At 43.0% G+C, this 72,089-nt stretch overlaps 1 protein-coding gene across 1 annotated transcript; it reads right to left on the minus strand.

Moving 5' to 3' along the window:
* Nucleotides 1–9,924: 9,924 nt before the first annotated feature.
* LOC145406596 (uncharacterized) lies at nt 9,925–41,164 on the minus strand. Its single transcript, XM_080277671.1, has 3 exons — nt 40,880–41,164; nt 19,082–19,165; nt 9,925–10,029 (listed from the first exon to the last, which is right to left on the minus strand). The coding sequence occupies exons 1-3, from the start codon at nt 41,162–41,164 to the stop codon at nt 9,973–9,975; spliced, it is 426 nt and encodes a 141-aa protein (XP_080133797.1). The 3' UTR covers nt 9,925–9,972.
* Nucleotides 41,165–72,089: the final 30,925 nt, after the last annotated feature.

Raw genomic sequence — 72,089 nt, forward strand, 5'->3', positions numbered from 1 at the left:
CTTGTCTCACAGCAAACACCTGATCCAAGCATCCCTTCCCTTTCCTAAAGCCACACTGCTCATCACCAATCACTCCCTCTGTACCCTCTCTAACTCTTTTAGTTAACACTCTACCATACACCTTACCTACAACACTCTACCAGACTTATGCCCCTAAAGCTAGTACATTCTCACTTATCACCCTTATAGTTATACAACGGGACCACACAAGCACTTGCCCAGTCAATTGGCACCATACCTTTCACAAAGCACACATTCAACAATCCTACTAACCAGTCAACAATAATCGCTCCACCACCTTTCAGGCATTCCACAGGACTCCCAACCATACCTGCAGCTTTCCCTGTTTTCATCTCCTTTACTGCCTCCTGCACTTCCTCCTTCGTGATAATCGCCAGATATGTGTGAACATCATACTGTTCGGGGTCGAACTTAGGCAATTGCATGTGTGGTTTGGTTGCCATTTTTCCGGTATTTCCTGATTACCTCTCTCGTATGCCCGGGTCAAGAACCACCTCTGCCCACCAGTGTAATGCTAGGTGTTTATGGTTCGGCTTCCCGTTCCGTAACAGCCTAGCGTATAGCGGGGCTCTCTTTCGAGGCCGGGGCTTAGACAAATAAGAGAGAGGCAGGACACAAAAACTCCAGGCAACAACCTTACACGTGTGTTGCTTAGTTAGACAGGGGAATATGTAGATGTTACAGACACAAGTATACTGGGCGATTATAAACTCTTATATCTAGATATTGTTAGTAGTATCTCGCAGGATACTGTTTTGAGTCACAGTGAATAGCACTTAAGGCAGAGCGTTCTCAATCAGGGAAGTCCAGGGTTTCTATACGTGTGGAGTTGCTAAGGTTAATTCACATTGGGGAGGGTGGTGTAAGGCACTGGGGTCTGATTTTGATTATGGTTGTACGACATAATTTCTGATGGTAGCGTGTTTATTACCCTCCACTAGTATTCTACTTTTGACTAATCATCACTTTCTCTACCACTTTGATCTTGTCACTGTATTAGTCTGTACACTGTTTACTGTATCTATTATTTTCTCCAACACTGGGTATTGTCGCTGATTCCTGCGACAAGGTCAATTCACTGTTCTGCCTAGGCACTGTTCAATCACTGATATTTCACAGTTAGGGTCACTCCGGTCTGGGTCTGGCGCCAGGGGCGCGGGCGGAGGGGCGGCACAGCTCCGCCACTGCCGGAGCTGGGCACTACCAGGGTCCTCCGTACTCAGAGGGCACGGGACCACGCTCAGGGGTGTCCGTTCTCGTCCAGGGCTGTGGGTGGCGAAAAGGCCAGCACTCTCAGGGCTGGGGACAGAAGTGTGGCCCTGAGGATTGGGGCCGAACAATTGCCTGAAATGGTCGTTCAGGCTCCTGACGGAGGATGAGGGCCTCCGCCGTCGAGGTGTGGGGAGTTCCCGCCCGGGAGTTCTGGGGGCGATCTGGGGTTCCTGAGGGCTGTGGTACCCCAGGGCTTGGCGGCGCCGACAGGAAGGGGCTGCGGCACCGGTCTGCATCAGGGTCTGTCAGGTGGGTCTCTTCCATAGCCAGCTGTAGGGAGCAGAGGCCAATGAGATTACAGGGCCTCTCCAATACTCCTCTACGCCCAAGACTCCCTCTGTGTCAGTGGTCGGGGAACAGGTGTCAGCTACAGGCGGCGGAGTGGATACAGGCCATCTCCTGCCGTAGGGCCTGGCTATTGGCCGTGGCTTCCTAAGGGTGCGGCTACAGGCTGGCGCCAAGGCCCGGCTACTGGCCGTGGCTTCCTAGGGGTGCGGCTACAGGCTGGCACCAAGGCCCGGCTGCTGGCCATGGCCTGAGAGAGTGGGTGGCTGCCAGCAAACACAGGGGCACCTCCGGAGTGGCTACAGGCCGTCTGATGAAGGCGGGAGCAGCTACAGGCCGTCTCCTGCGGGAGGGGTGTTAAGCAGCTACAGGCCGTCTCAGGGGGAACACCTTCGGAGTGGCTACAGGCCGTCTGATGAAGGCGGGAGTGGCTACAGGCCGTCTCCTCGTTACCCTCTGAGCGGCTACAAGCCGTCTCCTTCAGGAGGGGTGAGCGGCTACAGGCCGTCTCCTTCAGGAGGGGTGAGCGGCTACAGGTCGTCTCAGGGGGAACACCTTCGGAGTGGCTACAGGCCATCTGACGAAGGCGGGAGTGGCTATAGGCTGTCTCCTTCAGGAGGGGTGTTGAGCGGCTACAGGCCGACTCAGGGGGAACACTTTTGGAGCGGCTACAGGCCGTCTGACAAAGGTGGGAGCGGCTACAGGCCGTCTGACAAAGGTGGGAGCGGCTACAGGCCAACTCAGGGGGAACACCTTTGGAGCGGTTACAGGCCGTCTGACAAAGGTGGGAGCGGCTACAAATTGTCTCCTGCAGGAGAGGGTTTGAGCGGCTACAGGCCGTCTCCTGCAGAAGGGGGTTTGAGCGGCTACAGGCCGTCTCCTGACGGAGGTGGGAGCGGCTACAGGCTGCCTCCTGGTTACCCTCAGAGCGGCTACAGGCCATCTCCTTAGCGAGGGGCGAGCGGCTACAGGACGTCTCCTGACGAAGGTGGGAGCGGCTACAGGCCATATCCTTAGAACCCTCAGAGCAGCTACAGGCTGTCTCCTTAAAGAGGGGTGAGCGGTTACAGGCCGTCTCTGAGGTGCTGGCAGGAGCTGGATAGGCAGTTCCACCCCTTAGCTGGTTGGTGAAGGCTCGCCCGGAAGGTAGTGTGGTATTCCTGCTATGGTGACGGCGGGCGGGCTCCGGGTCATAGGGGCACGCGGCCCGGGCTGACCCGTTGTCGCACCTAGTCCCGGCACGCTGCTGCTGCTCTTCTGTGGGCTCCTTGTTGGGGTGTCTGGGTGTTCACGGGGGCATTATGCTGCATTTTAGTAAATATATCCCTTAAAAATATGAAAAGAGGGTTGGCTCCGGGAGAAGATGGAATAGTAGCAGATTTACGTTTGGATGCAGGAGCAGAAGTACAAAATAGGCTTGGTCACTTATTTACCCAATGTATAAAAGAAGAAAATTCCCAAAACATGGTGTAATGCAATAGTTATTGTACTTTATAGAAAAGGTGACTCAGAAGACCTTAGTAACTATCGACCCATTAGCTTGCTATCAGTCATTTACAAACTCTTCACTAAAGTCCTTAAGGCGTGATTCCACCAGGGGAACACAGGCAACATGTAGCATGTGATTTGCCTGGCTTTCAACATGTATGTTGAATGCAGCATTCAACCAGGAGACATGCTGACTGTGACAAGTCAACACTGTTGTTTCATGTAGCATGCCACATGCCAATGCTTATGTTGAATGCCACAAAACCTTTTCCACCGATTCAACAAAAACCGCGCCAGTTGTCAACACGATATAACAGACAAACAAACAGATATGTAGATAGACAGAGCTTAACAAGAAAACATATAAGCAGATACTGAGTAAAACACACACACACACACACACACACACACACACACACACACACACACACACACACACACGCACACACACTGCCGAATAACTTATAAAAAGGTGTGAATGTATAGATAGACGGGTGCTGCATGCCCGCCGTCAAAAGTAAGGCACGAATGCAAAAATTTTCTGAAGTACCGTATCTTAGCTTAACAAGAGACAAGATAGAGAGAATAATGTAACAGAAGAAAGATTTGCTAGTGTTGGCAGGGGCGCACCCAGGAATTTTCTAAAGGGGGGGCCCGTAGTGAGCTGAGGTCAGGTAATCCGATAATTACGGGGAGGTCACATGCAGGTTTAGAGTCAGGGAGCTGCTGGCTCATTATTTAAGGCCGGTTCACACAAGCTGAACACAGTCACATCCCACACCTCACCATAAACAACACCCCCCTACCACACACACACACACACACACACACACACAAAACCCTTGGTGTAACATACAATACATCAGTGTCATTTAAACAATACATCACAAACATTAAAAATAAAATAACACCAAGACTCAATGCTTTGAGGTCACTTGCCCATACAACATTTGGACACAACAAAGAAACCATCACCACAGTACACAAACAATACATACGTTCAGTGATGAATTATGCAAGCCCTGCCTGGGCTTCTAACCTCACCAAAACACACTACAACACTCTACAGACCTTACAGAACAAGGCCCTAAAAATAATCACAGGCTGCACAGCTACTACACCCACAGACCACCTACATCAAGAAACCAAAGTCCTCAAAGTCAAGGATCACCTAGACATTAGAGGCACCCAGTTTCTTGCTGCAGCCTCCACAAACCCACAACATCCACTATAGTACATGGCAGCACATCCACCCACACCAAGGAACATCAAAACAACACCCAGCACACGATACCATACACAAATGCTGTCATCTCCCCCCCCCTCACCCACCTCAGACCAGCTTCCAGAAGCATATCCACACTCAGATCACTCACCGCTCCATTCAGTCATTTAAAGACAACACACAGCTGCATGCACCCTTCTGAATCCACCCTTCTGAATCCTATCTTCCTCGTGAGGACAGGGTCCACCTGGCCAGGCTGAGATGTGGACACCATCCAGCCCTCTTAAGCTACCAGAAGAGGCTGGATGACTCTGTTGCTGATGCATGTCCAGGATGCAACACAGCACCCCATACTATTAAGCACATTATGGAAGACTGCATTGCACACAATCACCTACGCCAACAACACAACATACACTCCTTGAGAGCTCTGTGGGAAAGCCCGGTCTCGGCCATGGCCTTCCTAAGGGACTCGGGGCTGTTCGGCCAGACTGCCTAGGGAACAACTACTACTACTACTACTACCGTCGGTGCGATCTGGACTAATGTCTAATATATTGGAAAAAGTCTGGGTTAGCAGAGGGAAGTCCAGATATCTCTTTTATTGGAGGTTCACTTTTTTTGGAATGACTTATGCCTCAATAACGGCGTTATAGTGAGGTTTTACCATATTATTTTGGCAATATTGGCTGGTTGTTGGCGGCGTCCTCAGGAAGGGATTGTGTAGCACTGGACTGACAGGATCTGGCAATTTTGTTTTGGAGAGAATGAGTTTGATGTCTTCTGCGCATTCAGTGATGTCTCTATTTCCAAAAGAGATATAAGAGAGAAGTCAGACATTGTCTGACATTGTCTGTTGCTGAATTCAACTGTACACCTGGAGAGATAGAGTGTGGATTTCCTGATGGGTCATCTAATGCTACTGCTTTTTCTGCTTGAGCTGCATTTTGGACTTTGAGGAGACGAGAGCCACTGGGTCATACAGAGAATGTAATGTTGGAGCTTACCTGCCGTAACAAGGAAAGATTAAGCGAGAAGTCATCTGTCTGGATGTGATGTTAAAATACTGAGACCAGGTCTGGGGTCCCCACAAAAGAGGTGGTCAAGATAGAGTTAGTGAGTCAGGAAGCAGTATGAGGACGGGAAGCCGAAGAAACAGATAAGATTCAAACGTTGCTATAGATGATGAACAGGATGATGGAATTGTACATGGAAGGGACTGTGAGGCAGGAGGTGTGGCTGCGCAAGATGAAACAGGCAGAGGAACAGTGGAAAGAGCCAGAGAAGTACCAGGAAGAGAAGCAGGGGTAATCATCGAAGTACAAAAAATTGGGAGAACTGAGAGAGAGGGAACTAGAAACAATTTCCACGATTTCTGTTGGGAAGGAAAAGGGTGATCTTGACTACTGAAAGGAAAAGATTAAAGTATTTGGGCGGAAATCAGAGTTCAGAGGCCCGGCCAACAACCCAAGTAGGGATTAAGCTCCAAGCATGCACTCCCTATCCTACCCAGACAGGATAGAAACACCATTTGGGAGAGGTATGTATCCCAGCACAATGATGGGCCACCAGCAATTGGCCGAGAGTCCTACCATTAAGCAAAAACACCCCTGCGTCTGAAAGCTGCAGCTCAGAAACAGTTCTGCCCCTGCAGAGGTCTACCTCCGCAGAGGTCCACACACTGAGGTGGTCCCAAACCACCATGATCCCTACAAATGACCAGACCAGTAGCCCATGGGCACACCCTAATCCTTTCTGTTGCAACTTACCCAAGGTCATTGATAAAATTTTTGATAAATATGGAAAATTCCTGGTGGCAGGTGGGGGCACTCACTATCCACTCACTCGATGTAGTGCTGCTCTCAGGTGTCTGCCCTTTCCTCTCCTCCATCCTTCCTTCCAACCTCTTCTGTCTTTCTTTCTTTTGTTCTTTCCTCGTCCTTCTGCCTACGGGTGACATTACACTCCCTCGTCTGTCTTTCTTTCCTCTTCCTTCTGCCTGTGGGTGAGTCTACACTAAGTGAAATGACAAATGGTTTCCTGTACCCCAGGAAACCATTTACTACACTGGGTGGTAACCATATGAGCAAATTTTGGCGCCTGGTGGTTTAGTGAGTAATTATGGCACTCCAATCGAATTGAGCCAGTGAAGGTTTATATCCAAGGAGTGGTTGGGGTTTATTGCTCATGTAATGCCACTCATGGATAAGTGAGGCTGGTCACTCTCATCTTAAATGCCAGGACCAACTTGCATAGCCCCGGGCTTCTATGCTTCTCATGGGGCAATGTAGGATTGGATGATGGATGGAAAATTCCATTCTATTTAAAGCTAATGACAGAATAGAGAGGACAGGAGAAAAGGAAGGAAGAAGCAACAGGAGAAGAAAACAGCCTTGCAAAATTAGGTGAGGCAGCAGCAGGGACCCATGGAGAGGGGAAAGGTTAGAGCAGAGTGGAGATGCAAGTGCAGCATCCACCCAGCAACCGGACTCCACACACTGTGGAGTTCATTAGGGTACTGAGCTACAGCTCCCTAACACATGAAGTCTTAAGCGATGTCTCCGAAGCCCCCTCACAACAATGAACAGGGAAATGGGGGTGGGGGGATGGGAGAAGAGAGAGAGAGAGAGAGAGAGAGAGAGAGAAAGAGAGTGAATGGTGCTACACACGTACAGACAGAAGGGTGCATGGAGAACAGGAGAATGGCTAATTGAGCATACAGTGTACATCAGTAGTGTACACTGAGAAGAAAGCAGCCTAGCCCTAAGCTCTTATATTTGTACTGGGGAAATAAAATATGGATGATGGATGAGAGAGGCAAAAAGGATGCAATCAGTACATAATGGCAAACCGACTGGTAATGGGGAATGATGGACTGAAGTAAAACATGACGGACATTGTTTTGCTGTAGCTCTACATCATCATATGAACTCCAAGATAAAGGTATATAGCAACTAATAGTATGGAAAAAAAAAAAAAAGTTACATCCTTCATCAAACTCAAAAGCAATATTTCACACAAGAATACTCAACGCACAGTAGTAGATGTGTAATGTCATATACATTTGGTACAAAAAATATTGACAACTACATAACTGTAAAATATCAGAGTATACCAGTATTCATACATTTTCACCAAACATATTTCTCAGCAGTAACTGAACACATGTACTAGAATGGGATGTCTTCACAAAGTGGCACTGTTACAAACGAGCGACTCCACTGCCTCGTTATACTATATAAACATTCGTCTGATTGCTCTTTATTCCCTAAAAGGAGAATGGTGGACTGCAGGAAAAGGACAATTTCAACCTGAGTTAACTGAGTTTATCGCCAGATGAAGTTGGAGTCACTGCAACATTTAAATACTTTTTTCTAAGCACTGTACTTGCTCATCAGACATCACAGCACTGAAAACAGTCCAGCAGCAATTCTCATCAATATAAGAGTTTCAGAGCAAATTTATATACATATTTATTTGCTGATGGACAAAAAGCAAGTACTACCCTCTACTATAAAATATAAAGGATATAATAATCATAAATATATGACTAAGTAATATATTAAAAGAATAGCACTTAACAATGCTCCCTTTTATGATATGATGATAACTTACATTCAGTATCAAATGCTATTTCAAATACTCAACCAAAAAACAACAGTGCTTTTCATAACATCAGTGAGATCTCATAGTATGTGCGATGTAAGCAGTCTGCCCGTACTGTGTAAAACATAGAAATTACCATCCATCCATCCATCATCCAATCCTACGTTGCCCCATGAGGAGCGAAGGAGCCAGGGGCTAGGCAGTTGGTCCTGACATTTAAGATGAGAGTGACCAACCTCACTCATCCCTGAGTGGCATTACGTAAGCAATCAACCCCAACCACCCCTTGGATATAAACCTTCACCGGCTCAATCCGATTGGAGCAAAATAATTACCCACTAGACCACCAGGCGCCAAAATTTGGTTATATGGTTACATTAACATGTATTACTGGATGATGGATGGATGGATGTATTATATTGTATCTACAAAGAAAGAAACATTTTGAACTGTACGGTGTTATAAACTTTCAACTCAGTAATCATATGCTATCCACAATGAAGTACTGCAGTATCAGATCTTGCACAGTAATATCACAAAGTTGTATTAAGTCATAGTTAAAAGATATAGAACCATCCACTTACAAAATTACAATTTACAAATAAAGACAAATTTGTTTTATGGAATTACAGTACAGTACTCCAGCTTCCACCCAGCAAATTTCATGACTCAGTGGACTAAGGTAAAGATTTCAAGGGTTCAAATGAGGATTTTCTTTAAATTATTACAATCTTCCTAACACTCATTAACAAACCACTTGCTCTCAGTAGTGGTTACATTAGTTCACTGATCCTTCTGACAGGGGAAGCCAATAATATGTAACAATTTTCACAAACTTAGTTGTATTGAGTGGTATGTTTATGCACTAAGGATCACATAAATCTTCTCAGTTCTTACGTCCAGACATTGAAATATACTGTGGGAAAATACAGTACTGTAGTAAGTTTTACTTTGGTGAATAAACTTTAGACGTTTTATGTACTCTACTGTTTGCCAAGAGGAAACATGTGATTTATACTCTATGAGTAACCTGAAGAATCTATCTGTTGAAAATAATTGACTCTGATGAGTTTCCTGCACTGGATTAAAAGACCTAGAAGTGTGCATGTGGAAGGTAGAGCCTCAAGAGGCTGACCATATGATGAGGTCCTGCAAAATTACAGTACCTAATAGTTATGGGATTGAACAGAGATACTGCAGAGACTTTGTAGCATGGACAGCTGCAATCAGGTTAACACAGTTGATACATGTAGGCATGTATATGAGTTTTCAATACCGAAGGTTACTTTTTTTTTTTTATTCTGGAACACAACCCTTACATTGAGCCACATTTTTAGGAAGACATCTACAATGCGAAGTGAGGAACTACTGTACAGCATATACAGATATAAGGTGTTCACCAGCAATAACAGAAAACACTGTACTTAAAAAAAAACTCTCTGATAAACTAAAAACTTAATTTTCCTACCACCTATAAATATGGCATAAAAAACAGATTCACTGGTTTGAGACAATGATGAATTTTTTGTTTTATTCTTGCTGCTGTAGCACAATTTTAATCAGATTAGGACAGTCCTCTAAGTGCAACTGAAGGTAATTTTTAACCCATCCAGTTCAAAAATGTCTATCCAAAGCTAAGTGAAATCATCTGGTGGTAGCTAGAATAAAATAAAAATGATGTCCCCCGGCTGAAGAGGCCGACGGCCACATGATGTGGATGATAAAACTGAGACATCCTGTGATTTGAAGGGAGGTGTTTCAAAGATGGTGCTGATCTGGGGTCCAATTCACAAACACACTTATGATCAATCCCATCGTAACTCAGATTTGTGTTTGCAAGAAGAACATGAGACAGGGGAAGATTTTACACTGGCCTGTCCATGTCCTTTCCACCAGTTTGAAACAACCTAAAGAAATTTTCTCTCATAACCACGATTTGCTTTTATAAGAAGAAGTCACAAAGATAAAGAACTTTTCTTGTCCTTCTTGCAAAACACATAAAAGTTATGGCAGGGTATTGATTGTAAGTTTATTTGTATATCCAGGCACTGGGCAACCACAGTCTAGCATCTGGCTTACTGCTTTGCTTCACCTTTCACACACTCATCTCGGTGCCGTTCCCAGTCCTTTCCCTGTGGGTCCAAAAAAGTTCTGTTAGTTTTTTTTTTTTTTTTTTTTATTGCCAGACGCCATAATCCTGTAAGGGGTGGCCATTTGACTTTGAGTTATTTGTTTTACGGGGAGGGGTACTAACCCTCCACCAAGTAAAGGAGGCACCAACGACAGGCTGGTTGAACTCCAGACACCTTCATTTGTGTCCCAGGTGGCTCCACCCTACTTCATCCTGCCTTCTAGTTCTGTTAGTACAATTAAGTAATGCTTCAAAAAAAACTGTTATGAAACCAATGCAGTACTTACCTAATACATGCAGAAAGGTTGGACAATGAATCATTCAATCTATCTAATATAATCATTTCATGTCCCCTCTTAAGGAATCCCTATACTGATGTTGGCAATGATACAGCTGATGTTTTCTATGGACATTAAGTCAAGTGCCCAAACCAGCTCCAGGTACAACACCAATTTTCCGGCACCCTTGGTTTCAAAGCCTTGCCGGATGAACCACTTTGCTTGACAAACTGAGGTCACATATGTCACATATAATAATTCGACACGGACCAACGAGGGTTACACATAATAATTCAACAATGCACAACTGACCCATTATCATTTAGTGCAATCACACTCAAGTTCTAATTTAAATTCTTTATGGAACAGCTGAGCCTTGTTCATTAACAAGCAACCAAAAAATTCCACTTCATCATTCTGGCACTGTCGAAACCATTCTATCACTCGATCTTGCTCAGAACAATTCGCTTGCACTGTGCACGAGTGGATGGGTGGTCCATGACCTCGCACACTGTGATTTCGTGTAGTATGAATACATAATCTTATGGGAAAAATAACATTTGGGCGGGACCCCCTCAAACCTTAATATTTTATTAACCTTAGAGACATTATAAAGGGAAAATTTTATAGACATACATATACTACAAATATTGCTAAATTACCAAAAACATGGTCAGCCACCTTAAAAACAGTAGACAACAGGCCTGATGGACTTTAATAGCAGGAGTTCCGTGGCATGACAACACACTTAGGGTGCCCTAACCACACCAGCCGTTGCACTACCCACCGCACCAACACTTTCGTCCTCATAACTAGACTCCTCTTGAGCACCCTCCCCACGAGCCTCTAACTCATTCACTACGGCCAAAAAGCCCTCGAAGTCCAAAGCTGACACAACTGACATTGCACCATCTTCTTCCTCTACAGGAACTGGATCAGACAATGTAGCTGGTTCCTCACTTTCACTTTCTTGAGGCCATCGTGTGTAACTTGTTATAAGCGTCTGCTTCCTCCTGTTAATTTCTTGCCTGTGCCTGTCTGTGTAGATGCCGAAGGCTTTGTCGATATTAAAGAGAACCTCTTCCTTTCTTTGCTGGCAGATTTCCTGTTCCTTCAGTTCCTGTTTGAGCTTATCCACTGCCCCAAGGATCTTGCTTATCCTTGACATACACATTTCTATGCCACCCTCTATCACACTAGGCTCCCCTACTTGACTCTGCCTGGCTCGAGCCCAGTGTCAGCCTCATCTACCCAAAGCAACACTTCCTGGGGAGGCTGTTCCTCGGTAGCAGTATGAGCCTCTCATATGTCCGCCAACATTATGTTCTCAAAACCTGGTACAGCTTGCACTGCTGTCAGTGTGGCTGTCTCTGCCTCCACCAGAGGTTGAATGGCCGTCCCACAGTTTGTGCATAAGTAAGGCATGAGTAGTCGCCATGCATGGTTCACTGCTGCAGAGGTTATCACGTCCCAGGCGTGTAGGATGAAGTCAACTGTGTCCTTTACTGAAAAACCACACCATAATGCCACAACAGACTTCTTGGCTGAGGCGGGTGGTGGTTCAACTACTGGCAGGGATGGTGTGGGTTCCATTGTATTGTCCTTATCTAAGTCATTGTCTTCTTCTAGGGTATGAAGCTGCACTTGCAGATTGGTCTTCCTGCATAGGTAGTCATACACTTGTTGGTGGTAAAACTGTTTCACACTAAATATCAGTTCATGATCCACTGGCTGCATGAGTGACGTCATCCAAGGTAGCAGAAAAACAACATGACAATCCTTGTGAAGATCTTCGAGGTAGGGTGGGTGACTTGGTGCACTGTCAAGCAACAATTGCATCTTGAATGGGATGCCAAGTTCCCGACACTTGGCCCTGGTGTCCGGGATGCAGTGATTCATCAGCCACTTAGCCATGATGTTCCCAGTCATCCACCCATTAGCAGACTTGTACCAGTACATGCCACTTGCATCCATATTAGTGAGGTTTTCATAACATCTAGGGTGTGCAGTTGTGTATAAGACAACAGGCCGCATTTTGTGGCTCCCAGAGTGGCTGATAGTCAGCATGACCGTCATCTTTGACTTGTCCAAGATGCAACCAGGGGCTTGTCTCTGTTCCTTTGCAATGTAGGTTGATTTTGGCAATGCCTTGTAGTATAACACTATCTTGTCAACATTGTAGATCTGGTCCTTGGTGTATTGTCCTTCTTCAATGATCGCCCTTAATATTGCAGGATACTTTCTTATGGCTACCTCGTCTGCAGAAGCTCATTCACCCAACAGTTTGACATGACGAAGATCCTTGCACTGTAAAAAACAGTGCACCCATCCAACTGATGAACTGAAAGGTTTGTCCACAGATAACTTGCGAGATGCTGCCTTGTAAAAGAGCTTGGTTTGGTCCCGGATGCATCTACCGCTGAGTGGCATATCTCTCTTCTCCTTTCTCATAATGAAGGTGGCAAGGTACCTCTCCATCAGAATTATCACACAATTACCCACGCAGGAACGGCCGTCAAGCTCTGATGCCCCATACGTCTTCACAAGCCTCTTGATGGCCTCCTTGTTTTTCCAAACAGTCCTCACTGTACGTTCTGCCAGGTCCATGGCTTTGCCAATAGTGGAGTTCCCTTGCCCCTCCTCTTTTCGCCTGATTATCTCCATCTTGGTGGCGTGCAACAGGAGTTTCTTCAATCGTGGTGGAAAAGGCATGGTGCTGAGAAAAAAAAAAAGCCATCCCTAGTAAACGACAGGGAAACCTGAGACAGCATATTCTCATGGTGCGTGAGTCTTGGCTGTAATGGCACAGCCCCTCACCCCACACCCACGCTGCACAGTAGAATGCCCGGGAAGTTCTGCGCATCTACATCAGGATGAGTGCGTGGTGAAGAGGGAGGGGGAGTGTAGTCAGGGAAAATAGCGGTTTTGGTCCACTTTTGCCTCTGCCTCATGTATTCTGGGATAAACTCGTGCATTTGAAGTTCTGTGGTTATCATTTGTGGTCACTCATGTGCTATGCGATTCGCGCACTGTGCGAGCGAACTGGACTCTTACCAAATTTCATAGTTTTTCTAATGTTCATTTGCTTCTTCGAATCACTGTCTGAATAGAATTTCATAATTTTTTTCCCTTTGGGGAGAAGGGAGAAAAAGTAAATAGATGACGAGAACATTTTCAGGAACTGTTAAACATGGAGAACGAAAATGATGTGAGGATAAGTGGCTGGGGAATGGCTGGGAGCTGGGAGAAGGTGGATGGTTAGAAGAGAGGAAGGTATCAATAGGATGGAAGTAGTGGAAGCAATGAAGAAAGTCAAAATGGCAAAAGCCCCAGGAATTGATGGAGGGTGTGGTCAAATGCTGAAGCATGGGTGAGAGACAGTAGTGGAATGGATATGGAATACATGCAGATTGGCCTGGGAGGAAGGAAGAGTCCCAAAAGACTGAAACTCAGGTATAATTATTCCCCTGTACAAAGGAAATGGAGAAAATGAAGTGTATAGTAATCATAGGGGCATTTGTCTTCTTAGTGTAACAGGAAAAGTGTATGGTACAATACTTACTGACAGAGTTAGGGAAATAACAGAGGAATTAGTTGGTAAAGAACAGGGAGGTTTTGGGAAGGGAAGAGATGTGTAGATAGATATTTATTCTTAGGTCTTTAGTGGAAAAGCCTAAAGAAGGGAAAGAAGTTACATGCAGCCTTCATGGATTTGAAGAAAGCATATAACAGTGGATTGACAAGGAATCTGGAAAGTATTATGAATATATGAAGTAAATGGGAAGTTGTTGAATGCCGTGAAGAGTATGTATGAGGGGACTAAGGCTGCAGTGTGTGTGGATAGTGAAGTGTGAATTTTTCTAACTGAATGTTGAACTGTAACAGGGCTGTGTCATGTCTCCATGGTTGTTCAATCTGTATATGGATGAGGTTATAAAATAGATACAAGGTAAGGCAGTGGATGTTGGAGCAGCTTTAATGAGAGAGGGCAATGTTTGGAAACTCCCTGTACTGTTGTTTGCAGATGATACCACACTGTTAAGTGAAGATGATGGGGGAACTGCAAGGCTTGGTGAATGAGTTTGGAAGTGTGTGTAAGAAGTGGAATCTACCGGCGAATGTTGGGAAGGGTAAAGATATGGTCTTCGAGAGAAATGAAGTCCCTTGATGTATGAGGAAATGGAAAATGTGGGTGCATTTAAGAATTTAGGTAGCGTGATGCGTAAAGATGGAAGTCTGGAGGGTGATGTGCTTGAAAGAGTACTACAAGGAAGGAAGGTTGCTGGTTCTTTGAATACAGTGACAAGAAACAGGGAAATTAGCATGGAAGTAAAACAAAGTCCCTGCAAGACAGCATTGCAATACCAACTGTAACATATAGAAGTGAAGCTCGGGCCATGTTGGAGGGACAGAAGTCTGAAGTGAAAGCAGCGGAAATGAGTTTTCTGACAGGAGAATGTGGAGTTACATGGAGAGAAAGAGAGACTGACAAATGAGGAAGTGAAACTGCGTTGTTGTGTGGATGTGGATGTGATAAAAAACATTAGGAGAAATACACTGAGGTGGTTTGGTCATGTGGTTAGGATGGTGAGTGAGACATTAACAAGGAGAGTGTATGTGAGTGAGGTGGAGGGGGGGGAGAGGGAAGGGGAGGCCAAGGATGAGGTGGAGGGATGGAGTGGAGAGGTATATTACAGAGGGGGGTATGAGCTGGGAGCAGGTCAGTGAAATGGAGGGGACTGGGTAACATGGAGGCAATTTGTTTGTGGCCACTCCTTACGGACTAAAGGTATCTGGCAATAGATAGATAAGTTCTTTATATCATAAGCAATTGAAGAACCAATACCATATATGTCACACAACTTCTGCACAGCAATAACATGGTCCAGCTGTTTCAACAGTCCTACCTTATCCAGCTTTTTTTTTATTTTTAGGTGAAGAAAAATATCTTACTACATTAAATCCCCACAACATCTGTTAATACACCACTGTGACCTGACAGATGAGAGAAAAATAAGTGTGAATATGTGGGTGGCCGGTGCGATAGCTCACTGGGTAACTACGTATCGGCTGCTATGGTAACAGCATGCCTCGTGGTAACCAGCCTCGTGGTAACCAGCCTCCACATGCAAACAACCCCAAAATGTAATAACGCTTTATGCACTCTGCACTCGCTTATGAAGTGTCTCAATAGATACCAGTGATGGAAATAAGCCGCTTGTCTGACTGTAGTAGTATGAATAAACTGAAATGGTAATACAGCATTGAAGGCAAACTTAACAAAAAGAATGAGAAAAGGTTATGAGAAATGTTGTTATCGCAAGAAGAGAAATTTATGGTTAGGAATTGTTACTTGTGAGAATTTTGTATTCACAGACAAAATACACTGATAACAATGCTGGCTCACAAGTTAGTCAGGAGAAATATGAAAAAAGGGTTGCCAGCTTCACAACTTGAGAGTACCAGAATCAGTGTAAACACTGCTGTTCCAGTTCCTCCTGTCCTTTCATGGGTTATTATTCAGATGTCAGGCAAAAAAGTGAATGTAAATTTGTATAGGCCCTAAACCATTTAACATTTAATCCCATTTATTGCTTAATTTAGTTACAGAGGGGTGTTGTCATTACAGTAGTTTGGCAGGCCAACTAACCACAATCAAGGAGGTCTGACTATTGGAACAGGCTGATGTTTACACTTGACATCATCACTGACCTTTGTATCTTTCTTAAAGGTCATACCCAGTAGCTAGGGTTGAATGTAGGGCTAAAGTGAGGAGTGGCTGGAAGAAGTTCAGGGAGCTGTTGCCATTCCTGACAGCGAGAGGGCTCTCCCTCCATGCTAAGGGATCTTTGTATGCAGCATGTGTTAGAAGCGTAATGCTGTATGGTAGTGAGACCTAGGCAGTAAAGGAAGAGGATATTCTCAGACTCAAATGTACAGACATGACAATGATTAGGTGGATGTGCAGTGCATCCCTAAGTGTGAGGCCTGGGGGGGGCTAGGTTTACGATGGAAGAGCTGAGGAGTAGGATGGGACTGGAGTGTACTGGTGTTGTGATGAGGAGAGGTAGATTGAGATGGTCTGGGCATGCAGAGATGATGGGGGATGATAACTGGGTGCAGAATGTGAGAAGTGTTAATGTTGGGGGTTGGGTTGCGAGAGGCAGACCGAAAAAGACCTGGGACGAGGTCATTGAGTGTGACCTCAGGGATAAGGGATTGAATAGGGAAGTTGCCAGAGATCAAGCAGCATGGAAAGCTGCCATTAGGTGACCAAGGCTGATGCATGCAAGCAAGTTGGAACCTTCAAAAATTATACAAAATGAAACTGAAATAAGAATCACACAAAATACAGGGATCACCACCAAGACATACAGTGTACACAGTTCAAGTGATTATGCGCTACACTCAACACTACCTGTGACCGCCTAGTGGAATACTTTGGCAGCCAAGGAAATTTCAAATGCCCTCTCATAATTTCGTTCGGATTAAAAGAGGTGCCACACCATCCAATGCCAGAAAACTGGTGTTGTACTTGTGTTTACTTCCCAAACTTTGCCTGAAACTATGAATGCCTGGAGAGAGAGGCCAACCTGCCAGCTGACTGTGCTTTCAATTGCTTTATGATTAATTAAATTTATGGAAAACTCATCATAATAATGAAAGTCAAGACCCATGTGCATGCCAGGGGTAGAAAGGACTGGTTTGCAAACTTTTATCCACAAGAACAACTGTGCCATGAAACAGGGTTTAGTGAAGCTGGCAGTGCAGACTATTATCCTCAAATATCACTGGAAAGAAAACTGCAGTTTATTTGTTAACTAGTATCACTTCATGTCAATTCATGTTTAATAAATCTTTAAGCTTACTGTACTGCATATCATTAAGATAATGAAAATCAAGAACCATGTGCTTGTCTGTGGTGGTACTTGACAACAAGGTGTTGGAGAGAAGTTCCTTCATGTGCCCCCAAGAACTGGGTGTCTCTGCTACCTGGTTATACATGTCCTGCATTTCCCCCTATCCCCCTAAAGGACAAGCGTGGATTGTAGGAGAACGGCAACTTCAGAATACAATCCAGCAGATTCACATTCAGATGAGTCTGGCGGTACAATAATGTGAGAAAAGAAAAAAAAAAAATCTGCAAAAGACCAAAATACATATTTCTTTTTTTCTCTTCCCCATCAGCTGTAAAAAAAAAAAAAAAAAAAAAAAAAAAAAAAAAGCCATCTTTCTCCACAGATGCTGAGTATATGGGAGATTTTATGCATCATCCATGCAAAGTGAAAGGTCACTGCATTTTTTAAAAAAAGGGTAGGGGGGGAAGAGATGCATTCCCAGTAACCACAAAGATAATAACAACTGTTTAGTGATGGCTATATTACAGTCTGAAAGATTACCATTTTTTCTCATATTTTAAAATTAAAACATGTCTACATTTTTTAAAATGCTGCAACTACTATTTTTTTTTTTTTTTTTTTTTTTACATGTACCTACATTTGTAAGTATGGAATGTAAGAATACACAAAATATTTTAGAAAACAAGGATTAATTTCACTTAGTACTCTGCTGAATGCTCTCCCTGAATTCTTGGTTTTCTTTTCAGATTTCAAGCTATTTCCCTATCCCACTATACAGTATACTGTATATACTAAACATCAAGGTGGTGGTGGGTATGATGATGATGATGATGATGATGATGATGATCATGATGAAGAGTATCAATGTACTGATTATGAAATGCTTTAGTGACAACCTCCTTCTGATAACCTCACCACTCAAGAATGTGTTTTGAAACAAATGAATATCTAGTCTCTTTCATGAAAGTGTGTTAATCAAAGATGTATCAGGTTAACATTCTCACTGAGTCATACACATGTGCAAATGCACAATTCTCAATTCCCTAATACCAACATACAAAAAGTGAACTGTCAGTATACAAAAGCTCATCATTAACAATAGTGTACCTCTTAATAGTGTACCTTTTACAACTTGCATCCTAAACGAAATCCCCTAAAAGAGCATTTTCTCTATCAATCACCTCCACTTTGGAAATCTGATAACAGGGGATTAGTATGCTATAAATTTCTGTACTCCTTTGCTTTCATATGATTTTCTCAATTTTTCAGTCCTTTCTTTCCTCATCTGTCACTGATATACTGCACTGTTCCACTCCATTCTGCACCACAGTGGCAGTACCATATAGTTCAACAACACAAAGTTTTCCTCTGCACAGCTATCCCTCGAGTTACATGGCTACTGTGTTAACCTAGAGTTCTGTGGGAGCTGGATTTGCGTGCCAGACAACTAAAACCCACTGTATGAGGTTTAATGTGTTAACCTCACCTTCAGCAAGGGTCGAGCTTCCCAGGGATGACTTTGACTTTACTCTAGGTATCACAGAGCTGGCAGTCAATGACCACAAAAGGTACTATCATAAAGTTAAATGTGGCAACACAATTGGTAATGGGCCACACAACTGTCACTCTTAGGCAGGAAACTCAGCCACATGTACCTAGCATATGAAGTCAAGGTCCAAGGCGAGACTCTCACACTGTTACAAATCTTATTACACTTCTGAAATTTGTTTTTTCATACAGCTTTCAGAAACTACTGTGAAATAATTAGCTGGCTGCATTGGTCTTTGGCTTAGCTTCCTGTCCATGAAAAACATCAGTTGTACCATGGCCAACCTTGGTATGGGGATTTCTTAGAGGAAGCACGGAATCACTTGGTATTAATTTGTACTAACCGAACACTACACTTATCACATACCTGACAGTCAGCACTGCAGTATACGATGCCACTGCAGCACGTGTATTCTCCCACAGAACCGCAGATAAAGCACGAATGCTGCTCCTTGGGAAGAAAATCACAACAGAATTTGAAAACTCAGTGCTCCCTAGAAGGGCAACACATGGATGTAAAGGTGGACAGATGTATAGATGGTGTGTGTGTGTGTGTGTGTGTGTGTGTGTGTGTGTGTGTGTGTGTGTGTGTGTGTGTGTGTGTGTGTGTGTGTGTGTGTGTGTGTGTGTGTGTACATCACAACCATATTCCCACTTAAGAGATCATGTATAGCAGCAACCAGAAACAGTAACCAGAAAGCACTCAGAGAGCACATACCTCTGCCAATGCCATTATCATTAAAAAGGATCCGGATCCGTGGATATAGGATCTGGATCCAGATCCGTGGATATAAGATCTGGATCCGGATCTGCCCCTAAATTTAATCAATTATTTCTTCGTCCATGGCCAACCTTTCCATTAAAATTTTTTGAAATTCACTGAGAACTTTTGGACATATTGTGTTAGAGACTCCGGATAGGGATCTGCCCCCAAATTTAATCATTTCTTCCTTGGCCCATGGCCCACCCTTTCACAAAATTTAATCAAAATCCATTCATAACTTTTTGAATAATCCTGCTAGCAGACAGAAAAACAAACAAACCAACATGGGCCAAAACATAACCCCCTTTGAGGAGGTAATAGCAAAGCACAAAACCTGGTCAACAGTCTAACAGCACACCCAATGAAATGGATAAAAAAATCACTCAAATAACACACAAGCCTTCAAAATCTTGGCTTCACCTCAAATGCACACACATCTTACAAGTGCTCCACAGACACTAGTGGGATAAAGCAATTCCATGAACTACCAAGCTAAAAAGAAAAAAAAAAAAGTACTGTAATGGTGCAACCCATCATGCACATGTTCATATATACTACATCTAAAAACTTTGATACTATGTCAGTTCCTTAACTTTCTCACCTTCCTTACCTCACTTCCTCATACAGAGCATTCCCATCCACCTTCTCGATCTATCATGCTTCTTCCCACTTCCAAACTCATTCACACGTACTCTGTTTGTCATTCCTTTCATATCCACCTCTCTATATGATCTTCCCATCTATCGTATTCAATCTATGCAACTTACATGTATTCCTTAACAGTCCAATTTCTCTTGGGCTCACTCTTAATTTTACTTGTTTCACATCATTATGTTAACCCTTTCACATCAGGTGGCACATCAATGTGCCACCAAGGAAATGTCTGCAGCCATCGGGTGGCACATTAACGTTTTCTAGACTTTTTATATTTGCGCGCCAGTACCGGGAGCCCAATAGTGGTTTAGTATCAGGAGGTGGCAAGACTGATGAGTTGCCATCATGAGAAGGCTATTATATTGTCTATTATTTTCATCATGTATGAGAAGTATGTCAAGGAATGAAGTACAGGATGTTTCGCTGCCATGGCAGCTTACTTGGATCTGATGGAAGCAATGTCTGATGACTCAGATTATGTTGTCAGAAGAAAGTGAAAATGAAACTGCTACTATAAAAGGAAAAAAAAAAAAAAAGCTTTGTGTTTATCATTATGCCGAATGGCATATGTCTGGCAGTGGAGGAGTTCCAGCACCACATGTTTTAACAGCTCTCCACACAGGTAATTATTATTTTTTTTACATCTTGTTAGACATCATTTTACTCAGGAAATTGTAGTCTATTTTTTTGGTGTGGAATATTTTATCAAAACAATTATCTTTATATATCTTAAAACCCCCATGTGGGAGACATCCAGCCCCAAAAATACACCTGAAGTGAAAGGGCTAATGTATGCACAACTGCACCTTCATTTGACCACCTTCCAGGCTCCATACTAAGTTCTTTGCATCATATTGAGGTTTTCATAGCACTGACCACTTTTCCTCAATGAGCCAGTTTACCTTCTGCTTCCTTTATCCATATTTCCCACTTTTATTTTTTTTTTCATTGTTGGGCTGAGATATAGTCCTATACTTGCAAAGGTTGTGTAACAACTCCCTGATGGTGAAATCCACAATAATCCCTCACCCTCCAACAAAAAAAGAAAGTCTCATCAGTTGTGCTTTAAGTACATGATTGCCTAAGAAGCCTTCACAATATCCCCAAACATCAGACAATTAGCATCTACTTGCTTAAAGTGTATTTTGAGATGATTTAAGCCAGCTCATAATAAATTTGAAACAAGTGTATCTTGTGGTGGTGTACTAACCTGTGAAGAGCCAACCCACATATACTGAAACCAAGAATAAGGAGAGCCAACTGTTCAGTAAAACCTCAATGTTCAAATTAACTGCAGCAAAACCCTGTCTCCTTGTGCCAAATGTTTACTGTTAGCAAAATAACCTACCCCTACCAATCTAAACAATCAAAAAAATCAACCTACATACAGTGGTCCCAAGGTTATCATGCATAACTGATACCGAGCATGGAACATGATAATGAAACTCCATGAAAACGAAAGCATGGAACCTATGGGATTATTCTAATTGGTACCATGCATCTCATGTGCAAGCCCAAATTTTCCCTCTTACAACAAAATACACCCACTAAATACATACATATTCCTATTGTAAGTATCAGAAACATACAAACAGGCATGGTTAGGTGCACAGAAAGTAATGAAAAGGGCGCATGAGGAAGAAACAGGTACCACTGAGAGACCCAAGATGGGCTTGACGTAAGGGGTTCTGAAGGTAGGGGGTGGAAAGTTAGCAGTCTCCACCACCTGGAATTAGAGGCTTCACCAAACCTGTTTCAGTGGTCTGCCACCAGGTGGTCTAGCGTCGCCCAGCCTCGATTAAATATTTTTGCGGGGTTTTAAAGACCTGTGAAACTGTAGCTAATCCTAAGTTTATAATAATACTGCTATTTATAGGAATATTTTTCCCTATTCAATGAAGCACATATATATATATATATATATATATATATATATATATATATACCTGTAAAGAAAGAATAACCAGGCTTTCAGAGAATCTTAGCTTGGGGACTAAAATAGTGTGCTGTCTATTTACATATACAGTATTTGAATAAATCGTGTGCAGTTAGTAAATGGAGATTACCTTCAGGACTTCTGATGTGTGTGTTTTATCATGCTTTAAAGTAGTAAGCAGTTCCTCTGAAAATAATGTACTGAACGATTGCTTAGCTGGTGAGTCAGCCATATCAATCCAAACAAACAGCAGTGTGGTACGACACTGTTATTCATAACAGAGTACGAGGAGTTGACGTTTAAACCTACTAAACTGTGCAGTGGAGCCAGAGAAACATTTAAAAGAATTATTCGTGTTAGACTTTGGTTACTAAGATGACCAAGACGTCCAGCAGGTCCGTACTGTTAGGAAAAGTCATACGTCATGCAGGGCGGCATATCGAAAGGTGTTGCTAAATATGCGGCTACACATCTATTTTCTTTTGTGGATACTAGTGAATGACAAATATTTTAATCACTGTTATCTTGCTTTATGGATGGTTCTAGTAAAATTGCCTAGGTTTTGTCTCTATGTTATGCTTAAAGAGATGAGTAAACTAACGAAAGCGGAGTTTACAAAATGACACTTATAATACATTATATATAATCAAAGGGCTCCCATATTGTAATTTCTTTGTAGCATATGATGCCATCTGGGTAATTTGATGAGTAAAATATGTTTTGAGGTGTTTTACTTTGTGTCAAAATTAAAAAGAAATTAAGCACTGGCTACTTTTCCAGTGCTTACCCCACATCAGAGCTGGGCGACGGAAGTGAACTTAGTGGCAGATTTCTGAAAAAGGATCTGGTGAAGTCTCTAATTGACTCCTTGAGTAGGGCCTCATCTTCCAATCCCTCAAAGCCATCAGAAACCACGCTCACTGCATCACCACTGTCGGAAGAAACCAGCTCAGATGCACTATAACAATGTTTTTGAGCTGAAAATGTGTGATAACAGTAGGAGTGCAGATATTCATCTTGAAATGATAGTGTAAACCACTACAACAAAGTGTGCAATAACCAAAGGATCACTGTACAGTCACTACTTGGTATATGATGGCTTGGTATGCAATAAACCGGCAGAACGATGAGGTACACATTACAGTATAACTGGTGTTGGATTATTGAATGTGGAATTTGATTATGCAGGCATACCCTGCTGTACAATATCCTGCCATAGTGATGTAAAAAAATTTAACACCCTTCCCCGCCTATCGGTTATGTTCCAGGTTTTCTGATGGGTATTTTTTCGATGGTTTCTTTTTTAACCGATTCTGATATTTTAGACTTAAATTTTGGGCTTAGGTTGATTTATTAACGTTCTTATGGTGGTAGGTGGTGGCGACCATCGTCCACTCTCTTGATGTAGTGCTGCCTACTTCTTCCTTAGCCTTTATCATTCTTTTTCTGTGCCTGTCCTCCTCTTTTCCTATTTCTTCCATCTTTCCTGTCACTTCTTATTGCTTTTCTTTCCTTTACAGGTGGCTTTACATTAAGTGACAAGCCAAATGGTTTCCTGTAACCCAAGAAACCATTCACAACGCTGGGTGGTAACCACATAACCAAATCATACGTGCTCCCTACGTGTCAGCAAGTGGGTTGGTGGAGGGTTAGTGCCCCTCCTCGTAAAACAAATAACTCAAAGTCAAATGGCCACTCCTTATGGAATTATGGCATCTGGCAATAGACAGATAGATAGACAGACAGAATTTGATTAATGTGTTTGTCACTGACGATGACCATGTGGAGAGGATGGAGAGGGAGAGACTGATGAGGAGAGTGTATATGAGTGAGGTGGAGGCCAAGGATGAGATGGAGGGATGGAATGGAGAGGTACACGAGAGAGGTGAGGTGTGAGCTGGGAGCAGAGCAGTGAAATGAGGGGGGACGGTGACATAAAGGTGATTTGCTTGTGGCCACCCCTTACGGGATTAAGGTGTCTGGCAATATAGAGACAGAGAGTCATAGATGGAGTGAACACTGTCATTTTGGGTTACAGCGTACTAGGTTTGATTTTTTCCAAACTAATTTTTGATAATTTTCAAATACGTATTATTTTTGGGTTTCAGCGATTCATAAACTGCTTTTAGGCTTAGTTTAGCTTGTCTTAAAGCTATTTGGGGGTTTAGGTGAGTTAGAAATTTGTTTTTGGACTCATCTGGGTGGGTTTTGGGCTTGGCTGGGGGGGGGAGTCCCACAGCTTTCCAACGCATCCCTATATTTTCTATGTTATAACATCCCTGATTAACCATACCCTGGCTCAACAATGGGTGTTCCCAAATGCATCCCACTGTTATAACAAGGATGGCCTGTACTGGACAATTTTTGAGATGGCGGAGAACGATGAACCCATGTAGACGTGTGCCACTCGTGCATAGTGGCGACATTACTTGTGGCACTGTACCATGCATCACCTATCCCAAGTGGTGAGTGCTTTCTTAGTCTTACCTGGAGTTGTGCAGAGAACATGCATATACAGCATAGGTATGGACATTCTCTACATCAGTAAAGTGTGCTTTGTGAGAGCATGATGAGCGAGTGAGTGTTTGTACATACGCCTATCATCATAATTTCATCTTGGTGTAAACTTTCAACATTTCTGGTGAGGCAGTTGAACAATAACAAAAGGATAACTGAGCTAAAATATTGACCTTCTCAAGTTTTCTCTTACACACACATACACACATATGCATGCGCACATGCGTGCAATCAACATATGAATGTGAAAAACAACTCATACCTCACAAGTGTCACTTCACAGTGCTTTAAATCGATTTCATAGCGAAGCATGTCAACTGAAGCCCTCAGTAAATTCCTTTGAAAAGCTGGGATTCATGGGGTTTCTTTGGTCTCGTGAGTAAATATCTAGGTAAAAACAAAATTTATTGAATGTACCTACTATCTGCTGAAAGAATCTCTTCTCTATCTTACACAATAGAAAAGCCATTAGCCTCTGAAAACCATCGCGGTTGGGCTGTGTCATGATGGGCCGGGCCACTTATTTCTCAGCTGAATATAGAGTAAACTTCGCTTCGCTTGCTGTGCTTGCTCGCTCGTAACAACAGTACAGGGGTGTGTGAGTGTGTGGTCATCGGTGCTGCAGTGGGTGTGATGGTAAGTGAAACTGTCATGTGAATGAGCTGAGTTGAGAATACAGTACAGTATGCATGTATGAACATTCTCTACACGGTAACACAATCATGTGTGTATATGTGGTCATTGGTGGTGGATATTGGTGCAGTAGTGAGTATATTAGTCAGTGAAACTATCAGGTAAATAAGAGAGGGAGCCAATCAGAGACAGAAGACAGGCAGTTCGACGTCGCAACGATACCAAACATGTCATACATAAAACACACATCCATTTATGTACAGTATAACATATTTCACTAAAGTCCTGAAATAAGAGATAATATTACACAAACGTGTTTAGCAGTCAGTGAAGCGGTGGACTGAGTAGCTGTGTGGACATGAGGATGTGAGAATAGGCAGCCTGGCATGTTTGTTTACTGTATCTACAGTCATGAGCAAAAGTTAACCGACAATTTTTTCCCAGCATTAAGCACTATCTTTTCTGTTTTTTATTCTTCTCCAAACAACAGAGTATTCTTCATTCTAATATTATCTTGTCTAATTCATATAGCTAAGACAAATATAGTTCACGTAACATCAGCCATAGACTTAGCTGGCAGTGAAATAAGAATTTTATTCACAGATGTACAGGTACATGTGTTACACCTGGCAACATACAGCAGATTACATATTGCCATCCATCCATCCATCATCCAATCCTACGTTGCCCCATGAGGAGCGTAGAAGCCCGGGGCTAGGAAAGTTGGTCTTGGCATTTAAGATGAGAGTGACCAGCCTCACTCATCCATATGCTGATATTTTTCCCGATAACAAAACTTTTCTGCAATTGTCACAATCAAGTACAACACTCCATCACTACTTTGGTGATGGTATAGCACAATACAGTATACAGGATGCAAATTCAATTCTTCCGCAGGGCATACTTTATGAACAAATATTAAAAATGTACACTTATGAAACTTACATCTGCTGCAATGTTCAATTTCAACACAAAGAGAAGGCTATTAGAAACGTGCTGTTTGACTGACTTTTCAAACTGGAGGGTTAAATACAACCCTTTTCCCTTGCAGAGACTCAGGTTCCTTCGGATGTGGAGTGCAAGAGGCAGACCAAAAAAGATCTGGGACATACACCACAAGCTCAGGGATAAGGGACTGAATGGAGACGCTGCCAAAGACCGAGCAGCATGGAGAACCGCCATTAGGTGACCTCAGCTGATGCATGCAAGCGTGTTGGAGCCTTTTCTTATATGACGATATGACGAACTGTCATCACGAACAATATTTCACACATCTTCATGTTAGTTTTTTTAACAATACAATAGCCCGCATTATAATGGACTAATTAGGGGATGCCTGATCCGATAATCCCGATATTCCATTACATCTGATGTCCCCATCCCCAAGTGGAATTTCAAGCACATACTGGAAAATAAATGAGTAACACAGTACATTCTAGTACTAAAAATGAAAACTACAATGTATATACATTTTACACTAACCTGGCTCTTAATTTCACATCTTTGTCATAGCACTTCTTCATGACTAGTACAGTACAGGTATACCCCGGTTTAACAGTGCAACTGGTTAAGTAAAAACCCATCATTAGGCAGGGTATCGTATCTCGAGGCAGATTTAACGTCAAGTATAGGGATGCTTTTTAAGCCTTGGGTTTCCCCCCAACCAAGTCATAAACCCACCCAAATGAGTCCAAAAACAAGTTTAAAGCCAATCTAAATGGCCTAACAGCTGTAAGAAAAGCTAACCTAAGCCTAACACCTGTAAATAACTCACTAAAACCAACAAATAAAATCTGAACATTGTCAAAAATAAGTCTGCCCCCTGGGGGTAGGGGAGTTTTCAAGAATACTCCCCCAGTATCCCTGCTTGTCGTAAAAGGCAACTAAAAGGGTTGGCGGAGGGTTAGTGCCCCTCCCCGGAAAACAACTAACTAAAAAAACAAACAAGAAGCCTCGGACAAGGACTGACCAACCGATGACGACCCAGGACCGGACAAAGGACTTGGTAATGGCAACATGGAATGTAAGAGGAGCGAATGATGAGGTGAAAGAGAGAGAGATTGTCCAGGTGCTTGAGGGTGCGAAAGTGGATGTATGTGGAATAACTGAAACAAAATTGAGAGGAGAAAGTGTGAGAGAATGGGAGTATGGATGGGGTATATGTGCAGGAGTAGGTGAGAATGAGAGGGCAAAGGAAGGAGTATGTATAGTAGTGAGTAAAAGATGGAAGAGGAGCATAAGACAGTATGGATCAGTTGGGTCAAGGATTGTGTGGGTAAAGTTGAAAGTTGGAATACAAATGTGGGCGATTGTGTGTGTGTATGCGCCAACGCAAGATTGTGCTAGAAGAGTGAGAGAAGAGTTCTGGACAAATGTGGAAGTGTGCATGGAAAAGTTTGGAAGGAATGAGAGAGTGTTTTTGATTGGTGATATGAATGGTAAAGTTGGGAATGTGAAGGTGGATGGAATAGTTGGTGAGTGGGGTGTGCCTGCTGAGATAGATGAGAATGGGAGTGCGTTAGTGGACATTTGTGCTGGGAGGGGGTTGGTGATAGCCAATACCCTCTTCAGGCATAAAATGATCCACAGGTATACATGGCGAGTGATGAGAAGGGTGGGTGGTGAACTGAATGAAAGGAAGGCAATGATTGATTATGTGTGTGTGTGGATGAAAGGATGCAAAGATGTGTAAAGGATGCAAGAGTGTATAGAGGTTGGGGGAGTGGACTTTCTGACCACTACTTGGTGGTGGCCAGAATTAGAATGCAAGTAAGATGGAGGAATAGAAGAAGGGAAAGACGAGAGGAAGGAGTAGTTGCAAGGAGAGTGGAAAGGTTACAAGAGGATGAGGAAAAGGCAAAGTATAAGAGAGAAGTGGAGGAACGATTGGGCAAATATGAACTGGAGCAGATGGGAGACGTGGAAGGTGTGTGAAAGATGTTTACAGAAGAAATATGTGCAGCATGTGATGTGGTGTGTGGAAGGAAGAGAAGACGGAGGTGGGTGCAAGGAACATCGTGGTGGACTGAAGAGGTGAGACAGGCTGTGGCACAAAAGAAGAAAGCATACAATGAATGGATGAGAAATAGGGGTGTGGAAGAAGCTGAGAGGCGGAAGAGAGAGTTATATGTGGAAAGAAAGAGAGAGGCGAAAAGATTAGTAAGAGAGAGTAAGAAGAGAATGGATGAGGAATTTGGAAGGAATTTGAGTGTCAAGTGGAGGGACTGTAAGAAAATGTTCTGGAGAGAAGTGAAAAGAGTAAGACAGGGTGGAAGTGAAGTAAGCAGGGGAGTGAAAGATAAAAGGGGTAGATTACTAGTGGAGAAGGGAGAAAAAGTGAACAGATGGAGAGAACACTTTAAGGAATTGTTGAACGTAGAGGATGGAAGTAATGCGAGTATAAGTGGCTGGGGAATGGCTGGGAGAAGGAGGGAGGTGAGGAGACAGGAAGAAATCAGTAGGATAGAAGTTGTGGAAGCAATGAAGAAAGTTAAAACGGGGAAAGCCCCAGGAATTGATGGAGTGTGTGGTGAAATGCTGAAGCATGGGGGAGAGACAGTAGTAGAATGGATGTGGAAGATGTGCAGATTGGCCTGGGAGGAAGATAGAGTCCCGGAGGATTGGAAGTCAGGTATAATTATTCCCTTGTACAAAGGAAAAGGGGAAAAAGAAGTGTGTGGTAATCATAGGGGTATTTGTCTTCTTAGTATAATAGGAAAAGTGTATGGTAGGATACTTATAGACAGAGTTAGAGAAAGAACAGAGAAATTAGTTGGAGAAGAACAGGGAGGCTTTAGGAAGGGAAGAGGTTGTGTAGATCAGATAGTCATTCTTAGATCTTTAGTGGAAAAGTTTCTAGAGAAGGGAAAGAAGTTGTATGCGGCTTTCATGGATTTGGAGAAAGCATATGACAGGGTAGATAGACAAGGATTGTGGAAAGTGTTAAGAATATATGGAGTAGATGGGAAGTTGTTGAATGCTGTGAAGAGTATGTACGATGGTGCGAAGGCTGCAGTGCGTGTGGATGGTGAACTAAGTGAATTTTTCTCTTTGAAAGTTGGTTTGAAACAGGGATGTGTCATGTCTCCATGGTTGTTCAATCTGTACATGGATGGGGTAATAAAAGAGGTACAAGGTAGGGTAGTGGATGTTGGAGTGGCCCTGGTGAGAGAGGATAGTGTCTGGAAACTCCCTGTACTGTTGTTTGCAGATGAGACTGTGTTGTTGAGTGAAGACGAAGGGGAGCTGCAAGGCTTGGTGGATGAGTTTGGGAGAGTGTGTAACAAACGGAATCTAAAGGTGAATGTAGGGAAGAGTAAAGTGATGGTCTTTGAGAGAGGTGAGGTTAGTGAATGTACAGCGAGGTTGGATGGTGAGGAATTGGAAAATGTGAGTACGTTTAAGTACTTGGGTAGTGTGATGAGTAAGGATGGAGGTTTGGAGGGTGAAGTGCTTGAAAGGGTACAGCAGGGAAGAAAGGTTGCTGGTTCTTTGAAAGCAGTGATAAGAAACAGGGAAGTGAGCATGGAAGTGAAAAAGTTACTACATGACAGTATTGTGATACCAACTCTAACATACGGAAGTGAAGCTTGGACATTGTTGGAAGGACACAAGTCAAGAGTGAGAGCAGTGGAAATGAGTTATTTAAGAGGACCCTGTGGAGTCACGTGGAGAGACAGGCTGACGAATGAAGATATAAAGGAACATTGTGGTGTGGATGTGGATGTGATAGGAAGCGTTATGAGAAACACACTGAGGTGGTTTGGCCATGTGGAGAGGATGGAGGGTGAAAGACTGACGAAGAGAGTGTATGTGAGTGAGGTGGAGGGGGGAAGAGGGAGGGGGAGGCCGAGGATGAGATGGAGGGATGGGGTGGAGAGGTATATGAGAGAGGGAGGTGTGAGTTGGGAGCAGGGCAGTGAAATGGCGGGGGACAGGGCGACTTGGAGGCGATTTGTTTGTGGCCACCCCAAACGGGATTGAGGCTTCTGGCAATAGATAGATAGATAGACAGAAGTCTGGAAAAAATCAGGCTTAGTAAACTGTACCCCAAAATGACAATGTTCACCCCACCTATGGCTAAAACACATTCATTTATGTCTAAAAACAGTTTATAAATCAACCCAAATACACAATTTTAGTCTAAAGTATCATCAAAATCAGTTTAAAAAATAATAATAAAAACCCATCATTAAACCGAGGTTTGGCCATTGCTAGGCAGGGTATGATGGTATTTCCACCCCTATCGTTAAGGCAGGGTATCGCATCTAGGGGTATCGTATATCAGGGTATACCTGTACAGTATACAATCGAAATAACGAACTACATTCACACACACACGAGAGATCGCTCGCTGCTACATGGCATGGGCACTAACAGGTGTCAGTCCAGGCGGTCCCCGAGTTACTATCAGTCGACTTACAACTTTTCTGCTTTATGATGGTAGAAACCGTACTCCGAAATTTGAAATTTGATCTTTTCCTGGGCTAGTGATGTATGGTACGATACTCTCTCGTGAAGCTGGCCAGCAGCAGCGAGTTGCATCTCCCAGTCTGCCACGTGGTCACTTGTGTATACAATCAGTACAGGCATACCCCGATATCCGGCGCATCGATATCCAACAACTTGCAACACCGAACAAAAGAAACTGGAGAACATTCTCATAATCGGAACGGCTGTCATTTGGTTAGTCCAAACACTCCGCTGCTCCCTAGGTTTGAAACGCATGCATCCAAACTCGGATGTGGTGGTGCGTGAGGCTCTCCCCATCCTCCCTCCATCCCCTTGCTTCTCCCCCCCCCCCCGACACTAGCTGAGCAAAAGTGGTCGTCCGCCTCCTCACCGAATGGTCAATGTCACACAGCCGGCCTCGAGCCGCACACTGGTAATAGACCCTAAGCCACCTGCAGAGCAAAAATGACCATCCACCTCTCTACCAAATGGTCAGAGTTGCCTGGCCGGCCTCGAGCCATGAGCTGGTAATAGACACTCACCCACCAGCAGAGCAAAACTGGTTGTCCACCTCCCTACCGAATGGTCAAAGTCGCCTGGTCAAGAAGAAGAGAGGGGTGAGGGAAGAGAAGGTGTGGAAAAACAAAGGGAATGAAAGAAGAGAGGGGGTGGGAAGAAAAGGAACATGAGGGAGGGAGACAGGTAGAATGGGATAGGAAAAGAAGAAAAGGGGGATAGAAAGGATAGGGAAGATGGGAATGAAAGATAATATGGGAAGAGGGAGAGAGGGAAGATAAAGTGTGAGAAGCAGAGGGGGTGAAAAAAGACAAAGAGAAGGAGGAAAAGGAAAATGGGGGAGGGAGAGAGGGATAATGTGAGGGGAGAAAAGAGAGAGAGAGAGAGAGAGAGAGAGAGAGAAAATAGGAAGGAAGGGAAAGAAAAAAAGAAGGTATGATAGGAAGAAGGAAGGAGGGAGGGAGGAAGTCTGAGAAGCAAAGGGAGGGAAAGAAAAGAGAGGAAGGGAAAGAGGAAGAAAGTGAGGGGAGAGAAGAAAACAGTGGGAGAAACAGAGAGAACTGAGCGAGAGGGAGGGAAAGCAAGAAAACGTGAGAAGAAGAAGGAGGGAGGGAGAAAAGATAAACTGTGAGATGCTGAGGAAGGGAAGAAAAAGAAAACGAGGGAGGGAGAGTGGGAGAAAGTAAGGGGGGGAGAGGAAAAACAAAGGGAGAAAGAGAGAGAGGGAGACTAAGGAGTAGAGGAAGGAAAACGAGGGTGAAAAGAAGGGGAAGGAAGGAAATATAAGAAGCTGTGAAAAGCAGTGGGAGGGAAAGGAGACATAGGGTGGAAGAAAATGACATGGGTAGGGAAGGAGGTATAAGAAACATGAGACAGGAAGACTAAGTAGGGAGGTTAGATTGAAGAAGGAGGGAAAGAAGAAGAAAAATAGGGAGAGTGTGATGCATGTACGAGAGGGAGGAAAGGAAGAAACAGAAAGAATGAGATGAAGAAGGATGTGAAAGATGTAGATGGAGGAAAGGAAAAGACAATGAAAACTCAGACAGGATGATATGTGTGTGTGTGTGTGTGTGTGTGTGTGTGTGTGTGTGTGTGTGTGTGTGTGTGTGTGTGTGTGCATAAGCGTTCGCGCATGTGCGAGAGAGAGAGAGAGAGAGAGACAGAGACAGAGACAGAGACAGACAGACAGACAGACAGACAGACAGGTGCTTTGTGTCTCTCAGGTCTCTGTGGCGCCACCTTCCTCATTTATCTTCTCTCCTTCATTTCTCCTCTCGTTTGCTGAGTCAGCGCTGCCTGGCTTGTCTTCCTCCCCGTCCCCCCGCCCTCCCCCACCCCCACTAGCGCGCTGCGCCTGCCTGGCCCGTGCTCTCCACTCTCGCTATGTTTGCTGCCCTGAATGCACATCAGCACTGCACCTCCCACCACCTTATCTTCCTGTATTACCTTCCTGCATATGTGATGTTTGATGTCCCATTTATTAGCAACAGTATTGTTTATGAAGATAATAACATTACCTATGGTGTTTCTGTGTCAGTCTCTATTGAATGGGTAAGGTATATGAGTGTATGGGTTTGGGCCTGGAATGCATCTCTGGCTTTTCATCACACTCTTCTAGGGAAAATTGTTTCATTACCCGGCATACTCACCGTCTGAACACTCCCACCAGTAAACAACACAACTGGATATCGGGGTATGCCTGTATTCTACAGTGTTCTGTGCTGCCAGCATTTTTTTGGATACTACCCTGTATCTACATTGTGTTTTGTGCATCCATCATGCCTATGAAATGCCCATCTGTCTCTCCTACTACTGGTGAGAAGAGGAAGGCAATTACTCTTTGAGATGAAACTCAAGATAACTGGCCAGCATGAAGGCAGCAAGCCCATAATGGCCATTGCATGTGAACCTGGACTTTCGCAATCGACACTCTCCGTACAGTATTCCATAAATTCCACGAGATATTCAACACTCTATTATAAAATGGGCTTTGTGTTAATGATTTTGCCCAACTGTAGGCTAATGTAAGTGTTCTATGCACATTTAGGGCAGGCTTGGCTAGGCTATAAAGTTTGGTTGGTTAGGTGTATGAAGTGCGTTTTGACACGACATATTCCACTTAAGATGGGTTTATCAAAATGTAACCCGATCGTAAGCCGAGGACCACCTGTAATTGGTACCAGACCCTTGACGTTACAGCCAATAGTTAGTTAAAGCCGAACACCATGCTGTTCAGTAATTTCCCAGGCATCGTGGCTTTTACCAAGAAAAGACCATTAAATATAGAGCATCATTTGGCTGTACAGTTGTGCACGATAATATACTGTACAGTTAGGTCTAAACTGCTCTTTTTCTCATTAAATGCTCTATTTATGGCTTCCTCACAATGCTGGTCACCTAGAGCCTGATGCGGCATTCTGCGGGATGTGTGTGTGTGTGTGTGTGTGTGTGTGTGTGTGTGTGTGTGTGTGTGTGTGTGTGTGTGTGTGTGTGTGTGTGTGTGTTCACCTAATTGTGATAGGTACAGGAAATTGAACTACGCTCGTGGGGTCCTGTCTCCGTTTCCTCAGTAAGTCAAATTTTGCTTTGACTCATTAGTTTTTAGACTGGACCATCTCTTTGCCCAGGCTATTCCACAGGTCTATGCATCTATATGGGAAGCTATATTTCTTGATATTCTTCAAGCAACCTGGCTTTTTCAGTTTCATTCCATGTCTTCTTGTTACTCTCCCATCCCAAACAAACAGATCTTTTCTGTCAATTTTTTCTACTCCCATCATGGCCCTGATCACTGCAATCATGTCGGCCCTCTCTCTCCTTTCTTCTAAGGAAGGCAGATCCAAATTTTCCAGCCTCTCTCTGTATGACAGATCTGCCACGTTAGGGATCAGCTTGATTGCTACTTTCTGTATTCTCTCGATCTAGTGTATATCTTTCTTTTTGTGTGGGGATCACACTACTGCCACATATTCCAACCTGGGGCGGATCATGGCCACTATCAATTTTTTCATCATCTCCACATCCATGTAATGAAATGCTGCTCTTCTGTTAGTCAAGAGATTATACATCTCTTTAACTGTCTTATTAATGTGTTTTGCAGATGACACATTATCCTGAACCAGCACTCCCAAATCTTTCTCTTCTCTTGCTTTTGTGATTGGTTCATTACCCATCAAATAATTCAGTGATGGCCTCTTGGTACTTTTACCCATTTCCAATATTTTACATTTTTGGGGGTTGAATTTCATTTCCCCTATCCAACTCCAATCATGAATCCTATCCAGATCCTCCTGCAGCATTTTACAGTCTTCCTCAACTTCTAATCTCCTCAAGATCTTTGCATCATCAGCAAACAGAGACTGTTCATTCCATATGCCATATCGTTTACAAAAATCAGGAACATTACTGGTGCTAACACCGAGCCCTGTGGGACTCCAGCTGTGACTTCCCTCCATCCAGATATCCTGTACAATACTACTGTCCTCATCTGTCTGCCTCTCAAGTAGTCTCTCATCCATCCAGGAAGTTTCCCTTCAGTCCTCCTATGTGCTCCAATTTCCACATAAGTCGCTTATGGAGTACCTTGTCAAAGGCTTTCTTCAGATCTAAATATACACAATCCACCCAACTGTTTTTCTCCTGTAGCACATCAATCGCTCTTGAGTAAAAGCTCAACAAGCTCGAAACTCACCACCTTCCACTTCTGAATCCAAACTGACTTTCAGCCAAAATGATCATCTCCTCCAGATATTTTATCTATCTGTTTTTCAGGATTCTCTCACACAATTTTGCAATCATGCTGATCAGGGACACTAGTCTATAATTCAGGTGTGTGTGTGTGTGTGTGTGTGTGTGTGTGTAGGGATACCACGCTGGTCGGTATTTCCTGCGCATCTGTTCTTTTACCGAACAAAATTCATTAAATGATCATAAAATTCGGCCAACTCAAGGTGGTCATTAATACCGAAATTATTTTAAAAAGGGTTCTGTATGTCGAGAGTTTACTGTACAATGATCCCTTGATTATTGTGCATAACTGGTACCACACCTACAATAGTGTGTCATAACAAAAGCAGAGAACCCATGGGATTTATCCTAATTGGTACCGGGTGACTCTTCACTGAGTGACAAGCCAAATGGGTTCCTATATGCCAGGAAACCATTTAATATGCAGGATGGTAATCATATAACCAAATTATGGCAACTGGTGGCTTAGTGGGCAATTACGGCACTTCAATCAGATTGAGCTGGTGCAGGTTTATATCCAAGGGATGGTTGGGGTTGACTGCTCACTTAATGCCACTCAGGGATGAGTAAGGCTGGTCACTCTCATCTTAAATGTCAGGACCAACTTGCCTAGCCCCAGGCTCCTACGTTCCTCATGGGACAACACTGGATAAGATGATGAATGAATGGTACCAGGTACACTACTCGTAAAGCCAGATTTTCCATTTTACAACTATTTAGGCCCACTAAATACATACAGTACATACTGTTATGGTAAGTACCAGTGGGGTACACCTGTACTTACAAAAACTATATATGTATTTAGTGTGCTTAAATTGTTGTAAAAAGGAAAATTTGAGGTTGACAGTCATGAGATATTGATTCAGTCAGATTTCTAAGCAATTTTTCCCAAAAGTTAATTTAAAAATGGAGAAGAGGCATTCCAGTCCCCACCCAAAACTCACATATACCTGTATGTAATTTACCAAAAAAGGACAAAAATGTAAAATGGCAATGTTTAGATCATGTGCATTGAGAGTCTCATGGACTTACTTGTTTATACAAAAAGTATGTGTTTCCTGTAAGCCAAGAAACCATTTGCAACAGTAGGTGGTAACCATATAACCAAACCATACAGGCTCCCTACATGTCAACAAGTGGGTAGGTGGAGGGTTAGTGCCCCTCCTCGTAAAACAAATAACTCAAAGTCAAATGGCCACCCCTTACGGGATTATGGAGTCTGGCAATAGATAGATAGATAGATGTGTTCGTGCAGTAACCATTTTATGCAGACATTTGTTAAACTCATGGTATTGTATATACCAGTCCCGTGTTAACAGGGATATGTTTTCCCATTATTAAACCTCACACTGAGATACTACAACTGAATCCTCTCTCCCCTCTTTATTTTTCTCCCATTTTTTCTCTCCCTTGTTTCTCTTTTCCTTTACTTTCCTCCTCCTGTTACTTTAATCCCTGTCTCTCACTCATTTCTGAGTAATACCCAAAGGATATAAAAGAAAACAATAAAAGATAATTCAGTAAAAGAGGAAGTATACAAGATATTTGCATCCCCTGTCCTCTTATCACTTGCTGAGGCAATGTTTACACAAGCCATCGCAGATGATTTGGCCTCCGTGCAGCTCTCGTAAGGACTACCTACTTTTGCTCTCTCTCTCTCTCTCTGACACTGTAGTTTTGCTCTTCTCGCCCTCCCCCTCTTCTTTAAGCACACACTGACAAACCACAGCTTTATCCCTCTTTTCGCTCTCCTTCTCTATCTTTCTTCCACTTTTCTCTTTCCTTTCCTCTTCCTTTTACTTCAATCCCCATCTCTTATTCATTTCCGAGTCCCATCCAAAGGTTACAAAAGAAAACAATAACAAAAAATTTCAATAAAGAAGTACACAAGAAACTCGCATCCCTCGGCTTCTTATCATGTGCAGAGGCAATGTTTACACATGCCATCACAGGTGATTTGGCTTCTGTGTGGCTCTCATAAAGACTACCTACTTTTGCTCTCTCTCTCTCTCTCTCTCTCTCTCTTTCAATCCAGCAGTGGAGGTGCAAGTGGAATTATATTTCTGGATAAATATGGTCCTGCCATGATGTTTTACTTTTTCAAATAAGATTCAGGGTGATGATGGGAATCCTTGCATACTGATCCCTTGTATGAAGACAAATACTGTACATGTTTATTTTAGCAGTTTTGAAAAACCTTAAACTGCTGACAGACAGAAGGATTGTTGGTACAGCGAAGCACATCATGATGGTTTTCCAAAGTACCATGTGTCCTCATTTCTGTATTATCAAAAGAGCAAATTATCAGTTTTCAAGCCAATGATTTTCTGGGTATGCCTGTATCAGAAAAACACAATGGCATGGTTAGGTTAAAAGAAAATGTTTAGGGAACAACAGGGATGAAACAAGTACCATACAGAGACCTGAGATGGGCTTGAGGTAAGAGATTCTGAGGATAAGGAATGGAGCATCAGTAGCCTCTACCAACTGGGATTACCTCTTCCAGCAGGGACTCATCTTTTAATCCCTCAAAGCCAGTAGAAACCACAGATTTTGCACCATCATTGTCAGCAGAAACCACCTCAAGTGCATGACTACGATGTTTTTCACACCGGAAAATGTGCAATAATGGCAGGTCTAGATTTTAATCTTGCAGTGATAGCAAAAACTGATAAAACCAAATGCACAATAAAAAAAGGGATCACAGTGTTGCTATAGTTTGTTATAATACTTCAGCAATCATGATGAGGACAGGGCAATTTCAGGCAAGGTTGGGGTAAAAAGTGTGGAATATACATGTACAGAATTGTAAATTGTGCCTGTATAGATGGATGCACACCACTTACATTTCCACCTTTCTTGTATGCTGCAGACCAGTGGTTCTCACTGTTTTTGGGTCAGTCCCACCCCATTAGCCCTGGTCCACAAAATCACCCCCTTCCCCTCCCCCAAACACCCTTCCCACTTCCTGCCATCATCTTACTCTAAACATTTAATCCTAAATTATTGTTATTATTGTTGCCACAAGTTCAAGATGACGTTAACCCAGGTGAATACAAACTGAATTACCCTTTTTTCCAACACTCCCCCTTCCCCTTTTATGGGAGATGGGAGGGGGCAGGGTTTAGAGATGCTTATATTTTAACTTGGGTGCAGTCCATCATGCATTATAAGACTTCTTGGTATTTTCTTTTCCCTTGAAATGATGGGATGAGAGAGAAAGAGAGAGAGAGAGAGAGAGAGAGAGAGAGATGAAAAGGCAACAGACAGAAAAGGGAAAAAAAAAAAAAATTATTACATGGGTGATATGGGAAGTATGCTTTGATGGCTGGAGCAAAGAGACAATATGAAGCCCACATGGAACATCTGTTCATCCATCCAGCATCCAATCCTACATTGCCCCATGAGAAGCATAGAAGCCCAGGGCTAGGCAAGTTGGTCCTGACATTTAAGATGAGTGCCCAGCCTCACTCATCCCTGAGTGGCATTACATGAGCAATAAACCCCAACCACCCCTTGGATATAAACCTTCACCAGCTCAATCTGATTGGAACGCCGTAATTGCCCACTAAACCACCTGGCGCCAAAATTTGGTTATATGGTTGCCACCCAGCATCGTAAATGGCTTCCTGGTGTACAGGTAACCATTTGGCTTGTCACTCAGTGTAGAGTCACCCATAGGCAGAAAAAAAAAGGAAAGGCTGAAGGAAAGAAAGACAGAAGAGGGATATATGGAACATAAATCAATAAATCAATGATTCAACTGAATCATGGCCACACACACACACACACACACACACACACACACACACACACACACACACACACACACACCTGTAGGAAAAAGAAACTTATTGACGAAATTTGAAAAAATGGTCCCAGGGCCAGCCTGGGGTGCATGCAAATGTACTGCATTACCTCATGGACACTGGAGGGTTAAGAACATTATTTTTTCTCTGAGTCACTGCATCCCCTTTGAAAAATGCTCAAGCCCCCAGGTTGAAAACTACTGCTGTAAACTGAGTTAACTGTTATTCATCATCACTGTCAGCACAAGATGGTTTCTGGTAACTCTGGCGTAACACCTGGTATAGAGTCCGGAGGTGCTATGGACTGGAGTTCTGCAAGCTATAGGGCTGGATCCTGCAGGTAGAGATGGTTCAGACTGATACCTCCTCCTCCTCCACTTAGACTTCCTCCTTTGCCGGTGTCTTGTCTTGTAGTTTGGCCACAATCTCCTCTTCCATCTGGTGATGGTAGCAAGGCAAACTAGCATCCACATCCATCCATTCTTGCAGCTCCTCCTCAGCAATGTCCCCCTGCCCTGCAACTGCCAACATTTTGATTGTCCTTGGTGGTTCAAACCCCTCTAAATCATGCCGTGGTGCTGGAGTCTTGGGGGTTCTGAGGAGTTTACACCATCCATTCTTGAGCAAGGAAACTGGCATTTTCTTTTATGTCTCTGCCCAGTTGATGATGGCATTCTTGATGGTTCATTTCTTGAAACTGTGCAGGGTTTTCTTGCCTCTGCTGTCCTTATAGTCAGCCTGGTCCATCCCATCCTCAGTCACTATGACACACTATTGCAGGTAGAGGTTTCTGTAGTGCCTCTTAGCACTCTCTATAACTCCTGAGTCCAATGGCTGGATAAGAGCAGTGGTGCTGTCTGGCAGGAACAAGGCCCTGTTTCATTCATCTTTGCTGCATAGTGCCTGAGGAAGGATGGGCTGGTGTGTTTTCCAACAGCAGCACTGCCTTCATGTCATCAGGACTGATGCCATACCATTTTTTGGTGTTGCCTCAAGGAAGGGTCAAAGCTGTGGTGGAACCAGCCATGAATGATATCCTGGGTAAACCAGGCAAACTTATCATGGTACTCCACAAAAAGCCTGGTCATGATGTCCTCCAGTGACATGGGTTGTTTGCCCTTACCTACTATGATTGGCTGTAGGCGATGACAGCCATCAGGACTGGCACACGCCAGAATGGAGAGATGCTCCTTCATTACTTTATGCCCTGGAGTGTTGCCAATATCTTTAGAAGCCTGGATATTTTGAGGGAGAACATGCCAGAAGAGCCGAGTCTCATCTGCATTGTGGATTTGAAACTCACACAGTTCTTCCTCCTCCACTTGCTTCCGAAGATGCTGGACAAACAGCTACACAGCATTGACATTGGCACTGAGTAGCTCTCCACCAATGGCCTTGTTCACAATGCCATGGCACCTCCTGAATCTCCAAAGTCTCCCCACATTCTCTCACTCCTTCATTTTCTTATACAGTACTTCCTTTGGTCCCTTTACTATGATGATAACTTTTTTTTTATATGATTACCTCAATACGATTTCATTCTAGTTTGGAAGGACCTCAAGTAGTGAATGGATTAATTAACCCTTTCAGGTCACAAATATGTCCATAGGTCCAGTCTGAGAAATTGCATTTTTGACTGAAAAGATCAAGGATAGTAAATTTAGAAAAAAATATAATATTCATGCAAAAGAAACTAATTCACATCTGTCTATAAAATATTAGGGCTCTACTTACCATACAAGGGCTGTAATGACAATGGGAAGTTGCATAGCAAATGGTGTGTGGTGTCACAAATAAATGCATTTCTACACACAAAATGACAGAGAAAATACTGAGAGAAATACAGATACCATTCACTAGCTTCCTGCCACAGTTTTGAGTCAAGTGCAAATAAGTGAGCCGTGATCGTAGCCAGGAGACCCGTAATGATAAAACCACGATAGTGGCCATGAGACCTGAAAGGGCTAATGTTATAATTAACCCTCCCTTCAGCATAAAAAAATATCAGTTGGACAAAATCATAAAAATATATTAATAGTAAAATATAAATTAAGTCCTCCTGTTGAAAGGGTAATTCTAGGAGAAAACACATACAAACACAAACACAAACACACACACACACACACACACAAATCTTACCATAAACTGAAAAGGAGTCTCAGGTTGTGGGTTCTCTTGCTTTGATTCCCCTAAATTGTTTTGAGGCTGATGAGGTGACAGTTGAGGAAGGGAGTCAGATGGCTGGTTAACCACAGTAGATGATAAAGTAGGTTGAGCTGGGAGAGCTATGGAGAGGCCATGCTGAGGTGTGGTTGGGGTGGCACTAACAAGGAGGTGTGTCTGGTGACTCCCACTCGGCCTAGGACCATGTGTGATGGTTGTGACGGTAGTGCTGGCAGCAGTGGATCCAGAGGCAAGGGACATCTGGCTAACCTGGGCAGTGGTTGTTGCTGAAAGAAGGAAACGAAATAAACATTGTTTCTCCACTGACCAGTACTCTAAATTTTAAATCATTTCAAAAAGTACGTACAATAAGTGTGTGTGTGTGTATGTGTGTATGTGTGTGTGTGTGTGTGTGAAAGCAAGTATGTACAACAAGTGTGTGTGTGTGTGTGTGTGTGTGTGTGTGTGTGTGTGCATATACTGCTGTACCATTCAGGGGCAAGTGGCTGGTCCTAGGCTTCTAAACTCCTGAAGGGTCAGTAATGGAGTGTACTGTATGGCAATCCCTTATTTTTTGCAGAATATTTGTTCGTAAATTTGACGAGTCATTTTTTTTTTTTTTTTTTTTTTTTCCCTGGCTGAACTTGAAATCTTGCTTCACAAAAGTTTCTGCACCCAGCTGCTAAGTGTCTTACATGAACTGAAGCATTCCCTCCTAAATCAACCTTTCACACATTACCCTACTGTGAGAACTAACCCAATGCAAGAGCACTTCTTAGCATCATCACATTACCATCTCATCAATATCACATTGTCATCTCACTGACACCGTATCACATCATCATGTGCATCATCATCTCATAATCCATTTGAAAAAGTCAAATTTACTGGCAGGGCATCAATACAATCAGACCTTCTTGTATATTTGTTCATTATGTGATACATTGATAGAACAATGAACTAAAAGTCATACCCAGTGTCACTGTAATGATATCGAAATTCACTTATATGATAAACTGTGATGGCCGCGTTATATGATAAACTGTGATGGCCGCGTTATATGATAAACTGTGATGGCCGCATAAGACAATCCGGTTTGTAAACAGTGCCCATCGCGCATGCTAAGAGTCAGATGTTTAAGCCAAGATGGTTGTCCAGTGTTTACATTTGCTGTGGTCATCTCCCTTTCATTCCATTTTCATGTGTGCATGGCCACTGAAACACCACTGGTATCACCAAATAACAGTGCAAGTGCACAACAAATAGTGTGGTGTGCAATACTAAGTGGAGTGATAAATTCTGTGTGTGAAATGCCAGTACTGAAACATGAGACTCAGAAACCATCTCTGACAAGGAAGCTACCCCTAGCGCATGAAGAGTATCCGCAGTTTTATATATCTGTGGTATTTTCAAAACCTAATCCCCATGAAAATAAGGTAGTATAGTAATAATGATGATGATGTAAACCAGAGGTTCCCCAGCTTTTCCCAGTCATTCCCCACTTCTACCTGAAAATCTATGATGAGTTCCACCCCCAAACTCCAAAAGGGGGAAATTCTCCCCTTTGGATTTAATTTAAATAACTCAAAATTCTTGAGATATTCACCGCCATTTAGCAGTTTTTCTTTTTTTTATGTGTAACAGCAAGAAATCTAATGGTATTTTGTAGATTTGTTAGTTTTGGGAATATTTTAGAAAGCTGTATTTTTACAAACCATGATATTTATATGAGGATCAAAATTTTTACCTCCCTGTTAAAAAGCCCAAATTAAAAGCCAGAATGCATTTGACCACAAAATATACAAAATTTTTAAGTAACAACTCATTAAAAAAATACTTTCACCATTTTGGCCTAATTTGTTATTCTCCCCCCCCCCCTAAACTGTTCAAATTTCCCACCATGGGAGGGAATTTCCCCCCCCCCCAGCTGTGAACCTCTGATGTAAACTGTTCCACTCATATAAAGTACAGCATTAGGTTTTAAACTTTCCGAAGTGGGGACAGAGATGATGACGAACTGTGACAAAATAACGGCAAAATATATGACATTACAAGCCTGACTCAATCCTCTAAAAATCAGTGTTCAAAATAGGTCAGTGTATTTAGGAGAGTCATCACCTTAGAATGACAGCCCTCTAATGGGTGGAGGATGATGTAAACTTTTACATCAAGGTGTTGTAGCCCTCCCCAGTAAACATTTCTAAAAATCACTCCAATATACAGTATGTCCATGTGCAGCTGGTAATGAATAACAGCGCACTATTCAAAGGTACAAACTGCAGTATCCCCAATATCACATCAAGCAAGCCTGAGGACAGTAAATCAACCAGAGGGATGAGGGTGGGTTCATGGAATGTGGGAAGTTTGAGGGGAAGAGCGGGGGAAGTCGTTGAGGCATTCAGTAGGAGGTGGGTGGATGTGGCGTGTTTGCAGGAAGTTTGGTACAGGGATGGATCAGCCAGAGAGATTGTTGTGAGGGACTGTTGCTATAAGTTCTTTTGGCAGGGGGGAACAGACAGATATGGGGGTGTTGGTGTGATGGTTGCAGAGAAATGGGTGGAATATGTTATGAATGTTATAAGAGTACGCGATAGGATACTGGTAGTGAAAATTCTATATGGTAGAAAGATAGCTGCAGTTATATTGGCATATGCTCCACAGGCAGGATTGGATGAAGCAGAGAAAGATAGATTTTGGGATGATTTAATACGTGTAGTAGGTGGTATGCGAGTTGATGAGATAGTGGTTTTGGGAGGGAAATTAAATGGTCATGTAGGCGAAGCAGCACAAGGTTATGAAGGAGTGCATAGGGGATGTGCTTATGTATAAGGAATGTGGAAGGGGAATGGATACTCTAGTTTGGGGAGGCAACGGACTTGATTGTGTGCAACACATATTTTAGGAAAAGAGAAAGTTAATTACGTACGAGTCTGGGGGAAATAGCAGTCAGATAGATTATTTTTGGTTAGGAGGGCTGATAGGAGATTAGTGAGGGATGGTAAAGTTATAGGAAGTGAGGAGTGTGTGCAGCAGCACAAACTATTGATTTGTGATATGGTGCTTAAAGAACGAGTGATGAAAAAGAGGACTTATGTACCTAGGGGGAAAATATGGAAGCTGAAAAAACAAGTAATAAGGGATGCCTTCTATAGCGAGATGAGAAGAGTGGTGGCTGAACACGGAGCTGTAGACAGAGGCGTTAATGAACAGTACAGAGCCCTCAAGAACAATCTCTTAGAGTTACTGATGTAACAAGTGGTTGGACAAGAGGACCACCAAGACATAATGTAACTTAGTGGTGGGATGAGGGTGTAGAAGCTGCAGTTAGGGAGAAAAGAAGGCTTTTCCAGGAATTGAAGAAGGGTGGTAACAAGGAGGAATACTTGGCTGCCAGGCGTAGGGATAGAAGAGAGGTATACAGGGCGAAGTCTGAGTCACAGAGACTTTTACTTGATAACCTAAATCATGGGGAAAGGAAAAATATATTTAAAGTGGCAAATCAGATGAAGAGGGATAATCGGGATATTATAGGTGAGCAGTGTGTGAAGAATGATGAAGGAAGGGTAGTGGTGAACAGTGAGGATAGTAAAGATGCATGGAGAGAGCATTATAGCCGGTTGTTGAATGAGGAGTTTGACTGGGACAGGGAAGGTTTGGAGCCAGCAGATCCAGTGTTTGGCCCTTGGCCTTTGATTGATGCTGCTACTGTGAGTGAGGCAAATAGGCAGGATGAAGGTGGGGAAGGCAGCAGGTTGTCTGGGTTGACTGCCAAAATGTCGAAGGCCTCAGGAGATATAGGGGTGAGGTTAGTCACTGACCTGATAAATATGATTATTTATGAGTGTGTTATCCCTGATGATTGGGAGAAGAATGTAATTGTAAATGTGTATAAAGGGAAGGGTGATGCCCTGGAAAGAGGAAATTATAGAGGTATAAAGCTTATAGATCAGATAATAAAGGTAATGGAGAGAGTTTTAGAAGGTATGATTAGAGAAAGAGTGAATATTGATGAGATGAAGTTTGAGTGTATGCCAGGTAGGGGGACCACTGATGCCATATTCACTCTTCAACAACTTAAGGAAAAATATATTGGTAGAAGAGGGGATCTGTATTTTGTTTTTGTTGATTTGGAAAAGGCCTTTGACAGAGTCCCTAGAGAAGTGGTGAAGTGGGCAATGAGAAAGCTTGGCTTGGAGGAGTGGCTGGTTAGGGTGGTTATGGCTATGTATGTGGGTGCTCGCACCCAGGTAAGAGTGAATGGAGATTTGAGTGATGAGTTTTCTGTGAACGTTGGTGTGCATCAGGGGTCAGTTTTGAGTCCCATGTTGTTTATCATGGTACTTGAAGCCTTCTCATGTGACTTTAGAAACGGACTTCCTTGGGAGATGTTGTATGCTGATGATTTGGTGTTGATTGCAGAGAACGAAAGGGAGGCAGAGGAAAGGTTTAGGATGTGGAGAGATGGTATGGGGCACAAGGGCTTAACCCCTTAACCGTAGGGCGTCACTTTCGTGACGCTTGGGAGCGAGGGATCATACCGTGGGGCGTCACTTTTGTGATTCTGTGTTATTTTGAATTCGCCTGGGCTTTCAAGTGGTGGCTTGTATCATCTATCAGTACTGCCAATGTCCAACACTAGTCAGCACTCCTAATCTCATCTGTACTCCCATCCATTGTTGACAATTTAGCCATTTCTCCCTGTTTCTGACTCCCCTCCCTACCTCCCCTCCATTACCCTCTCCTCTCGCCTGCCTGGCCGTGCTACGCTAAGTAAATCTTCCCAGGAATTTTCCACTGATTTGATCCATTGAAATATGCCCTATGCCCTATTCTTATACCAAATAATACATACAAGAAAGAAATAAGGTAAGCAATAGTGCCATACACCTGAAATTGGCTAATTATCACCTGACAACACCTCACGTGCACTCGTTCGCTAATTTTCGCTGTTTATTTCCCCTTGAAATATGCCATATAATCTATTCTCGTAATAAAAATATATATAAGAAAGGAAGGGAGAAGCCTATGTGATATTTACATTCACCTGGAACTACCTAATTTATTATGTATTGTCTAGATTTCCTGCCAATCATTTCATAGCGTATCTATTAGCAGCTGTCACCTCGCTGACATTGGCAGCATTGCACTCCCCCTAGGCAGGCCACCATACTGTATTCAGTTTACTGTCGTCTTTCAAGGTGAAAGCACGTCGGATTCGCGCCTGTCCAATTTCGTCGCTTTTTAGCCCCATGCAAAGGGCCCTGTGACCTCTATCCCCTACTAAACCTCGTGTGGAAAGAGGTAAAGGGCTTAGTGACTGCTGTGGAATGTGAACTGGCTAATTTGTCAATGAAAATGATAGACAGTGACTACAAACTATCTGGTGAGTAAAACAGTGCAAGTGGAAATGTAAATAATGCGTAAATAATGTGTAAACAGCAAGTGAAAGCAATGAATGTAAATATACATGAACAGTGGAAAATAGTTTTATAAGTTACTGCAAGTGACTGCATAATACAGTGTAAATAAAATAGAAATGTAAATAATGTAACTAAAATAGAGAATGTAAATGAGTAGTAATATAAGAATACGAGTATATATACTAGGAGTAATGAAAGTGTAAGTTTCCCTCTAGCATGTATGAATACTATGAGTTATGAAAATGAAAATGAAAGTGACAGATTCACTCTCAACGCTAGTATACAGGACGAGAAAGTGAATGCTACGTATTTTACTGAAAGAGAAATTGAATGCTTACAGTGACAATAAACTACTATTACTGAAGGAAACTTACAGATAAAGACTGTAGATATATATAAATGTTATATAGTAATAGAAATATAAACTGTGAGTGTTTTTATGAAGAATAAATGACAGAATATCAGCGGCGATTGATTGCAAGTGGGAAGGTCATAGCGCTCGTAATTTTCATTGCTTTCACAGTGTTTTTTTTTTTTGAGTATGGATTCCAAACTATTTGAGAATCACACAATAGTGTTTCTAGTGATAATATCAGGCTGTGGTAATCATATTAAGGGTTGTCGGGAAGTGTAAAGTGGAGACTTCGTTACCCAACTTCAGAGGTCTCCACAAATCCTACGGTACTCGACGAAGGCTCAACAAACATCCCAGGAGAAAGCTGAAGGTATGTGCCATAGGCATATATAATCATAATATTCTAGGACTAATAACTGATTTTTTTCAAATATATTTAGAGAGTCTGTCGGAGCGTGAATATGCCCGCGAGACACGCAAGTCAGGTAAAAACAACCACGCGGTTTAGGGGTTAAGGTTAAATGCAGATAAAACAAAAGTGATGATATCTAGGGTTGGTGGCGGTACTGTCAAAGACAAGGGAGAGTGGCCATGTGCAGTTTGCCACAAGGGCGTGGGAAGTAATTCCATCTTGTGTGGTGTTTGTGATAAATGGGTGCACAAGAGATGTAGTGGTATCAGAGGTAGACTGCGAGATAATGCTGATTTTATGTGTACGGCATGCTGGGGAGAGCAGGTGGAGATTGTCAGGCATGAAAGGACTGAACTTGCTGGTGAATCTCTTGACTGTGTGGAAGAGTTTTGTTATTTGGGAGACATGTTGTGTGCTGGAGGTGAGGCTGGAGCTAGCTCTGTGGCTAGGGTGAGAAGTGGTTGGAAGTAGTTCAGAGAGCTGTTGTCTCTTCTGGCACTGAGAGGGCTTTCCCTACGTGCTAAGGGGTCTTTGTATGCAGCATGTGTTAGGAGTGTAATACTATACGGTAGTGAGACCTGAGCAGTAAAGGAGGAGGATATTTACTGGCTCAGATGTACAGAAATGACAATGATTAGGTGGATGTGTAGTGCGTCCCTGCATGCAAGGTCTGGGGGGGCTGGGTTTACGATGGAAGAGTTGAGAGGTTGGATGGGACTGGAGTGTATTGGTGTTGTGATGAGGACAGGTAGATTGAGATGGTTTGGACATGTGGAGAGGATTGGGGATGATAACTGGGTGAGGAAGGTGAGCAGTGTTAATACTGGGGATGGGGTTGTGAGGGGTTGACCGAGAAAGACATGGGACGAGGTCATTAAGTGTGACCTCAGGGTTAACCCCTTAACTGCGGGGCGTCACTTTCATGACACTTGGGAGCAAGGGATCATACCGCGGGGCGTCACTTTTGTGATTCTGTGTTATTTTGAATTCGCCTGGGCTTTCAAGTGGTGGCTTGTATCATCTATCAGTACTGCCAATGTCCAATACTAGTCAGCACTCCTAATCTCATCTGTACTCCTATCCATTGTTGACAATTTAGCCATTTATCCCCGTTCTTGACTCCCCTCCCTACCTCCCCTCCATTACCCTCTCCTCTCGCTGCCCGGCCATGCTACGCTAAGTAAATCTTCCCTGGAATTATCCACTGATTTCATCCATTGAAATAAGCCCTATGCCCTATTCTTATACCAAATAATATATACAAGAAAGAAATAAGGTAAGTGATAGTGCCATACACCTGGAATCGGCTAATTATCACCTGACAACACCTCACGTGCACTCGTTCGCTAATTTTCCCTGTTTATTTCCCCTTGAAATATACCGTATAATCTATTCTCGTAATAAAAATATATACAGTATATATATATATATATATATATATATATACAGTGGTGGGCAGCGCAAACGAAGAAGGACCTTGTGCAAGCGCAATGCGCAATCCACAGTTCACTACCTTGCGCAAGCACAAGTGCGCAATCTAACAAATATTTAGCTCACGCAATGTCGCAGAGCGCAAGCGCAAACCATTTGCATATATTTGTGAGAAGTACTGTAAAATATTGAGATGCTTAAATAAAACAGCATACTTACTTTTATATATTATTATTATTTTCTATTATTTGTAATTTTCGCAAATGCGCAATCCAATATTTGGCTTAAGCAATGTTGCTAAGCACTAACGCAAACCATTTGTATATATTTGTGGGAATTACTGTAAAATATTGAGATATTTAAATAAATTAGCATACAGTACTTTTATTTATTATTATTCTATCTATCTATTACCAGACGCCTTAATCCCGTAAGGGGTGGCCACTGGCCACAAACAAGCAACAAATCGTCTCCATGTCGCCCTGTCACCCGCCATTTCACTGCCCTGTTCCCAGCTCACACCCCTCTCATATACTTCTCCACTCCATCCCTCCATCTTATCCTTGGCCTCCCCCTCCCTCTTCCTCCCTCCACCTCACTCACATACACTCCTCCTTGTTAGTCTCACTCTCCATCCTCTCCATATGACCAAACCACCTCAATGTGCTTCTCCTAATGCTTCCTATCACATCCTCATCCACACCACAATGATCCTTCATTTCCTCACTTGTCAGTCTCTCTCCACGTAACTCCACATGCTCCTCTCAAATAACTCATGAATTTCCACAGCTCTCACTCTTGACTTCTATCCCTCCAACAAGGTCAAAGCTTCACTTCCATACATTACAGTTGGTATCACAATACTGTCATGTAGTAACTTTTTCACTCGTGGAAGTTCAGAGCCTCAGAGGAGTGAGTGGGCTGCGAAGTGGAGGGACAGGGAAATGTGATGTTGCCAGTTTTACTTTTATCTGCATTTTCGCAAGACGTTTTATTAAACAATTCAATACAGATATACAATAGCATGTGTAGTTCCTTACAAAAATCATTAAAACATTATTTAAATCAAATATCCACAGCCTAATAAGTTATTAGTCTGTGGATGTTTGATTTAAATAATGTTTTAATAATTTTTGTAAGGAACTGCATATGCTACTCTAAATAAATAATATATTTTTAATTTATTATTTACTAATAATAATAATTTAAAAAATATTAAAATACATTATCTCTGTTGAAGCATTTTAAGAAATGCTACTACCCTTCGTCTCTCCCGCCTCCCCCAGAACCCTCGCGACCCACCCGAGCCTCCCCAACCCCTTGTCCAGACATACGGGAAGCTCCCAAGACCAGGTGTCTCTTGGATTGTGCAGTGTGCAGTTCACAGGACAGGTGCGCAAGGCACGTGCGCAAGCACAACTTTAGTTGTGCAAGCGCAACTAAGTTTGCGCTTGCGCACCTGCCTTTTCATGTGCGCAAGTCCAATATTGCACATGGTCTCGTCCAGTACGCAATGGGCAAATGGTATTCACTGAAGCGCATCGGTTCACAATTGTGCTTTGTGCAAGTGTTTGCGCACCTGCTCAGCACTCTCTCTCTCTCTCTCTCTCTCTCTCTCTCTCTCTATATATATATATATATATATATATAGTAAAACATCACTATATCAGACTAAGTGGGGCGCAAGCCAGTCCGAAAAAAGTGAAAGTCCGATTTAAGCGACATCTGGACTCCCCCCTGGACTTCCTCCTCCTTTCTTACGCAAAGAGAGGCGCTTGTCATTCATGCATTTATTCTACAGTCTCTCAGTCTCTCTCTCTCTCCCTCCCCGCACTGGGCACTTCCATTTTACTTCACATATTTTTTCTCTTCATCATCACCTTCATCTTCACCTTCCCATTCATTTTTGCCTTTGCTTTCAGTTCACTTTGACATTCACATTCACTTTCATATTCAGTTCCTTGCTCACTTTCACATTCATCTTCATATTTTCACTATCACTCATTTTGAATTTCCATTTCACCTTCACTTGCAATTTTACTTTCTTACTTTCATGTTTACCTTTAGAATTACTTTCACTTACCCACACTTTCACCCTCCCTTCTTTTACTTTCACACTTCCCTTCACTTTCACTTTCATTTTCACCTCTTTTACCTGCACCTTCACTTCCACCTTCACCTTCACTTTCACCTTCATTTTCACCTTGACCTTCTTCACTTTCACCTTGACCTTTACTTTCACCTTCATCTTCACTTTCACCTTCACATTCATCTTAACCATCACTTTCACATTCATCTTCACTTTCACCTTCATTTTCACCCTCACTTTCACTTTTGATTTCACTTTCACTTCTATTTCACCTTCACTTTCATTTTCACCTTTACTTCCACCTTCGCTTTCACTTTCATTTTCACCTTCACTTTCACAATCACTTTCATCTTCCACCTTCACTTTTGACTTCACTTTCACCATTTTCACATTCACTTTTACTTTCACCTTCACACTACCTTCACTGACCTTCACTTTTACATTTACTCTCATATTCGCTTCTCTCTCCCTCCTGGAGAGAGAGGGAGGCATGGAATATAGGAGAGAGAGAGAGAGGAGGGACCAAGGTTATGCCTATCTCCCTCATTTGTTTATGGGAAAGGGGATGCCACTTGTCATTCCTGTACTTATTCTCTCTCTCTCTTTCCCTCTCTCTCTGCTGACTTTGACATTCACATTCACTTCCATGCTCTTTCACCTTCACCTTTACACTCATTTTCACAATTACTTTAATTTTCGTTTTCATTTTCACCTTCACTCTCTCTCTCTCTCTCTCCCATCTCGGGAAGGAAGGGAAGGAATGGAGGAGGAGAGAGAGGGAGGAGGGACCCATGTTATGGTATCTCCTCTGTTTGTCTGTTTATTCATTTATTCCAAAAGACGGACTGCTTCTGGCTTTACTGGACTTTTTCTGATGAATGAGAGATTTGTCCAGTTGGCTCCTCGAGTCCGATAAAAGCGAATTCTGCTATATTGAAGTCCGTTGTATCGAGGTTTTACTGTAACTATAATACCGGTATATACAGTAATCTTCCCATTATCTGATGTAAAACAGCCAAAGGCATGTCCGGAAAGTGGATCCATCCAGATAGTGGGTCCCTGCCTCCTGGACTGGTACAGTACTTACTGACATTAAGCCTAACTCAAAAATCCACCTACATAACTCTCTACCAGACACGCATAGCACCTATTTAAGACCTTATTCACACAAATAGGGAACAGAAAGCATAAAATAAATGAAAAGAAACCAGAGAATGAAGAATTAAAAGTGAGCAAGGAAAATATTTAGCAGTGTACAGGGTACTTACAGCACATTTGTGGCCGCCTCCTCTAAGGCTCTGGTAGTGGTGAAAATGCTCTTGAAGCACGTACAGTAATCCAATGTTGTGCCACACTTAATTCTTTGCACTGTGAGTTATAATTAACACTGCACATTCTGTTCTTAATTGTGTCACGCCAGTTTCAACTGCTACTTTGCACTCCACACTTAATCCTTTGCACTCTAAATTCTAATTTCTTAACACTGAACAACACTGTAAATTCCTATGTGGTCTAGTTGTGAGGTATTGCAGTTTAATCACAAAAACGAGCATGTGCGGCATCCATTGCGATGAACATCTACTCTCGATGGTAGTTAGGCAGTAACTGGGGAGGGGGAAGGAAGGAAGGAGTGAAGGGGTCATGCATAAACAACAGCTGTTCAGCACCGCGCACCAATTTCAAATTACGGGTGGGAAAAAATTCAGATTTGGGGGGGATTTTTTTCTTTTGGAAAGTGGGCATCCGGATAGTACAGGGATTACTGTATTAACCTGTGGATTGCACAATTACCTTTTTTTATCCCACCCTGTAATGTGCAAAAAAATGATTTTTTTTTTTTTTTTTTAATTATAAACTTGAAGATAAACATCCAGGGCATCATCTGGTGAAAAAAAAAAAAAAAAAAAACTCTCTCTGTCTTTGCACAGGACCATGCGTAAGTTTACGTAGGGGAGTAGTGAAAAAATGAATAAAAAATACAAAAAAACATTTTTTTGTTTTTGTTTATTATAAACTTGAAGATAAACATTCAGGGCATCATCTGGTGAAAAGAAAAAAAATCTCTCTCTCTCTCTCCGTCTTTGTGTAGCGCCATGTGTAAGTTCGTGTAGGGTTAGAGTAGTTAGCGGTGATGCTCAGCCAGCACAGCCTGAGCTGTGACTTGCAACGTGACGCTACCCAGCCTGAGCTGTGGCTCGCAATCCATGGGTTAAGCTAGGATGCCATCTTCAAAGTATCCCCTGAATCACAATCTTCAAGACGACATATTTCTAAAACTCCTGAATATGAGAGAAAAAAAAAAAAAAAAAAAAAAATGAAGTTGGCATATTGCAGGTGTTTCCATAACATAAAATTGTTCAATGAAGTAAGAGTAGGTAAAAAAAATCAAGAGATTAATTTAAGAATGGGTAAAAGAAAAATCATCAAGTGATTAGTTTTGGGACAATATTACTAACTAGGTGATTTGATTCTTCTTCACAGTGCATGAACATCATTTACATGCAGCAAGTAAACTACTGTGTCTCCTAACTTTAAAGAATGATAAAATTTTTATTCAATTTCTGAATACAGTATTCATATCTGTATAAAAATATACCCCTTGTGATGGTAATGCACACCTAATTTTTTTTTTTTATGACCCATGATGGGTCATCTATGCATTAGAGGTGGTCAAACCCCCCTAATCCCTCTGCATTTCAAATAGTACTTAAATACAATTAGGTAAAATCATGTCATAGATCAGTGCATCCAGTACACGTGGATATAAGAAACTGATTCATATATACTGTACTACACTAATCAACATAAAGTGACTGCTATAATTCACACACTGCATGCATACTGTACCCACACATGCACCAAAATGAGCTTCCCCATACTGTACATACCTGTAGTAGATTTTGAACCATGTATCTGCTGTGCCTGTACATTCTTTTGATAAAAAGAATTCATGATATGTTCCTGCTTTTGTTGTTGCTCTTGCAGGAACTGCACCATTTTTTCAGGATTATTATGTGGCTGGACATTCATGCGTATTGGTCGAATCCCGGAACTCATTTGTGGTTGTTGCTGATGCAGTCGGTGTGCATTCATTTGTACCTGTGAACTGGCTGATGGCTGTGTTGGCAATGTCAACTGCGCCCTCAAGAAAGACTGTGAATTCGCCAGTGGTGGATGCTGCTGTAGATTTTGCGAATGTGTATTCATATGAGGCTGTGTTCTCATTTGAGGCTGCTGCTGTTCTCTACTTGAATGTTGCACACGTATCTGCTGCTGTGGCTGTTGACTAAGTGACTGTGCACTCTGATGGATTTGCTGCTGTTGAAGTGTTTGTGCACTAACCTGTGGCTGCTGCTGGAAGTGAGCATGTGTTTGGGAATTAAATTGTGTCTGTTGTAAACCCTGCAATTGTTGTCCATGCTGAAACTGATACTGTTGCTGCTGTTGTACAGGAAACTGTTGCACCAGTTGTTGTTGTTGTTGTTGTTGCTGTTGTTGTTGTTGTTGCTGCTGCTGCTGCTGCTGCTGCTGCTGCTGCTGCTGCTGTTGTGGATGGTTTGCTATCAACTGTGGCACACTGCTTTGCTGTGCAGACATTACCAGCAATGATGGTTGCTGCTGTCCATGCTTACTAGGGTCAGTAATAACAAACAATGTGCCAGTACTAGAATTTGGCTGTTCTGCTCTAATGTTGCTTCTCATCTGAGATTGTCTCTGAGCCTGGATGTGCTCCATATAAGAAGGTGGTGGCTGGTGTATGTTGCTTATGACCACATTTGGAGGTGGAGGCTCTCGGGGACGCATGGCAATGACTGGAGGTGACGGCCGCGGCCACGCAGAGACTGTAGAGTTAGCTGCTGCAGCTACTGGTATGTCATTTCTTAATAACTGTGGCTCAGGAACACTCCTGAAATAAGCATGAAGCACTGTAAGTTCTCCTTTTCCTTTTTTAATGCTATACACAACAGAAGCATCTGCCTTAAAACTATACTATACTGTACTATTAGGCCCATGAGATGATCAATATAACAAAACCACACCATTAACACATTGCTGCTGATTGCTAGCAGTTACATACAGCTGGGAAAGCATATAGTCATTAACCCCTTGGGGTCAGGCATTGTTTATAAAATTGACCGTCGGGAGCGGGCATTTTTCCCAAAAAATAGGTGAAATTTCAAAAACCACTCCTATGAAAACTACAAAACCTATCACAAAAATCTTTATACCCAGCAAAGTACAGTGTATATATATATATATATATATATATATATATATATACACAGTATATACAGTATTACCATGTATACAATATAAAATTCATATAAATATTTTTTTTACATACAGTACATTATGTACATCAAGGGAATAAGACTCAGTTTTCGTGGGTTACTACCTGAAAATTACCATATCTGACATAAAATTTATAGTGTATGTTTACTATTTTGGTTTTCATATATCAGAGGAGCTAGCGGCACATGTCTGGGAAGTTTTGAGGATGCAGGTAACGACTATGTATAATATATATATATAAGTTTTTACTCTTGTATATTTTTAATATCACTTCTCGAACTTGGCTGCTTTTCCAAAAATGACCTCAGGATATTTTTTTTCATTGCTACCTCTCCAAATATACTCATTATATTTTCTTTAATACTTATATCAGAGTGTACAAGAGAGGTTCTTCTGCGCTCATGCCAAGTTTCATGAAAAAATAATGATTAGAATATTTTCTTTTATTTTCTTCCAGGGCCAGGTGAATAATACCTGGGTATGCCTGTGGTGTTATTAAAAAAGATCTATGCCTATCCAGGGTAAGCAGACTTACTGTATTTGGATTGTACGACAAATTGTCCAGTGGCCTTCAGTGTCCATTAAATTCGATATATAGTCCATCAACGCCTGTTAAAATGAGAGTCTACTGTATTAAGATAATCAACCTGTCAGAAGTTGTAACCCACACATCAGAAACTTGAATAGTTCTCCCACGTTACTAATGGGATTTACTTTGACGGACCCAATAAGATGCATTTTTTTTTTTTTTCCAGCCAAGAATGATTTCATTAAACTCCCAATTACCCATCGTATAACGACAAGGGGGTGTCAGATAGTGACATACTGATGGATAATGAAGCAGTATCCCCCCAAATCCCCCCAAAGGAGGTCTAACACCCCACAAAACACTATACTGTACATGCACTGTACAACTGCTCAAAGATACAAAAAACACCCTTAACTGTTATAAGCAGAAAAAATGTTATTTTATTATAAAGCTGCCAGGAAACTGTCTTTGGGTGACTTGATGAATGGCGCAAATTTCAAATTTTGGGCTTCCCTGGGAATCTTCCAATGGAAAATTCAGTCATTTGCTGTGATGGATAATGCCATATGCAGGATAATGAATCAATAAATAATGCCTTCCCTCCCTCCCAACACACATAAAATAATGACAACCATGACATTCCCATTACTGATCATTTCACTCTCTACTAATTCCATACTTCCTTATTCTACAAATGCAATGGAATTGACAAGGAGTCTACACATGGCAGCACACTGTACCCTGGGTGAAGCAAAGCACATGTGGTATCCACTCAGGAGCCAAATCTCCTCATATTTTCCTGCACCTTGTGGGAGGGATCCTGGATCCTGGTCCAACCCTGGAGAAGTACTGTCTACCACAAAGGGGTGCTGATTTCCCACACAGTTTATATACTGTACTACACAGTACTGTACTGTACCTGTAAGACAACCCCACAGAAGCAGGTGCTTATTTGAAGTCACCAGATCTTCTCGGCCAGACAAATTGGGGTTATGCAACAACAGCAGTATATACAAGGTCTGTCCAAGAAGAAACCTATCTATCTATCTATCTATCTATTGCCAGACGCCTCAATCCTGTTTGGGGTGGCCACAAACAAATCGCCTCCAAGTCACCCTGTCCCCCGCCATTTCACTGCCCTGCTCCCAACTCACACCCCCCTCTCTCATGTACCTCTCCACCCCATCCCTCCATCTCATCCTCGGCCTCCCCCTCCCTCTTCCCCCCTCCACCTCACTCACATACACTCTCTTCGTCAGTCTTTCACTCTCCATCCTCTCCACATGGCCAAACCACCTCAGTGTGTTCCTCATAACGCTTCCTATCACATCCACATCCACACCACAACGCTCCTTTATATCCTCATTCGTCAGCCTGTCTCTCCATGTGACTCCACAGGGCCCTCTTAAATAACTCATTTCCACTGCTCTCACTCTTGACTTGTGTCCTTCCAACAATGTCCAAGCTTCACTTCCGTACGTTAGAGTTGGTATCACAATACTGTCATGTAGTAACTTTTTCACTTCCATGCTCACTTCCCTGTTTCTTATCACTGCTTTCAAGGAACCAGCAACCTTTCTTCCCTGCTGTACCCTTTCAAGCACTTCACCCTCCAAACCTCCATCCTTACTCATCACACTACCCAAATACTTAAACGTACTCACATTTTCCAATTCCTCACCATCTAACCTCGCTGTACATTCACTAACTTCACCTCTCTCAAAGACCATCACTTTACTCTTCCCTACATTCACCTTTAGGTTCCGTTTCTTACACACTCTCTCAAACTCATCCACCAAGCCTTGCAGCTCCCCTTCGTCTTCACTCAACAACACAGTCTCATCTGCAAACAACAGTACAGGGAGTTTCCAAACACTATCCTCTCTCACCAGGGCCACTCCAACATCCACTACCCTACCTTGTACCTCTTTTATTACCCCATCCATGTACAGATTGAACAACCATGGAGACATGACACATCCCTGTTTCAAACCAACTTTCAACACATCCCTGTTTCAAACCAACTTTCAAAAGAGAAAAATTCACTTAGTTCACCATCCACACGCACTGCAGCCTTCGCACCATTGTACATACTCTTCACAGCATTCAACAACTTCCCATCTACTCCATATATTCTTAACACTTTCCACAATCCTTGTCTATCCACCCTGTCATATGCTTTCTCCAAATCCATGAAAGCCGCATACAACTTCTTTCCCTTCTCTAAAAACTTTTCCACTAAAGATCTAAGAATGAATATCTGATCTACACAACCTCTTTCCTTCCTAAAGCCTCCCTGTTCTTCTCCAACTAATTTCTCTATTCTTTCTCTAACTCTGTCTATAAGTATCCTACCATACACTTTTCCTATTATACTAAGAAGACAAATGCCCCTATGATTACCACACACTTCTTTTTCCCCTTTTCCTTTGTACAAGGGAATAATTATACCTGACTTCCAATCCTCCGGGACTCTACCTTCCTCCCAGGCCAATCTGCACTAAAGACAAATATTTGACCGGCTTTTGGATAATTAGATTAGTATGAACCTCTATGGTGATAAAATCTATAACACTTACCAATTAAAATGTGCCAATTCGGTGCTGATTCGGTAAATGACCGCCGATTCGGTATTTCGTCACACTCACCTGAAGGTACTTTACAATCAAGTTCAGAGTCACTGACTGTTTTTTTCAGAAAACTAATAATGTGAGGAGGGCAAATATTAAATATTCATGTGCATAATACCATTATTAACTCATACAACTGATACTGTACAGCATACACTTAACACTTTCCACCTCATAAGGTACGAACACCGCTCAGGAATGGTGTTCCTGTAAGCTACTTCTGGTCGATTTCACCACAATTTACTTACCTAACAGGTACCACCCATTTACACCATGAAAAGTACTCTTTCACAACATACTTGAAGGGGGTAGTTTGGATATGCGGTGGCATTTGTAGGTACAACTATCGTCTCTATTACTGGTAAAGTATTGTGTGATGGATTAGAGCGTCATCTGCAGTATGAATACTAACGTCATCGCCAACATGGCGGCTGCTTCCCTCCAGCCGCAAAGAATTAAAGTTATCACGTCTTGATCAGTGCAAATGATAAATCAAATTAAGATATATATACCGTAAGCTTTTAAGTACATGGCAAAGTGCACTGGCCATGTTTACCCAGAACCAGATACACATCTATTGTTCCTTTATACAAAGGAATAGGGGAGAGAGAGAAGTATGTGGTAAACATAGGGGTATTTGCCTTCTTAGTGTGACTGGAAAAAGTATATGGTAGAATACTCATTGACAGGGTTAGGCATATAACAGAGGAGCTAGTTGGTGAAAAACAAGGGGGATTTAGGAAGGGAAAGCGGTGTGTTGATCAGATATATATTTGTTCTAAGATGTTCAGTGGAGAAGTATCTAAAGAAGGGAAAGAAAGTGTAAGCTGGCTTCATGGACTTAAGCATATGACAGAGTAGATAGGCAAGGTATGTGGAAGGTGTTAAGAATATATGGAGCGGAGGGGAAATTGTTGAGTGCTGTGAAGAGTATGTACAAAGGAGCTAGGGTTATGGTGCGAGTGGATGGTGAGTTGAGTTCTTTGATCTAAATGTTGGACTGAAACAGCAATGTACGATGTCTCCATGGCTGTTTAATATATACACGGATGGGGTTGTAAAAGAGATGCAAGGTAGAGCAGTGGATGTGGGGTGGCTCTAGTGAATGAGGGTGAGATGTGGAAGATTCTAGTGTTGCTGTTTGCTGACGATACAGTATTGTTCAGTGAAAATGAATGGGAGTTGCAAGGTTTGGTGAATGAATTTGGGACAGTGCGTTGGAAGAGGAATCTGAGAGTTAATGTAAACAAGAGTAAAGGTGTGGTGTTTGAGAGGAATGAACTCACAGAATGTACAGTGAGGTTGGATGGTGAGGATATGGAGAATGTGAGTGAATTCAAGTACTTGGGTAGTGCGATGAGTAAGGATGGAAGTTTTGGGGATGAAGTGCATGACAGGGTACAGCAGGGAAGGAAGGTTGTTGGTTCACTGAAAATGGTGATGAGAAATAGGAAGGTGAGTATGGAAGTTAAGAACTCTCTGCATGATAGTACTGTGATCCCTATCCTGATGTACGGAAGCAAGGCATGGACCTTGCTAGAAGGGAACAAGTCAAGAGTGAGAGCAGTGGAAATGAGTTACCTGAGAGAAGCATGTGGAGTGACATGGAGGGACAGGCTGAAGAATGAAGAAGTGAAGGAATGTTGTGGGATTTATGTGGATGTGGTTGAGAAAATTAGGACAAATACACTGAGGTGGTTTGGACATGAGAAGAGAATGGAGAATGAAAGACTGACTAAGAGGGTGTATGTGGGTGAAGTGGAGGGAGGGAGAGGGAGGGGAAGACCGGGGACGAGGTGGAGGGATGGATTTGAGAGGTATATGGGGGAGGGGGGAGTGAGTTGGGGGAGGGCAGTCAAATGGCGGTTGACAGAGCGACTTGGAGGCGTTCTGTCTGTGGCCACCCTTTGTGGGATTAGGGTGTTGGGCTTTACATAGATAGATAGATGGATAGATTTCTTTTCAGACTGACTTCACACAGCATTACCTCATTATATATAACACTGCACATAAAAAAAAAACAAAAAAAATTATCTGTATTGTAGATTCAGTACCACAGCCTACTACAGCAGATATGACTGAACAGAATGACAATTAGGAAAGGATTTTGCGTGAAATATGTACTGTCAAGTACTGAAGTTTGCCTGCTGCTCCACTGTATCTATTTCACACTAGGACATGACTGTCACCCTTCTCCCTGATGCATCACATCAGAGAAAATCATCTATGGCAGAGAAATATATCATATTTTTTTCAGTTTAGGAATATTAGCCAGCAGAGGAAAGTAAGAAGTAGAGAGGTGAAATACAAAATTACATACACTTTTGTCCCAGACTCTACCTAGCACAAACTGGACATCTGTATTACTGTAAAACTGTGGTTTCCAAGCCTGAATGAGTGGTGATTAAACTGTACAGCAGACTGCTGACTCAACTTTTAAAATATGACCACTTATTACTGGAAATTGACATAAACATGAGAACAACACATACACTTGTAAACAAAGATGTGGTTTACCTTGGCACTGTTTCAACAGGCTTAACTTGTGATGTAACTATCCTTGGTGATGAATTTGTTTCCTTGGTATCCCTTGTGGAGACCCGAATTGTTACAGCATCATCTTTCTGTTTGGGAGACAGATGTATGGGCTACATGTCTAAGTAGCTAACTTAAAGTCATAAATGGATAAACACTGCAAAATTATCCACAATATACTATGAAGCAATGCAATCGGATACATAAATACTGATGTTAAAGAATGCCTACCTGTTACCCACAATTATCAACTCAGTCAGAGGTAAACTCATTTTAAGCATAACTGACAAATAAACTTTGGAAAATATAGGATTAACATTACCTTCTTGCATGGACTAGTTTTCTTGCCAAATCGGCTGATGTTTGCCTGTCGGATGATGCTGATGGCTGCATTATTTTGACCAGAGTCTCTTGGGTTTTCAGTATTAGCCCCATCTGTACTCCTTCCCCTGCCACTGCCTCTGCCTCTGCCCCTGCCACTGTCTCTGCTGCTTCCTCTACCCCTTCCCCTTCCCAGGCCACTGCTGCTGATCTCTCTCTCTGTTGTGTTATTTTTGTTGTTTCTCACCTCAGTGGGTGGCTGGACCTGCTGTGCTGGCAACACACTTGACACCGGAGACACAAGAGCAGCTGTTGAAGGTAAGAGGGCAACTACTGTAGGTGACATGACCGTTGACATCAATGGTATATCAGGCCTCAATGAACCTGTGAACAGACAACGTCTATTAGCAAACATAATATCAGTAATGTAAATAGCATACAGTAATCCCTCCAATATCCAATGTAACAGAGCCAAAGGCATGTCCGGAAAGTGGGTCCACCCAGACAGTGGGCCCCTGCCTCCTGGGCTGGTACTTATGGACCCTAACCCAGCCTAACTCAGAAAACCACCACCATAACTCCCTACCAGACATGCATAGCACCTATTTAAGACCCTATTCCCATAAATAAGGGACAGAAAGCACGAAATAAATGAAAAGGAACCAGAGAATGAGGATTTAGAGATGAGTATGGAAAATATTTAGCAGTATCCAGGGTACTTACAACATGTCCGTGGCCGTCGCGATAAATAACCCACCTCCTCTCAGACTCTGACAGTAAGAGGGTGCACCTGAAGCATCTACAGTAATCCAGTGTTGCACTGCACAAATCCTTTGCACTCTGAATTCTAATTTCTTAACACTGCGCATTCTTTTCTGACTTAGGCTGCACTTGAAACTCACCAGTGATGCACTCTCCACTTAAGCCTTTGTACTCTGAAGTCTGATTTCTTAACACTGCACATTCTTTTCTTACTTGCTCTTGCGCTTGAAACTCTCCACTGTACAGTAGCACTGTATACTTAATCCTTGGCACTCTGAATTCTAATTTCTTAACACAGCACATTCTGTTTTTTACACTGCACATCACTGTAAATTTCTGTGTGGTACAATGGCGAGCTTTCGCTGTTTACTCACTGCGAGAGTCTGAGAGTAGGTGTTGCAGGTGGCCGAGAGGCATATTGCTGGGACGTGGTGATGGACTACCCACTGCAAACAACTCTGAAGATAGCCACAAACTCACGTCCAGTGGCAACTCCACTGTGGTCGATATGCTGGGCTGTGGCTCGGGTTGGAAGGCCTGTCTTGGGGAGGCAGTGGTGTGGAACCAGGGATGGGCATGGCAGGGGTCACAAGCCTGAAGAAACTGTCAATGATTGATTGACATAAGAAATGGCGATTCTGGCGAGTGATGATGCACTGCCTAAAAGCACGCACCTCCTCCACAAGTCCCAGGGACCCCATCTCCCTGTCGTAGTCTGGGTGTTCTAGGTCGTCAAGAACAAACTCAACGTGCTCCCACAGCTGGAGTAGTGGGGCGCTGAGACAAGTCATCATCCTCACTGTCCTCGCTGGAATCTTCAAGCTGAATTCTTGTACTGGCAACTGAAGATGAGATCTCAATATCAGACGTGATCTGATACCCAGGATCACCCTTGTCGTCATCCAATCACTCAAGCATTTCGTCCACATCAACGTCATCGCCAGCCGCACGAAGACGTGGATGGAGGTCATCTACATTAAAACCTGGAAAGCCATGCACCACATTGGTTCCGAGAAGTAGACATGACCAACCACTTTCCAGAGTCTTGACAGACTTCCCTCCATGCACTGGCCCAGTTGTAGATGGCTGACTTGATGTTATAGAGCCAAAGGTTTTCCACAGTCCGCTGGCCTCATATGTCCCATCCCGCCCTGTACTCGTCCTCATCCTGGAGAACAACCATCACCTCATCCAGGAACTTCCAACGGCACAGCCTCTTCGTTGCCATGATCACTCCATGGTCCACTGTTTGGATGAGAGCAGTCGTATTGGGTGGCAAAACCAAGCACCTAATGCAGCCATTCTCAGCAATCAACTCTTTGTCTGACAGATGCGCAGGTGCATTGTCCAAAAGAAGGAGAGCATTTACCTGGTCGCACGGGATTCCCAGTGCGTTCGTCTGGTAATGGATGACCTCCTTGATGAAGTGCTGGTGAAACCTGTCTTTGAAGATCTTGGCTGTGAATGGTACCACACGACAGGAAGGACATCCATCACCCCACGAAGGCATCGAGGCTGCTTTGCATGGCCAACAATAACAGGCTTGAGCCAGTGCATGCCGGTAGCAATGACGCAACACAAAGCAGCTATCCGTTGCTTCGAGAGCTTGTGGCCAGGTACATGCTTCGCTGTCTCCTCTACTAGAGTGTTCAATGGCAGCAAGCAATAGAATAGACCAGTTTCGTCAGCACTATAGACTTGACTGAAAGTGACGCCCTCCCTGTCGATCAAGCCCTTCACCTTCTGCCAAAACTTCTCTACTCCCTCCTCGTTGGCATCCAGAGCTTCGCCATGGGCCTTATGAGAGCGAAGAGCCAACCCTCGGATGCCTTAGGTGTCGTGTAGCCTTCAACTCCAAACCACGCACCAGCACACCAGCAGCACGTTGTTGTCAATATCAAATCAGCGTGGAGCGGTCTATTTCTGCGAACCTGGGAAGATACATAACCTTCCTCTGCATGCTGCATTTGGTCTCTGATGCAAAGTCGGCTGTGTACTTGGTGAGTTTGTCCCAAGATTTCTTGATATCAAACAAGGCAGAGTGGGCCAGGTTGAATTCTTGGAGGATGCGAGACGTCAACTATCCCGCATCCATATTCTCCAATATCTCCCCCTTCTTCTCCAGAGTCAGAACAACTCGTTTCCTCTTCTCGGGCAGCAGGGCCATCGTCACATACACGAGTAAGAGGCAGCAGAGGAACAACTGGGCCTGAAGCAAGCAGGGCAACACCACAAAAGCGAGCATGTGGGTTGCCATGGTGACGAGCGTGCACTCACAACACTGGGTAAGAGGGAAATGGGGAGGGAACAGCGTCGCCCTGGCGGACGTCGGCAGAAATACCCAGCAAAACACAGCTGGTCGGTGCTGTGCATGAAGTTCAAAATACGGGTGAAAAAATGTACTCTTTCAAGCACTTCACCCTCCGAACTTCCATCCTTGCTCATCACACTCCCCAAGTACTTTAACGTACTCACATTTTCCATTTCCTCACCATCCAACCTCACTGTACATTCACTGACTTCACCTCTCTCAAAGACCATCACTTTACTCTTCCATACATTCACCTTTAGATTCCGTTTCTTACACACTCTCAAACTCATCCACCAAGCCTTTCAGCTCCCCTTCGTCTTCACTAAACAACAGAGTTTCATCTGCAAACAACAGTACAGGGAATTTCCAAACACTACCCTCTTTCACTACGGCCACTCCAACATCCACTGACCTACCTTGTACAGTGAGTCCTTGAAATACCAAAACTCGAAGTACGAATTTCTGATGGTACGAAAGCAATAAATGTAGGACAAATTCCACAATACGAAAGTACAGTATGTCTCAATGGTACAAAAAACGATACGAGAGGAAATATGAAGAATTAAAAATGGGCACGCTGCACAGCGCCGTGCTTGCTTGCAGTGAGAAAACGAACTAACCTCTCTCTGGTAAACACATTTTCACGCGCTTCCCAGTTAAGTCACATCCATTCTCTCCTCTCAGCTTCGCTGTACGTTACGCTGTTTTTCGCTGTTCTTCACCTTTTCGTATTTTCACCATGCCTCCAAAGCACCCTGCATCATCTCCAGCATCCGGGGAACCAGGTGCAAAGAAGAAACAGCATCGTACTCTCACTCGAGAGGAAATTGGAAATACAGTAACGCCTCCAATATCCGGATCAATAGAGCCTTCGGTAGGTTCGGATATTGGTTTCGTCCGGATATTGGGCCCCAGCTTATGGACTTGTACTTATGGACCCTAACTCAGAGAAACACCTATACAACTCCCTCCGGACATGCATAGCACCTATTTAACACCCAAATCACACCAATAAGGCACATAAATGACTGAAATAAATGCAAAAGAAACATAAAATGTGGGTTTAGAAGTATGTTCATACATTAATAAACATTCTGGTACTTATGGACTCTAACCGAACCTAACTCTGAAAAACACATTCCTACTGCACATACATGAGGTAAGTATAGTATGGAAAAAAGTACAGTATGACACATTCTGGTAAGTATAGTATGGAAAAAAGTACAATATGAAACATTCTGGTAAGTATAGTATGGAAAATAGTACAATATGAAACATTCTGGCTACTTACAGCAAGTCCCTGGCCACCTCGATGAATAACCGCCTCCTCTCGGACTCTGCAGTAAGAACGATTTCCTGAAGCACTTGCAGTACAGTCTTCCTGAAGTCTTGCACTGAACTTAGTCAATAACACACAGAAGGCCGTTCTCTTCACAGTGTTCACTTTTGTCCAAATAATGTTCCATTAAATTTAAGTGTTCCACATTAACTTTTCCCAAGTTTTTTTATTTTCCAAAGCCAAAACAAAGAAGGTTAGTTACGTTAAATTTCTTTTCTACTGAGTCTTTTCTCTCATTTCGAAAACCTTAACACAACACACCGTTTTTTTCACTGCACAACACTCAAAATTCCCGTGTGGTCTAGTGGAGAAGTTCTTGCTGTTTATTCGCTGTCAGAGTCCGAGAGTATCACTGGCAGGCGACCAAGGGGTGCATCGGTGGGTCGTGGTGATGGCGTACCGACTACAGAAGACTCTGAAGATAGCCGCAAACTCACATCGAGCGGTGACTCCACTGTAGCTGATGTGCTGGGCTGTGGCTCGGAGCATGAGGGCCTGTCTTGGGGAGGCAACGGAGTGGAACCAGGGCTTGGCACAGCGGGGGTCACGGGCCTGAAAAAACTGTCAATCGTTGACTGACGCAATGACTGACGATTCTGGCGATTGATGATGCGCTGCCGGAAAGCACGCACTTCCTCCACGAGTCCCAAGGGCCACATCTCCCTGTCGCAGTCCGGGTGTTCCAGGTAGTCTAGGACGAACTCTAGATGTTCCCGGAGTGCGCTCAGCTTGGGGATGGCTGGAGTAGTGTCCTGCTGAGAGGAGTCCGCATCATCATCGCCTTCGTCGTCGGAATCTTCAAGTTCGGGACTGACACCAGCAACCGAAGACGCGATCTCGATATCAGACAACGTCTGATATCCAGGATCACCCTCGTCGTCGTCCAACCACTCACGAACATCGTCCACATCAACATCGTCGCCGTGCGTACGTAGCCGTGCATGGAAGTCATCCACGTCAAACCCTAGGAAATCGTACTCCACATCTGTTCCGAGAAGCAGACGAGACCAACCATTTTCAAGAGTTTTCACAGGGACTTCCTTCCATGCACTAGCCCAGTTGTACAGCGCAGACTTGATGTTGTAGCGGCGAAGGTTTTCCAAAGTCCGCTTGCCTCGAGTGTCACGTCCTTCCCTGCGCTCATCCTCGTCCTCGAGAACAACCATCACCTCGTCCAGGAACTTCCGACGGTACAGGCGCTTTGTTGCCACGATCACTCCTTGGTCCATGGGTTGAATGAGAGCAGTCGTATTAGGTGGCAGAAACATGCACCTAATACGGCCATTCTCAGCAACCAAGTCCTTGTCGCACGGGTGGGCAGGTGCATTGTCGAGGAGAAGGAGAGCCTTTACCTGGTCGCGAGGAATTCCCAGTGTCTTCGTCTGGTACTGGATGACCTCCTTGACGAAGTGACGGTGAAACCAGTCTTTGAAAATCACAGCTGTGAACCATGCTTTCAAAGAATGGTACCATACGACAGGAAGGACATCCATCACCCCACAAAGGCACCGAGGCTGCTTTGCACGGCCAACAATAACGGGCTTAAGCCAGTGCATGCCGTTAGCATTGGCACAACACAAGGCAGATATCCGTTCATTAGAAAGCTTGCGGCCAGGTACACGCTTCTCTGTCACATCGGCTAGAGTGTTCGTTGGCACCGAGCGATAGAATAGGCCAGTTTCGTCAGCGTTATAGACTTGACCGAGAGTGAGGCCTTCCCTGTTGATCAAGCCTTTCAACTTGTGCCGAAACTCGTCCACTCCATCCTCGTTAGCGTCCAATGCTTCGCCATGTGCTTTACGGTTAGTAAGGCCATGTCGCAACTTGAACGCGAAGAGCCAACCCTCGGATGCCTTGAAGTCTAGGGCGTCGTGAAGCCTTGCAAACTTCTCAGCAGCAGCCTTCAGCTCCGTTCCACATACCATCACACCAGCTGCACGTTGCTGTCGATACCAAATCAACGTGGAGCGGTCGATTTCTGCATACTTGGGGGTAAACATAACCTTCCTCTCCACGTTGCGTTTGCTTCTCGACGAGAAGTCAGCCGTGTACTGCATGAGCTTGTCTCGGGAACGCTTGATATCGAACAAAGTCGACCGGGCCAGGTTGAACTCGCGGAGAATGCGTGAAGAAGACCAACCCACATCAACTTTCTCCAATATCTCCCGTTTCTTCTCCAGAGTCAACACCACTCTCTTCCTTTTCTCAGGAGGCGGGGCCATCATCACACACACTAAGAGGAGGGCAGAGAGCAGCAGGAGGCCTTGCAGCAAGTACGGCACCACCACAAAAGCGAGCACGTGGGCAGCCATGGCGAAGAGCGTAGGTCCAGTCACGGTGAGAGACAGGCGGGAAGTGGGGAGGATGCAGTGGCGCTCTATCGGACGTCGGAGGAATGACGAATCAAAACAATGCTCTCACGCGGCGCGCGCAGCAAGTTCAAATTACGGACAGCAAAAAATCGATTTTTTTTTTTTTTTTTTTTTTTTTTTTTTTTTTGGGAATGTTTGATCCCAGGACGATAAGGTTCGGTTAGTGGGGATGTTCGGTTATTGGGCGTCCGGATATTAGAGTGATTACTGTAATAAGATGCCACAAGAAGGGACAGGGAGTCTCGGAGATTGGGTGAGCTTTAGGCCTTGCACCATCAACCGTTGGGACTGTGACAAAGAAAAAGGAAATGTACAAGAAGATGGCCACCTCCTTCTCTTCATCTTCAGCCGCCTGCCAAGCCACAAGGACCCGCAGCCTTCGCATGAACTTAGCACCATATCAACAACACGAATCTCCAGCTGCAGCACAGGTCTATATTTAACTGTACAGTGTACTAATACTACAATAATTAGTTGTGTTTTATTTTTTTATGTCTGTACAATAGTATGATACTGTATACGTGTACTGCATACTTCTAAATAGGAGTAAAGTTTTCGTGGGGGTCCAATGGGGTCCTGGAACACATCCCCCCCTTTATATGTATATTTCAATGGGAAAAATCGTTCCGAGACGAAATTTCGAATAACGGAATTTTTTTTGGTCCCTATCCCTTTCGTATTTTGAGGACTCACTGTACCTCTTCTATTATCCCATCCATGTACAGACTGAACAACCATGGAGACATGACACATCCCTGTTTCAAACCAACCTTCAAAGAAAAAAATTCACTCAGTTCACCATCCATACGCACTGCAGCCTAAGCACCATCATAAATACTATTCACGGCCTACAACAACTTCCCATCTACTCCATATATTCTTAATACTTTCCACAATCCTTGTCTATTCACCCTGTCATATACTTTCTCCAAATCCATGAAGGCCGCATACAACTTCTTTCCCTTCTCTAGAAACTTTTCCACTAAAGATCTAAGAATGAATATCTGATCTACACAACCTCTTCCCTTCCTAAAGCCTCCCTGTTCTTCTCCAACTAGTTTCTCTGTTATTTCCCAAACTCTGTCAATAAGTATTCTACCATACACTTTTCCTATTACACTAAGAAGACAAATACCCCTGTGACTACCACACACTTCTTTTTCCCCTTTTCCTTTGTACAAGGGAATAATTATACCTGATTTCCAATCCTCCGAGACTCTACCTTCCTCCCAGGCCAATCTGCACACTTCCACATCCATTCTACTACTATCTTTCCCCCATGCCTCAGCATTTCACCGCACACTCCATCAATTTCTGGGACTTTCCCCAATTTGACTTTCTTCATTGTTTCCACAACTTCTAACCTACTGATTTCTTCCTGTCTTCTCACCTCCCTCCTTCTCCCAGCCATTCCCCAGCCACTTATACTCAAATTACTTCCATTCTCTTTCTCTCTATACTATATATATATATATATATATATATATATATATATATATATATATATATATATACAGATAGATAAATATACAGATATAGATATAGATATACAGTAAAAGTCCTATTATTCGGCAGCTGATTATTCGGTGGATCCGATATTTCGGCAGTTTTTTGAGAGAGAGTCCCATTTACGAAAATCTTTGATTGTTCGGCATAAGTCCGGAATCACCTCGACAGTCCAGGAAGTGTTATCTGTGATTTGTAGGCCTAATGTTTCATTACACTTCTATATGTTTACTAGTTTCTATATTTTTCAGATTCAGATATAGTACTGTATTGATTACAATATTGCACAGTATCATAAAGTACAGTAAATGCCCCCCTAAATTAGCGAGGGTTACGTTCCAAGCCCCCTCGCTATTTCTTGAAATTCATTCATTCTTGTTCTTCCTGAAAATGACATTTACTGGTAATTTCGTAACCCATGAACCACTGGTACTGTAATGCATTACCCATAAATAAATGCTGCTTGTTAAATCAGCTTCCCCGTTGTTTTTAGGTGTACGGCTGTGACAGCTCTAGTAATTTGATTCCTCAGCACAATGGCGGAAGGGACTGTCCTAAGTGTTTAACAAAACCTAACCTAACCGAGTTTAACTATACCTAATAACCTAACCTAACCTAAAGTCGGAAAAATACATAAAATAAACTGGAGGAATATGAATTGCTAAGGTCTTTCTGATGAAAGTTAAACGTACATTTAACATTCACTCTTTTGTTCGTTTTTGTGTTTATATGTGAAAGACAGAGTATTGATGCAAACAGTAATGTATCCCATTAACCCCTTAATAACCTCCGGCATTGAACCACCACACTGTTAGTGTGAGCTATAAATAAAAAATTGAACAATTATGGGGAGGCAACAAAGGTCACTGGTATATTTACACGACTCTATGCTACGATTCCAAGCAGTCAGGCGGTCGTTTAATCTCAGATGTTTTCGCTCATTTGGTAAATGCACCGTAACTTTATCAATTCTTCCGTGACTCATAGCAAATCATAGCATGGGTTTAGGACGCTAAATAACACATTGCTATAGTCTCACCAATCTAAAACCAAGGTTAGGGTGGGGTCTGGCGCTGGGTGCAGCCATGCCATACTTCCTAAACGAGCGATGAGTAGATTCTGTTATATATGTAATAGGCATCACAGATAGGTACACACATACTAATACAATATAAACGTAAGTATTCTAGCATATCAAAGGAAGGTAAACTTGTAATGCATATGGCTCTTGTACATCAATAAAGAAACGTGGCATACATATTTTATAGTGGTGCTGAAAAAAATGTAGTTAATTTTACCGACTTTCACGGTAGTTCTAAGTTGGGTAAGTAATGTAACAATTACGTTTATAATATAATTTGAAGGAATCAGTAGAACATACGCTATTTTCTTAATAGAAATAAATAAGTTAAAACACTCACGAGCGGCAATATCCAGGCCCGTACTGGGAGTTAATCCATTGGAGGGAGATTAAGCTTCTGTCACGTGCTTCCTCTGTTCACTTTGTTATATATATACCGGTAACTTAAATTATATTTATAACTTAAATTAGTTTGTCTTTACACACACACACAAAACACACACACACACAGAAGTGGGTGAAGTCATGTCAGGCCAGGTGGCGAGGTGTGAGCGGACGAGCTCTAACGGTGTCAGGTCAGCCACTACCCAATCAGAGTATAGGAAACAAGGCAACGCTGTACGCCGGGAAATCCCCGGCTGGACTCCACCCAAACCTTGGTTTTAGATTGGTGAGACTATAGGTGCCCCAGACGATTATCTTCACATCTTTAAGAAAAAAAAATGATTTCAGAAGAATGGAAGAAACTTACTCTACGTACTCAGAGAGGGATTAAATTTCCTCCATTTTCTTAAAGTTGAGAAGATAATTGTCTGGCGCACCTAGCAATGTTATTAAGCTTAATAAACCCATGCTATGATTTGCTATGATTCACGGGAGAACTTATGTGACGGTGCATTTACCAAATGGGCGAAAACATCTGAGATTAAGCGACCGCCTGACTGCTTGGAATCGTAGCGTAGAGTCGTGTAAACATACCAGTGACCTTCGTTCCCTTCCCATAATTGTTCACAGTTTTTCATAGCTCACACTAACTCGACATCACTGACATCGGTGCTGTAAAGGCTTGTTCAAAGCCGGAGGTTATTAAGGGGTTAATGAAAGCCTCTGACAAGGACTGACCAAACGATGACGACCCAGGACCGGACAAAGGACTTGGTAATGGCAACATGGAATGTAAGAGGAGCGAATGATGAGGTGAAAGAGAGAGAGATTGTCCAGGTGCTTGAGGGTGCGAAAGTGGATGTATGTGGAATAACTGAAACAAAATGGAGAGGAGAAAGTGAGAGAATGGGAGTATGGATGGGGTATACTGTATGTGCAGGAGTAGGTGAGAATGAGAGGACAAAGGAAGGAGTATGTATAGTTGTGAGTAAAAGATGGAAGAGGAGCATAAGACAGTATGGATCAGTTGGGTCAAGGATTGTGTGGGTAAAGTTGAAAGTTGGAATACAAATGTGGGCGATTGTGTGTGTGTATGCGCCAAGGCAAGATCGTGCTAGCAGAGTGACAGAAGAGTTCCGGACAAATGTGGAAGTGTGCATGGAAAAGTTTGGAAGGAATGAGAGAGTGTTTTTGATGGGTGATATGCATGGTAAAGTAGGGAATGTGAAGGTGGATGGAATAGTTGGTGAGTGGGGTGTGCCTGCTGAGACAGATGAGAATGGCAGTGCGTTAGTGGATATTTGTGTTGGGAGGGGGTTGGTGATAGTCAATACCCTCTTCAGGCATAAAATGATCCACAGGTATACATGGCGAGTGATGAGAAGGGTGGGTGGTGAACTGAATGAAAGGAAGGCA

The sequence above is a fragment of the Coenobita brevimanus genome, chromosome 71 (genome assembly GCF_032717465.1).
Source record: "Coenobita brevimanus isolate Jiangsu-jjx chromosome 71, ASM3271746v2, whole genome shotgun sequence".
Classification (NCBI taxonomy): domain Eukaryota; kingdom Metazoa; phylum Arthropoda; class Malacostraca; order Decapoda; family Coenobitidae; genus Coenobita; species Coenobita brevimanus.

Coding starts and splice junctions, on each gene's coding strand:
- LOC145406596 (XM_080277671.1), bottom strand. CDS start 41,164: ATGTCCCTTGCCTCTGGATCCACTGCTGCCAGCACTACCGTCACAACC. Junction 19,166..40,879: donor AGACTCCTTTTCAGTTTATG/GTAAGATTTGTG, acceptor TTTCTTCCCAAG/GAGCAGCATTCGTGCTTTAT. Junction 10,030..19,081: donor ACTGCAGTGCTGACTGTCAG/GTATGTGATAAG, acceptor TTGGACCCACAG/GGAAAGGACTGGGAACGGCA.